The following is a 72,089-nucleotide window of genomic DNA, read 5'->3' on the forward strand; positions in this document are numbered from 1 at the left end:
GAAAAGCATCCGTTATACGAGTCATGGCAATACTCCCGTACTCACCTCAGTACTGGGTTATCGGGGTTATCTCACCAACAACTGCATAAAAGAGATTTTTGATGTCGGCATACTAAACTCAGGTATTCCAGAACTGCAACGATAAAATTATGACGACAACACCTCAGAGCTCAACTCCCCGGGACACTTCCACTAAACCCCTGACAGGACGCACCAAGACAATGTTCTCATCATAAAACCATCGGAACGATTCCAAGATACCCGCGTGATCCTAAATTTTTTTTAGTGAAATTTGAGAAGAGAAGAGTCAAAACTCTACATCAGGATGCCTTACCAGAGCGATGAAGAGACTGGGGAGTAAAAAGAATTCCTAACTCTCCAATATATATAATCCTAAATGACTCAAAACATTTTTCTAGACACAACTCGGCCGCTAAAAACGATCAAGCAGTGGGGCTCCTAAGGTCGGGGAAGGCTCTGATTACCAACTTGTAATGCCCTCGATGCGGCTATATCTCCCACGTGTCGAAGCACGACTTAGAGGCATAACCGCATTGAAAGCAATGTCGCAAGTGAGGTAATCTTCACACAACCCATGTAATACGTAAGGGAAAGAGATACATAGTTGGCTTACAATCGCCACTTCACACAATACATGAGTAAAGAATTACATCATACAGATAGAATCAAGGTCCGACTACAGAACCAAAATAAAAGAAGAACCCCAAATGCGACAAAGGTCCCCGATCGACCCCAACTGGGCTCCACTACTAATCAACTAGAACGAAACAACACAAAGGGCAAGATCTTCATCGAGCTCCTCCTTGAACTTGGTTGCGTCACCTGCTCGGTAACATAGGCACCTGCAAACTGGTTTTGGAAGTATCTGTGAGCCACGGGGACTCAGCAATCTCGCACCCTCGCGATCAAGACTATTTAAGCTTATGGGTAAGGTAAAGGCATGAGGTGGAGCTGCAGCAAGCGACTAGCATATATGGTGGCTAACATACGCAAATGAGAGCGAGAAGAGAAGGCAAAGCACGGTCGATAAAAGTATGATCAAGAAGTGATCCTATAGCAACCTACTTACGTCAAACATAACCCAGAAACCATGTTCACTTCCCGGACTCCGCCGAGAAGAGACCATCACGGCTACACACGCGGTTGATGCGTTTTAATTCGGATCTGGTGTCAAGTTATCTACAACCGGACATTAACAAATTCCCATCTGCCACATAACCGCGGGCACGGCTCTCGAAAGTTTATACCCTGCAGGGATGTCCCAACTTAGCCCATGACAAGCTCTCGCGATCAACGAAGGAATAGACCTTCTCCCAGGAAGACCCGATCAGTCTCGGAATCCCGGTTTACAAGACATTTCGACAATGGTTAAACAAGACCAGCAAAGCCGCCCGATGTGCCGACAAATCCCGATAGGAGCTGCACATATCTCGTTCTCAGGGCACACCGGATGAGCAAGACGACGGGTTGGCATAGACCCTGGTTGCCCAGGGGGCGCCGGACATCGCTCGGTTTGGACCAGCACCCGGAGGAGCACTGGCCCGGGGGGGGGGGGTAAAATAAAGATGACCCTTGAGTCTGCAGAACCCAAGGGAAAAGGCTTAGGTAGGCAAATGGTAAAACCAAGGTTGGGCCTTGCTGGAGGAGTTTTATTCAAAGCGAACTGTCAAGGGGGTCCCATAAATCACCCGACCGCGTAAGGAACGCAAAATCCGGGAACATAACACCGGTATGACGGAAACTAGGGCGGCAAGAGTGGAACAAAACACCAGGCATAAGGCCGAGCCTTCCACCCTTTACCAAGTATATAGGTGCATTAATTAAATAAGAGATATTGTGATATCCCAACAAGTAAACATGTTCCAACAAGGAACAACATCTCCATGTTCCAACAAGGAACAAACTTCATCTTCACCTGCAACTAACAACACTATAAGAGGGGCTGAGCAAAGCGGTAACATAGCCAAACAACGGTTTGCTAGGAAAGGATGGTTAGAGGCTTGACATGGCAACATGGGAGGCATGATATAGCAAGTGGTAGGCATCGTAGCATAGGCATAGCAAAAGAGCGAGCATCTAGCAAGCAAAGATAGAAGTGATTTTGAGGGTATGGTCATCTTGCCTGAGATCCCGCTAGGAAGAAGAATGAGTCCATGAAGAAGACAAACAGACGAAGTCGAACGGATCCTCACAACTCCGGAACGAAACCGAAGCTAACGAGAGAAGCAACCCAGAAAGAAACAAACAACATGGTAAACACACAAGCATAAACACATCATGATGCACAAACAAGTATGATGCATGTCCGGTTTAATGAGGCATGGCATGGCAAAGTGCAACAAACAACACTACAAGTTAAGTGGAGCTCAATATGCAACGAGTTGCATATTGACAAAACACCACATTTAATTATTTAGTTCACTCTCGGTTAGGTACTCAACAATATTAAATGTTGGTTAGCCTGGCAAGGGGTGAAGCATAACAAAACTACCTATCTAGGCAAGTTTAAATGAGGCCGGAAAAACGAACAACAAATCCGGAAAATCCCCATGTTATTTAGCAATTTAATGCAACAACAATTTTAAACATTTTAATTGTTGTTATCATGATGCGGATGACATATGCAAGTTTTAAGTAATTTTTATGAAAAAGTTGACATAATCATGTTATGAAGCATTTGTCACCATGGCGGAACGAAAAGGGTGCCACGGCGGCGAAACAAAAATGGTGCCACAACAACATATCCGAAAATGATGCCATGGCAACATTTTAAAAAATGATGCCACGGCAACATATCGGTTACGGTAGCTCACGGAGATACCGGTGCAAAAGGAGGCGTGCGGATGCGTGCACGGATGGTGGGGTGATCCCGGATTCCGGGTGTCCCACATAATGGTGGCATGGCTTACGGCGAACGTGCAAGGAACAATTCGGACACGGCCCAAACATAGGGTTCATCTCATACAACACATGCATTCGGTCCATGGACGTCGTCTCGGGGTTATACCTTTGAAGCGTGCATTTTCGGAGCGGTTCGAGTTCGGAGCGGTGTAGAGGAAGTAGGCGTTCACGGGACGCCGTGGAAGTAGTTGTTCATGTGGCGACGGTAGAGGAAGTAGTGGTTCACGGACGTCGTCGAAGAGGTACTTGAAGAATCCAACGTCTTCGGGGCAACGGTAGTGGTACACACGACGTCAGGGTACTTGTCGGTGTAGATGTACACGTTGTCGGGGTACTTGTCGCATCAACGGGTGTAGTCGTACACGTTTGAAGCAGAACTTGGCGTATCCATGTACTTGGCGTTCCGGTCCTGTAGTTGCACTAGGCATCCGGTGAACTTGGTGAAATCCACGAAGGCGTCCTTGGACGTTCCTGGTTGCCGGGTCTTGGCAGCGACAAGAGGGGAAACAAGCCAATCGGACAGCAAGGGGGTGGAGATCTCATGGAAGTTGGCCGTGAAGGGGCTGCTCAAGGCAGCAGGAGAAGATGGCCGAGGCGGGCGTCGAGCTTGAAGGGCGGTGGTGCAGAGGCGAAGCAGAGGACAGAGCAAGGGCAGAGCTGCGCTCAATGGCAGGAAGGGAAGGAGATGGTACGGCAGCGGGGCGAGGAAACGCAGGGGCCACGGGGCGGCTGCGCGCGTGTGGGAGCGAAGCGATGGGCGCGGGCGCACGTGGAGAGGCTCGGGGTCACGTGCGGGGTGACCATCCTGGTGGTCACCGACGGCGGCGGGACTTGGTGGCGGGGCCGGCACGAGGAGACGGGGCAGCGTCGGGCACGTAGGGCTCGGGGACGAGGCACCAAGGACGAGGCAGGAAGGGAAGGAGAGGGCGCGCGGGGTCTGCTGGAACTGCAGGCCGCCGTGAGGAGGCTGGGGATGCGGATGACGGCGTGGAGGCACAGCACGGGAGGAGAAGCAGGGCGCGGGTTCAAGGCGGGGGTCGCCGGATGGCGCGGGGACGAAGCAACAAGAGGAGGCGCTTGGGGACAGCTCGGGCTCCAGGAGCTTGGGCGCGGTGAGGCAAAGGGACGGGAGGAGGCGATGGGAATCGGGCGCTGTACGAGGGGCTCTTCCCATGTGGCGGCGCTGGAGGGAGGGGATTGAGATAATGGGGATCGGGCTGAGCGAGGGGCTAGGGTTAGAAAGGGTTGGGCCTCAAGGGATTTGGTGGGGGCGGCTGGGCCTTGGCCTTGGGCCGGCGCGGGAGGTTGGGAGGCCCAGGCTGCTGGGCTCCTTCTCTCTCTCTCTTTAGCAGAAAAAAATAGAGAGCATTTCAAAAGAATTAAAAGAAAAGGCCAAGAACAAGAATAAAATGGTGGGACATATTTGTAAGGCTTTACGGAATATTTCCAACCCAACAAAAATGGTTCCAACAAAATAGGAGAAGTTAAATCTAAAATTATTTAACTTGCACCGAAGGAGTTTGAATGGAGTCTAGACTTTAGGAGTAGCCAAAATGTTGAGATTTTTGGTGGAGCTCCGGAAGATGATGAAAGAATAAATGGCAAAGTTGGAGATCAAGAATTAAGACAACAAAGGCATTGGGATTTTGCAAGTGTGTTATGGAGAATCCCAAAAATGGAATACTTACTATAGCTCTCTAAATATCGAGAGGATACGTTTTAAAGAGAATCACCATGTGAATTCCCTCGATTTAAATGGATCAAAGATCCATGCCATTTATTTAGTTGAGTTGCAAAAGATTTATGAGATGATGGCATGATGACATGATGCAATGCAAAAATAAAAAGGGCAGGCACAAATGAAACACACGGCGAAACCCGGAATATATGGAAGTCTTCTGGATCGTCGGTCTCGGGGCGTTACGTCACTCTTCCGTACTGTCCTTTACTCAGATGGCCACATTTGATATTCTTCGCTTGAGAATCGAGTTGCTTGAATCTCTTCACATCGGTAGCGTTCAGTGAGGGTGAGACAGAGGGAACACCATTTTCCACAACATACCAGAGATCGTTGTCAGTTGCCTCAAGATGCATTCGCATCTTGTTTTTCCAATAGGGGTAGTCCGTCCCATCAAAGGTAGGACACCCAGCCGAGACCTTGATCATACCTGCGGTCGACATAACTAAAACTCCAGGCGGTTAAACCAAAATCACACAGAACAAGGGAGTACCTTGCTCTGATACCAATTGAAAGTGCGTTATATCGACTAGAGGGGGGGGCGAATAGGCCATTTTTATGAATTCTTCACTAAGGAATATGCCGGTGAGGAAATTCCTTACTGAAGAACTACTAGCAGCGAAATAAGTACTCAGAAGTAAGTGTAACAGAATACAAGCATGGTCATCATGATGAAATGAAGACTAGCACAGAGTACAGAAAGCGTAATCACAGGATAACACATGACGAATACAAACAGACTGAAGAAATTGAACTGAGGAAATAGAGAAAGTCTTCAGTCAAAGTATTCAAGCACAGATATGAACAAACACTCAACACAGTAATGAGGAAATGAAAGGGTTGAGGAAATAGAACCAGTTAGTTGGTGAAGACAATGATTTGGTAGACCAGTTCCAACTGCTGTCTCAGTTGTACGTCTGGTTGGAGCGGCTGAGTATTTAAACTCGAGGACACGCAGTCCTGGACACCCAGTCGCTGAGCCGCAGCTCAGGACACCCAGTCCTCACCGTATTCTCCTTGAACTAAGACCACGCAGGCCTCATCCAATCACTCGTGGTAAGTCTTCAGGCGACTTCCAAACCTTCACAGACTTGGTCACTCGGCGATCCACAATTCCTCTTGGATGCTGTAGACCGTGACGCCTAACCGTCTGGAAGAAGCACAGTCTTCAAAGGTGACAAGCGTCGGATCCATGCAGGATAAATTTCTTCAGTGATGCTCAATCACTTTGGGTTTGTGGGGGGTTTGGTTTTGGGTTTTCCTCACTTGATGATTTTCGCTCAAAGTCCTCAGAGGATTGGTTGCTCTCAAATGACAAGTGTCAAGTTCTCTCGGAGCAGCCAACCAGCTAGTGGTTGTAGGGGGCGGCTATTTATAGCCTAGGGAGCAGCCCGACATGATAAGACATAAATGCCCTTCAATGATATGACCGTTAGGTGGATAAGATATTTTGGGACAGCCGGCACGCAGCACAGCAACGGTCGGAAATTTGACTCTCAAATTCCTCAGGGCTATCATGTTCCTCACTGTGTAGGCAATTCGCACTGGCGAATTCCTAACTCCTCAGTCAGAGCAAAGTCCTCAGTGACCAGAAGAACTGCGTCTTTGTCACTGAAGAAATTGACTGAATGGTATGAGATTTCCAATGGCTTCACTCGAAGGGATTGGTAGGTGTAGGATTTTGAGTTGAGCATCACATGGAAATTTTTCCTTAGTATTTCCTCGACCCCCTTTAACAGTACGGTGTTTCCTATGACTCAAGAAAGAGAAAATGAAACTACGAAAACAAAAGTCTTCACGCTTCATGTTCCTCAAATGAATACCAAGTCTTCAAGGTCACACCGATTTCTTTACTTTCAAAGTCTTCAGAAAGTCTTCAGAATATCAAAGTCTTCAGTCGAAGAACTTCATTTTTAGGGGTCGACTTTCTCTATAAATATCAAACTCCTCATAGACTTATAGACCTGTGTACACTCACAAACGCATTAGTCCCTTAACCTATAAGTCTTCAATACACCAAAATCACTAAGGGGCACTAGATGCACTTACAACTTGTATAGTCTGCCAAAATCATAGTGATGATAGGTTAGCTTCTATTAAACTGCCTTTTCTTACCTTGCTCCCATGTAAAAATATGTGTTGCCAGTATAGTCTATACGTATTATGTCATCTTTGCAGCCGGAATCGTGGCAATGTCATTTGTTTTTTGGGACAAGGTGTAACGGATCAACATTGTTGATAAGGTTGTAATAGTCCCATTTAATCGCATGGTTATTTTCACAGTTCCAAAATGAAGAAAGGTCGCGGTATAAAAAAACTTGGAGTCCATGAACCTACTCAAGCAATTGGCTTATGTGTCGCAAAAGAAAGCCATGTGGAATGATCGTTGTTATCTGTAATTAATAAATACAAGGTGAATAAAAGCATAGTGTAAACATAATCATTTGCATAGAACAAAAGAACAACTTCCTTCAAATAGTTCACCTACCTTCTGGATTGCATTTGGTTTTTGCCTCTTTCCAGACCATTCATAAAATGTGTTGTTCATAAGTTTTTTGGCTTCTTTGCTGTAGCTGGTCTTTGCATCAAGCATGAAACCGGTCATCTAGTAGATGGAAAGGAAGATACTGCCCAAGTCAGAGAACCTAATGTTTCTTAGCAACTAATGGTTTCTTAGCTTACCTTCATAGTCATGGCTGAGATAATTTCAAAATCACCGTGTTTGACCTTTCCGGCGTCGAGGTCGTGGCTAAGTGTGGCCAACATGAACAACGTTTTTCCATGATCCAAGAATAGTTATCCATGTTTGTTATATTGTTCATGCGAAGCAACGACGCCTACAACAGCACTCCTATGTGTATGACTACACTGCTATGAGTGTACATATATGTTGATGTGGTTATGAGTACATTTACTAATGTTGTTATTCATATGCTTGCTAGTGTAGTTGTATTTGTGCTTATTCATAGTCATGTAAGGAACTAGACACCCTTTGTGAATCATTCATAAAAAATGTTGTTCATAGGTTGCTTGCCTTCTTAGCTACAATTGGTCTTAGCACGAAGAACGCAATGGGCCATCTAGTTACTCCTATAAAGGATGATGGAGTACCTGCCTCCCATGGCTCTCCATGGCTGAAGAGAGCCTCTTGGCTTGCGCCAGGGGCTACACGGGCGCTCCAAGCCGTCTGATCTCCCTGAATGGCTCGGACCCGGGCGGCATGGCTGGAGATTCCATGACGGGTGGACCGCGGCTGCGTGCCCCCGGCCACCGTCATTGGGTGGTGGCGTGCGCATGACAAGCCTCCCCGCGTGACTTTCCACGCGCGATAGGCGAGTCAGGCCTGCCAGCAGCGGGGGCTACCCGGGGTAGCTCCAAGCCATCTGATCTGCTCGTACGGATTGGACCCAGCGCCCCGACTAGGAGGCCAGGACGGTTGGACCGTAGGACGCGCCCGTGGCCACAGTCATTTGGCGGCACCGAGCGCGCCCACGGGTGAGGCATGATGTGCTCTCTTACGCATGAAGTCATGCCCAGACCTGCGTGTCGGCGCCTGCAGTTTGGGCTTGCGTGAGCTGGTTGATGCCTGGGCTATTGGGAAACATAGTAGAAAACAAAAATTGCATGGCTACGCACACCCAAGATCAATATGAAGATGGAAAAAGGGTTGGGATCACGATGGTTACCATCAGCGAGTTGCAGCGGAAGATGAACGTGTCGGTGTAGATCATACTTGGAGTCCCTCAAACCATTGATGAACGATCCCGCGAACTGCCCGCGAACAGTCCCTCTAACAGAACACCAAAAGCACGACCTATCTACTTGGTTGTAAGCGTACAACCTTCATGATCTAGCAGCGCTTCGCCGCCCAAAGCTAATCATCATCGGAGAATCAGATGGAGGAGATTATTAGAACCACATGGGGCTTCTACTTATGAGGAAAAGAAGATTAGCGTACCTCTAATTAGTAAACTAGGACCAACTAGAACTTAAACAAGAAGAACTAGAGGACGCTCCAAAACTTGTGTGTCTGAAAGGACAAAATCTTCTAGCAGATATAGGTTTGATGGGAGAGAGAGGGCTGCCACCAAGGAGGAAAGAGTCCTCCTTGGGGCATCTACCTAAGGAAGGGAGGAGGAATCCTCCCCCTCCTCCAATTCGGCCACCTTCCTTAGGGAAGTAGGAACCTCCCCCACTTGGGCCTTTGTGGCCCAAGTTGCCTTCCACCTCTTGGCCTTTTTAAGCCCGTTGATATTTAAATAAATAAAAAATGTTATAAATACTTTCAGGCCATTTTATATACTATAATTTAACATCCCCAGAAACATTTTCCACCTATATATATTTACCGGTATTACCCCATGTTTGCCGAAACCCTTCCGGTGATCCTGAAACGCTTCCGGATCCTCTCAGAACTATTTCGCATATTAATGAAACAATTCGACAAATATATTCTCATCACTCCCATCCTACTAATACTCAACACATCGATTGCCTTAAGGTTGTGACCCAGTAGGTTCGGTAACCCATATACATGAACCAAAACTCATTAGTTCCATGACCGACAATGGAACCGTGGACGTCCATATCAGTCCCTATGAGCACACGAATCTTGTTCAAGTGAACCTTTGGTTATCATGTGATATTCCCTTTGCTTTGTGATATTTCACAAAACCCAAGATGCATTAGTATCATCTTGAGTCAACACATGCTCACTATACCAAAATCCTCGTAACCAGTTTTGTTCTCTTTTCTCGTTGTCGTGTTCGGGCATCCCCGTGACACAGTCACCTGTTTTTGGCCGGATGATGATGGATGCCATCACATCGAGAGGGCCCTAATAATATCTCTCTATCGCCGGAGGAGAAAATCCCACTCTTGAGCTATCTAGTCCCTTGTCAAACTTTCTAATGAACATGTAAGTTGTCATTATGATCACCGTGCTACATGTGACGTTTGAGCAACCCCAAAGCTCACAGTACGGTAAGAAGTGACTATGATACTCTCATGGTCTAAGGAGCAAAATCACATGTTAACACTCCATGTTATTACAATTCATTACACATGATATTACTCAATTCAGAACAAACAAGATTGGGTCTATTCAAAATGATCATTCTTCCAACGTTATAATCTCAATGTTGTTTTAAGACTATCTTTTAACATTTAATGGTATCGTAAGATCCGGAAATGTTATCACCAACAAAACTTGATCTATTCTTAGAGGCGAGACAAGGAACCTTTATTTTATCCGTTTATCATTTCACGCATGCATACGAGTTTTCCACTGAATCGCATATTCCAGGATCATAGCAGTTATAGCATAAAATATAAACACTTAATTATGAATGTGGGAATATAATAATACAAATATTATTGCCCCTAGGTCATATTTCCAACATCCCCCCACTTTCCCTACAGTCAATAATCTAGTTAGCACTTTTTAACGTTTACAACAATGGTTTAGTCCATGCTTTGCTTGTGTTATAGACTTCATCCTATAGAATCTGACAATCTTCAGATCCATTTGTATCATTTCCATTTCAATGCATCTGTCATGCTTTCATATAACTTCATAATTTGTGTGAAACTAACTTTGTATGTATTGAATTACTGGCATGACCTTTGATTCCTTACACTACTACAGGATGCTGCTAACATGACACATGAAGCAGAGACTCTTCGACCAAACTGTGTGCGATGCATGAAATGCAAACGGTGTTGTAATAAAACCTCACAAATAATACGGACTGTGTGCGATGGCGGAGACATCAAGCACGATTCAGATTAGATTTGCATATGCGATACGTGGCATACAGTTGATCCGTACAAATTGTTTGCGATGAGCCAGAACAACAGAAATGATCAGCCAGATGAAGGCATTATACAGCACACAGTTCACTCGGATGAACTGTTTGTGATTAGCCAACACGACAGAAACGGTCAACCAGATCAAGGTGTGTGCAATATACAACATACAGTTCACTCAGATGAACTATTTGTGATTAGCCAACACAACATTAACGATTTGGCTTAACAAGATGTGTGTGATATATGGCATACAGTTCACTTTGATGAACTATTTGCGATTAGCCAACACAACAGAAACAATTTGGCTTAACAAGATGTGCGTGATACCGGCAAACAGGTCAGTAATCAGGTATCATCTGGGAAGACCAATAATAACACAGACGATTGCTCCAAATAATCTATGTGTGTTGTGAGCAAATGGTTGGAGGTAAACAATTGTCAGCGATTGATGAAATAATCACCGACGGTTTCGTAGTTTAATCTGTATGCGATGTGATTTTTTAGTCCACACAACATCTATATGCGCTCTGTCTACAGAACAACAACTTATATAATTATAAGGACATGATATTGCATAGCCAAATTTAACTTCATAAGTGACTACACACATAACATTTGCACACACCAAAGTAAACAATTATGTGCATATAATAAACTAGGATAAACGATCATCTAATCATCATCTACTTCTTGTTGTGACACTTGCTACCACTGCTCCACTGGTGGTTCAATCCCTCGCCGATTACAGGAAGGAGGCACTCCCTCATGTCAACAATCCTCATGTGCATCTCGTAGCATGTGTACACGTTCTTGGCCATGAACTTGAGGTGAGCTTCATCCAGTCTCTGCACCCAAGCACCATTCTAGGCTCCAGGATTTTTCTTGGCATATTCCTTCATGTTTTCCTAGTAGGGGTACCTGATGGCCGAGGCGAGGTCAAATAGGGAGTCCTTCTTCATGTGGCCCCTGACCCTGTAGTGGCCACAGATTTCGACAAGCTTTTGGCATGCCAAGAACGAAAACTCGAGTGCTTTTACATCGTTGGTGGTGTCCACCGCAGCGAAATTGTAGTTGGGGTTGTTGACAAACCTGGAAAAATGCTCGCAAGACTTTATGGCCATGCTATAGTGGTAGATGAGGATGTGATGGCGCACGCACAACTAGGCGACAACAACCTTCTGATCTTTCCTGGGATGACCGTCGGTGTACTGGAGGTTGATGCCGACCACTTTGTACTTTTCCTGAGCAAGCAAATGTTCCATGGTGTCGATGTAGTCCTCCACCATGGCCGGGTTGATGGTGTACACCACCGAGAGGTCCTTCTTGCTCATGAGGGTGTCCAGATGAAGCTCGCCAAACTCCATTGGAGCACAGCTAGATATCATGTTTGTCTGTGTTGTCGTGGGTGTGCTTGTTGTGTTCTGGGGCATGATTGAAAGATTGTAGAGACTAAGGTTAATGGCTGTAGTAATAAATGGGGAGGCCGGATGGCCTGTAATATCGGCACATCCGGATGGTAGTTTTCGCAACACATACCTCCACCGTGCCACACATACTATCTAAGCGGGGCAACTACATGCATATGGGGCCACCAACGTGATTGTGCGCCGGCCCCAACCGCTGGTAGAGCGCATGCGGAGGGACGCGAGCAGAGCGCACCAAGGGACGCGAGCAGAGGATGACACGTCAAGGTGAAGGAGGACAATTGACATGGGTGTATCGGCTAATTTTCTCAGTCTGCACAACATCTACGCTCTCTGTGTACATATCAATATTTATTCTTTAGTGTGAATAATGTGCTCGGTTGGGCACACGAGTATATAGATCACACCCGTGGGCGAGCAATGTGCGTGCACGCGTCATGCTAGCTCCTGCTTCCTTCTATGCTAAATTTCCATTAATTGATGGTGTTTTATGAACACGCTACCATTTCCCGCCACTTCCTCATAGGTTTCCCGCCGCCACCAAGTGATTGCACATAAGCCTACTAGGCGGCGCATGATACACCGAGGCACAAGTGAGCCTATAGCCCCTCTACCTTTTGCAAGCATGCCAACCAACCGAAGCGCCGCCTCTGCCATCAACCTCCTCAATGAGGAAAATGAGCAGGCGTCATGGCCCGTCGAGGCCAAGGGCGTCCCCAGCAATGCGATGGACGACGCCGTGCTGTGCGTCATCGGCCAGTTGAGCAAACCCTTGGCGCACGATGCTTCAGCGCCGCGGATCAAGATAGACACGTCAACACCGAGAGGCTGCAGCTCCCGCACAACATGATCGGTGGTGCACCACAGAGCAAACTAGGTGCGTCCATGACGATACCAGTGATACCAGTGGAGCGCCACACAGTGATACCAGTGGAGTGCCACACAGTGAGAGGCGCGGTGCGCCACACAGCAAGAGCGGATCCATCGGTGCTTGCCTGCTATCAACATGGTGTTGCAGCTAGGTACACGACCCGTTATTAGCCCCATTCCTCACGAGGAGTGGGCTGAGGCCGTCTGCGGCATAGTTGCACCTGAGGTCGGCCGCGCCGTGCTTGCATCGGACACCCGTCACACCGTTCGCATGGGGTGCGCTGCTCACCTTGTCTGCGGCCAGCTCGATGCCAACACGTTGGTCGCTAGGCTCAAGCGCCTCCTTGGCCTAGGTGTCCGCCTAGGTGCAATAGAGGAACATCCCTGTCGCATCCTCGAGTCGGTGATCCCCGATGAAATAGCCAACTTGGAGCTCGATATTGCACTCCAGATGTATCGTGAGCGTGTCAACCGCTTGGACGAACGCCTGCACAAATTCAGGCAGTGCCAAGAGCTACCGGAGGCAATGCTGGTGGTCATGGACATGTTTTATTTTGTTGAGTCGTTTCGACGTTGGTCACTATGTATTCACAACAATCATAATATTTCTCTATTTACTGCTCTGTTTCAATGCGTGTACTCTGTTTTCCGTTCTTATATATTGTTCTGTTTTAATGTGTCTATGCTTTCTATTTTGTACATGTGGATGATCACATCTAGATAGAAATTAGTACGGAAACAGATAGACAAACGAAATTCATAATATATATTAATTGTTCAGTAGTTCATCACAGAATATAGATAATATCATCACATATTCGTGATGATACTTAACTACTACGTACAATGCATAAAATTGGAAACAAACAATACTAAAACTAATAATCTCACCTTAGGGGGCAGTATTCCGGCAGCCCCTCGCCAGTAGCTCCCTAGTGCACGGCGGCTTCCCAGCGCGGAGGCAGTACTCCAACTCCTCCGCCTTGCAGTGTTTGACGTGTCGATCTACCTCTTGCTGGTGAATGCGTGCGAACAATCTTTGCATTTTGTTGGGCGCACAGTAGAGCTCCTCGTTGATAGCACGCTGGAGCTTCTCGGCCCACCTCCACGCAGTGATGAGGCTCCATGCGCGTTTGGCCTTCCTGGCGAAGTATTGGCCATCTTCATACACCTCCTTTGCAATTCGACGCGCCCACCCCCAAAGCCCCACCGCCCCCTTTTCCCAGGTGGCCTCACGGGATTCACGGGCTTCCTAGTACCTGGCTTCCTCCTATGCCATCTCCTTCTTGAACATCACCTTCTTGGCTTTCTTAGTTGTCGGCAACACCTTCCATAGACAAAGATTGTACTAGCCCCAAAACCACTCCCAAGTTAGGGGGTGGGGGGTCTGGCGCAACCTAGTCCGGTGGCCCGTAGGGTTCCTCCTCGTCGTTGCTCTACTCCTAGACATCCTTAAGGGGGCAGCGCCTCCTCCTCAGCGCGTGAGCTGATCGGCGGTGCCATGGCAGAGTTTTTTGTGAGACAAAGCGAGGGTGAGTGAAGAGATAATGCAGATGAGAATGCAGGCGGGACGACATGGGGAAGGTAGTATTTATTGGCGTCCATAATCTAGTTCGACGGGAGCAGTACATGCGCCGGTCGCCGGAATTTACGAGTACTATAGCTTGAATTGCACACGATTCCCCCAGTAAATCCGTGTGTGAAATAAATCGCTGAAGGTTTCCAGTACAGAAATGCATTTGATTAATAACCCGTGTCATTCACCTTGGAAACATTGAGGCGCAAAATAGAGTGTCAATCGTGTGGGTTCCGGTTGTCTTGCGAGATATTTACATTTTCTATTCAAATGTAAGGCATGAGTGCTTATTTTGTGTTACCATGATATTATTGTAAAATATAATGTAATATAGAAATGATTTTTAAACCCATGATGGTTTGCTATTGCATGTACATGTAGTTCAAAATTGAATTACGGCCATTAAATGACTAGAATATCACTTAAGTGTCTTAAAAAGGTCAAATGACCCCTGAAAATTTCAAATTTTAACAGGACGGTTGTATTAGTGCATGTTAATAGTAGGAAAACAAATTCAAGGCCATATGAGGAGGCGAGCGCCAGTTTGTCATCAAACATGCATTCTTCCATTCGGAACCACGAGTCTTCTTGTTAGAGACTCCGGTTTATGAGGGGTGTGCGTCCAACCTTTCGTCAAACATGCCAATTTGTTTACCACAACATCTTGGTGACGTGTCATTACATCAAGCAAGGTTTCATGCATTTTTGATTATTTTTTGAATTTTTTGGAATTTAAAAGCCATGGTACTCAATGTTTGTGTCCAGGCCATGACACCAATATGTTTGAAAGTTCCTTCCAATGTACTTCACAAGGCATTAAGTCACACACAAGGACACAACAATGATTTTCCAAACCATGATGATTTGTTGTTGTATGTAAATGTAGTTCAAATTTGAATTATGGCCATTAAATGGTTAGAAAATCACTTAGATGTCTTAGAAAGGTCCATTGACCGCTAAAATTTTCCAAAAACGCTACAATTGTATCAGTGTATGTTAACGGCGGAAATAGTTTCAAGGCCATACGAGGAAGCTACCGTCGGTTCGTCATCAAACATGCATTGTTCCCTCTCGGATCCACGAGTCTTCTCGTCAGATGCTCCGATTTGTGAGGGGTGTGTGTCCAAACTTTTGTGAAATAGGCCAATTTTTTACCACAACATCTTGGTGCCATGCCATTACATCAAGCAAGGTTTCATGTATTTCTGATCATTTTGAATTTTTTTTGAATTTCAAAGCCATGGTACTAAATGTTTGTGTCCAAGCCGTGACACCAATATGTTTGAAAATTCATTCCAATTTACTTCATAGGGCATTAACTCGCACAAAAGGACACAAAAATGATTTTCCAACCCATGATGGTTTCTTGTTGCATGTACATGTAGTTCAAATTTGAATTGCGGCCACTAAATTGCTAGAAAATCACTTAAAAGTTGAAAAGGTAGAATGACCCCTTAAAATTTCCCAAATCTAACACGATAGCTATATTAGTGCATGTTAACGGTAGAAAACATTTCAAGGCCATATGAGGAAGCTACCGTCGGTTCCTCATCAAACATGCATTCTTCCCTCCTAGAACCACGAGTCTTCTTGTGAGATGCTCCTATTTGTGATGGGTGTGTGTCCAAACTTTCGTCAAACATGCCATTTTTTACCACAGGATCTTGGTTCCATGCCATTACATCAAGCAAGGTTCCACGCATTTCTGATAATTTTGTAACTTTTTGGAATTTAAAAGCCATGGCACTCAATGCTTGTGTCCAAGCCATGACACCAATTCATTTGAATACTCCTTCCAATTTACTATACATGGGATTAACTCACACACTAGGACACAAATACGATTTTCCAACCCATGATGGTTTGCTGTTGCACATACATGTAGTTCAAATTTGAATTATGACCACTAAATGGCTAGAAACTCACATAAATGTCTTTAAAAGGTCAAAAATACGCTGAAAATTTCTAAGTTTTAACATGATAGTTGTATTAATACATGTTAATGGTAGAAAAAATTTCAAGGCCGTATGAGGAAACTACCGCCGGTTCGTCATCGAACATGCATTATTCCCTCCCGAAACCACGAGTCTTCTTGTGAGATGCTTCGGTTTGTGAGGGGTGTATGTCCAAACTTTCGTCAAACACGCCAATTTTTTAGCACAACATCTTGGTGCCATGCCATTACGCCAAGCAAAGTTTCATGTATTTCTGATCATTTTTGAATTCTTTGGAATTTAATAGCCAAGATACTTAATGTTTGTGTCCAAGCCGTGGCACCAATATGTTTGAAAATTTCCTCCAATTTATTGCACAGGGTATTAACTCGCACACAAGGACACAAATATGATTTTCCAAGCCATGATGGTTTGCTGTTGCATGTACATGTAGTTCAAATTCGAATTACGACCACTAAATGGCTAGAAACTTACATAAATATCTTTAGAAGGTCAAAAAGACCCTGAAAATTTCCAAAGTTTAACATGATAATTGTATTAATACATGTTAATGGTAGAAAAAAAATCAAGGCCGTATGAGGAAACTACCGCCGGTTCGTCACCGTACATGCATTGTTCCCTCCCGGAACCACGAGTCTTCTCGTGAGATGCTCCGGTTTGTGAGGGGTGTATGTCCAAACTTTCGTCAAACACGCCAATTTTTTACCACAACATCTTGGTGCCATGCCATTACGCGAAGCAAGGTTTCATGTATTTCTGATCATTTTTGAATTCTGTGGAATTTAATAGCCATGCTACTTAATGTTTGTGTCCAAGCCGTGGCACCAATATGTTTGAAAATTTCTTTCAATTTACTGCACAGGGCATTAACTCGCACAGAAGGCCACAAATATGATTTTCCAAGCCATGATGGTTTGTTGTTGCATGTACATGTAGTTCACATTTGAATTACGACCATTAAATGGCTAGAAACTCCCTTAATGTCATAAAAAGGTCAAAAGAACCCTGGAAAATTTCAAATTTTGACATGGCAGTTGTATTAGTGCATGTCAATGGTACAAAACATTTCAAAGACATACGAGGAAGCTACCGCTGGTTTGTCATCAAACATGCATTGTTCCCTCTCGGAACCACGAGTCTTCTCGTGAGATGCTCCGGTTTGTGAGGGGTGTATGTCCAAACTTTCGTCAAACACGCCAATTTTTTACCACAACATCTTGGTGCCATGCCATTACGCAAAGCAAGGTTTCATGTATTTCTGATCATTTTTGAATTCTTTGGAATTTAATAGCCATGCTACTTAATGTTTGTGTCCAAGCCGTGGCACCAATATGTTTGAAAATTTCTTTCAATTTACTTCACAGGGCATTAACTCGCACAGAAGGCCACAAATATGATTTTCCAAGCCATGATGGTTTGTTGTTGCATGTACATGTAGTTCACATTTGAATTACGACCATTAAATGGCTAGAAACTCCCTTAATGTCATAAAAAGGTCAAAAGAACCCTGGAAAATTTCAAATTTTGACATGGCAGTTGTATTAGTGCATGTCAATGGTACAAAACATTTCAAAGACATATGAGGAAGCTACTGCTGGTTTGTCATCAAACATGCATTGTTCCCTCTCGGAACCACGAGTCTTCTCGTGAGATGCTCCGGTTTGTGAGGGGTGTGTGTCCAAACTTTCATCTAACTGGCCAATTTTTTTAACCACATGATCTTGGTGCCATGCCATTACATCAAGCAAGGTCCCATGTATTTCTGATCATTGAAAAAATGGAATTTAAAAGCCATGGTACTCAATGCTTATTTCCAAGCCGTGGCACCAATATGTTTGAAAATTCCTTCCAATTTACTGCACATGGCATTAACTAGCACACAAGAACACAAATATCATTTTCCAACCCATGATGGTTTGCGGTTGCATGTACATGTAATTCAAATTTGAATTACGACCATTAAATGGCAGAAACACACTTAAATGTTTTAAAAAGGTCAAATTAACCCCTAAAATTTCCAAATGTTAACATGAAAGTTGTATTAGTGCATGTTAACGGTATAAAAATTTCAAGGCCATACGAGGAAGCTACCGTTGGTTTGTCATCAAACATGCATTATTACCTCTCGGAACCACGAGTCTTCTAATGAGATGCTCTGGTTTGTGAGGGGTGCGTGTCCAAACTTTCGTCAAACATGCCAGTTTTTTACCACAACATTGGTGCCATGCCATTACATCAAGCATGGTTTCAAGTATTTCTGATCATTTTTGATTTTTTTTGGAATTTAGAAGCCGTAGTGCTCAATGTTTGTGTCCAAGTCGTGGCACCAATATGTTTGAAAATTCCTTCAATTTGTTGCACATGGCATTAACTTGCACACAAGGACACAAATATGATTTTCCAACCCATGATGGCTTGCTATTGCATGTACATCTAGTTCAAATATGAATTACAGCCATTAAATGGCTAGAAACTCACTTAATGTCTTAAAAACGCCAAATGAACCCTGAAATTTTCCAAATTTTAACATGACAATTGTATTAGTGCATGTTGACGGTACACTATTTTCTTGTACATTTAAAATACCATCCTTTGCCACTGTACTCCAAATTCATCGTTCACAGCTACTACAAAAATCAACTACATCACACACAGTTGGTTATAGGAACCGTTTGCGATGAAAATTTGTGGGTATATTTATGTCTTCCTCCATAAGCTTCGTCAGCTTCGTCTGCTCAAGAGGTGGTCACCCCTGAATCCCCGACCCCTTCTTGCAAAGAATTAAGCCATGGGAGGGCCCCTACGGTCGTCATGTCCGCCCCGATCGCCTCTGCCTCTGCCGAGAGCGCGGTCGCCTACGCTGAGAACGCGGCCACATCCGCCGAGAGGGTGTCTGCGATAGCCAACGGTTTAGCTACAACCGAGACGGCTGCAACAGCTATAGCAACGGCGGTTGCAAATGCCGAGAGCGCTCGAGCAGCCGTCCGAGCCGCATATGTCGCCCTGGCCCAGGTCGAGGCCATCCGCACCAAGATCGAGGACGCCCACGCCAAGGTACTCCAAGCCTCCTCGGTATCCAGCATGCATCCCACGTCCGAAAACGCGGCGGAGGCCATGGGGCACCTGCTTCCTCATGAGATAGCCGAGCGGGAGCTAGAGATGCAGGAGGCGGCAAAGACTGAGGAGCATTGGGAGGGGGAGTTGCGCGTGGCTAAGGAGAAGGTAGAGGAGCACCTCTCCGTCGATGAATCGGCGGTGGAGTACTAACACGAGCTCTAGCGCCGCCACTACTACGAGTACTACAGCCTTGAGGGCGGCGGCGAGGACGAGGATGACGATGTGATCTACATCAGCCTGGTTGACACGGAGTCCACCAACGGCGACATGTCGCGGGGACAAGTTGTCGAGATCTCTCTTACACCGGCGAGGCCTAGGGTGGCGTGTCGATGGCTTTGTTAAAATTATGCATACTTAGCCTTTGTTTATAATGCTGGTCATTTCTTAGAGCAATGTTTGGGTCAACTGGATCTGTTTAATTACTAAAATTGCTTGATTTAGTACATGTGGTGTATGTGTTGTAGGTTCTTTTTTGCATCAAAATTATCAAGCGTGATTACATTATGCAATGACGCGGATGAGCACTGTACTAGGGAAATTACGACCACAATTTGAATGCTCAAACTCATCGCATGCACGTAAAGTAGAAGAATCACTTGCAATGCACACATTTGTTCAAAGTGAATGGTGGCCGATGGCACCGCACGCGAAATTTTCCTCCACCTTTAGAATTTTTTTCCTACCGCCAAAACATCTAACTCTCCCCCTTCCCACCCCCTTTTCTCCCCAACCACAAGCCACATTTTCCCTGTTTCCCCTTCCTTCCTACCCAAGCTATAGCCGCTTCCTCGCTCTCGCCATCTCGCATCCGACCGCTGCGGACGGCATGGTCTTCCTCAATGACCTCTCCAGCGGTTCCTCCAATGACGATGACTCTTTCCCCAGTTGGGTATGCCTATCTCCTTTCTCTTGCCCCCCTAGGCTTAGGTTTATGATTTGGAATAAAGGATTTTAATCCGGCGACCAATTTGAGCCATTTCTTCCTCTTGTAGCTCCCTAGGACCATCACTTGCAAGGAATGGAGCGGGGTATCTGAAGATCTGCCTTCTCATTGTCTCCATCAATCTCCATGCATGAAGTTAGTTGCTTCTAAATCTATGGGCAGTGGGAGGAAGTTTATGGCATGTGTAGAGAAGGTTAGCCCCAATTTCGTTGTTACAAATCATTTGGTAGATGTGATTCAGATACTGTCACCGTGCTATGTCATTCTCGATGTGATTAAGATATTGTCACAGTTTCTACCTAGTATATAAAAATGTTGCCATCTCATTAGCGGTGCCCTATGAAAATTATTTGGCACTGCTTCAGCTGTTTGTGTAGCCAACTTTGCTCCACACATTAGAGCAGACAAGCAGTAAAATACCAATACTTTATGGCACGAAGGGACTAGGCATCGAAGCAACTAGGTGCTCTGGAGTCCGGTTCCCTGAATTTTTCCTTTAGCATCGGCTCGGCAGTGCAGGGCATTGGTGCAAAATGTAGGAACAGTTGTTTTGACACCGGTGTTGGTCTACATAGTGGAGGGCCTTAGTGCTATTATTTCTATGTACTAAATTTGTGCATGTACATACCCTTTTGTATTAATTTGATGTCATCCAAACACCATCGTTGTGCTTTTGCAGTTATATTTAGCTTTCTCATAAAATGCTCAGTTTGTTATTTATAGTACATGACTAAGAACTTGTAGCGTTGTTGCAATTAATTATAGCTTGTGATTTTCCTGAATTTTGTTGTTGTCTAAGTAGCAATTAATTCATTTGCACATTGATATTTATGAGAAGGTATGTCATAATTAATGCGTTTCTTCAGTTTTTTAGAATATGTATGTGGTGATTTTATGTCTTGCTAGAAACCCACTTTCTCTACAATTGTGATTGATTTAGTTTTAAATATTATGAACGGAAGTGTTCTTACCTGGAGTGGGTTGATCATGTGTGGCCATAGTCTTTGAAGATGTGCCTAGCAAAGCTCTGGAGCATGTATGAGGAAGAGAACATAGATTGTCTTAGAGAAAATGTTTTCAACGCTAAAGAATATTTCAAGATACAGAAAAATAGGAAGATGAAGAATGAACTCATATTTTTTAAATTAGACTTTGCTAAGATGATGTTTGCGAAGGAGGAGGCACTTTCCCAGTTGGTCAGTGCAAAACAGGTTCTTACTGAATTGAAAGCAGAGTTGGGGAAGGTGAATTTGGCCAATCATGCATTAGTCGATTAGGGAAAGGGATATTGTTCTAGTATTGTGCTCAACATACTCTGTGCTTATGAATGTGAACTAGCTATATGTAGTACTGTGTTGTTTTTACGTAGCTATCTTACAGTGATGTTAACATATATTTGTGTGCCTGATATGAAAGTGGAAAACATCTATTCGATATGAAATGAGAAATTTCTTAATATTGAAATTATTAATAGTAAACAAATAAACTGGCTAAATGGGTCATGGAACTTTACAAACATTTTTAGTAGTAAATGCGTGTGTGATTTATATCTCAATGTCATACAGTATTCTTAATCAAATCATGCGTAATATACGTGAATAATGCAAACGGTTAACAGAGGCAGAGAATCCATGATCATTACACCTATCATAGACGAGGCTATACAGAAAACTGTGTGGGATGGCAAGACGATCTCCCACGACTTGTCCTATGAAAGCTTCTGTGTTATCTCCCTCGATCGCATACGAACGGAAAATTTTGTGTGATGTACATACTAACGGAAACATTTGACTGGGATTTACTGTGTGGGATGTACATACAAAATGTTTACTTGGGATTAGCTGCATGGGATGTACATACGAACAGAAACGTTTGTCTGGGATTCACTATGTGGGATGTACAAACGAATGGAAACGATTAGGCCCGTATAATTGTATGCGATGGCTCGCACGGTCGCACACGTGCTCTTTTTGCCCCAAGTGTGTGACCGGAGGACCTATCGCCGACAGTTTTTGAGTCGTGTGGGAAGGAATCCCCTATCGCACACATAGGCAAGGGAATAATTTAAAACTCCGTCGTGGAAATGGGTTAAAACAAGTTTGTATAGCACGGCGCTGTGCAGGTGTTAGATTGAGCTATAGAACCACTATGGAGAACACTGTTCTATTTGCACAATCATCTATAAACCATTTCAAGTTCATAAATGAACCTCTGATCCATCACCCTTCATTGTTGCTTCTAAAGTGACAATATACCCAGCCTTCTATTATAGAATTCACCACTATAAGTCACTTGGACCAATTCCAACTTACCGTGCCACAATAAATTATTTAATTGATATCGAAATTTGCTTGGAGCATCGAATGAAGATTTTGTCGATCTACTACTTACATCAAGAATGTATTGATGTAACTCTTACAATAGTATCTTCATTTTCTCCGTACGCGACAAACATGTCGTCATTTTCTCCATATTTTCATTGTTGTCCAATGATCAACAATCTGACCATTCTGGTAACTTTACTCATAACTTACTTGGAGTAATTGGACATATCTGGTTATTTACATACCATGGAATAAACACATACGTGATTAAAATTATGTATTTCACTCACCAGTATTTCAAGATGCCAATTCTTGTTAAGAAATTGTTCCATGTGACTTTGAAAAGAAACTCTTGGCATTATTCATACTAAACTACTTTTAGTACTTTGTCAATATGTATTTTAACTAAGCCCCAATTAGACACTACTATCTCATAGATTATAATGCCTAATACAAAGACTATATTGCCTAAGTACTTTACTGAAAAGCTAGTTTCAATAGAGTCTTAATCTTTGCCAAGAAAGTTATATAATTTTCAAGCAACACTGTGTCATGCACACATCTCTACTCTTATAAAAAACCGTGTTGGTGATGATGGTGTGCTTGCCATCCTACAGTATAGACCGTCCGATCTATATCTAACGGATAGGAAGGAAACTATGCAATTTTGCAAAAAGATACCCGCACCCCTCTCCACATTTGCAGATAAGGCCTTCCCTTGTTCATCTTTGTCTCACACAAGATAAACTACTCATATAAATGCATCTTGATGTTCCATGCAACGCATGGGCCTCTTGCTAGTAGTGTTTTGAAACATTATCATGCTCCCACTTACTTTATTGTAAATACAATCATCTTTGCTTCTATGGATAAAATCATCTTATTTGATCAGTTCATCAAAACAAAGATTCCAACTCCAGTAAGCTTTCTTCAGATCATTATAAGATCTCTTGAAGTTTTTACACTTACTAGCATCCTCTGGATCGAAAAAATTACCTTGGACCGTATCAAATATATAACCTTGGTTCTATTTCCATCTCATGGGAATCATTTTGACATCCATCTGTTATATCTCGTAACTAAAACATTTAGTAATTGATGATGGGCAAATGGCGGGTGTGAAATGCGAGTCCACGTCATTGATACAAAGTGAATAACTTAAGAGGATAGATGCATAAAAGAAAAGGAAGATCAATGTAGGTACTTTATTTCCAGAACTCTTACAGTTACATAAAAGATCTGTTAATTACATCTCCGTGGAGAAAACCCCTGATTAAGAATTCAAACATTTCTACTACATGAGAGTACAACATAGGAAATAATAAAAGAAAAATCTTCCTCCTCGATGTCGTCAACGCTGACATGCCCGGGGGAGCCTGGGACCTTGTTGATGTTATCATATTCTATGGCTTTCATTTGTATTCTGCTTTTATTTGACTCGTATTGATATTGGTAGTACATGTACGCATGCTTGAATGACTTCATTTACTTTCCCTAATTAATTAACATATAAGTAGACTTTGATTTATTTTTATTTGCTTTATATGATAAAAACATCTTAATGGTAAATGAATCTGCTAAATGAGCCTTCAAACTTCATGATACATGCATATGGGACACAAAGCCATGCACGTGTGTCGTGCATAACAGTTGTAGTACTCTTTATTTTATGAGTAGATGACATCTAGATTTTCTAAATGTTTGCAAGACGTATGGGGGATGCATGATCTAACTTTCATCATATGCGAAGATAAGCAAGATGGGATCTTTTTGAGCATACGCATATATGGAATAGATAAAAAAACATTCAATGGTAGCATATGCAAATGCACTACAATATTTCTAGTGCAATCAAACTAAGATTATGACTTTGGTCATCTTTTAGTTTTTTTTCATATGTATGTACATCCGTTAGTCGGGTGGATGTACATCAATTAACCAAGAATTAGCTAGGTACAACATGTCCATTTTACTTTGCATGCATGTACACTAGATTCGTCAATATTTAGTTATTTGTCTATAATGCAGGCTAGCACTATTTGAGGCCGATGCATTTTTATATAGTGTATCCATTTAGTCTATTTTAGATACACTTGGTTAATATAATACCATTTATGATTTGGGCGGAGTTTTATTTATGCATCATGAAGTGAGAATATTAGTTTCTATACATCAAGGTTTGAACATGGTTAATTTGTGCTACATGACTTATTTTGGCATATCATGCACACATGTGATCATAGAACATGTGACTAAGAATGGTGTCTTTTGACGAGCACTTACATATATTTTTATATGCATTTTGTAGTATATAGTTTGTGCATCCCCTTTTAATGTTTATTCCCCTCAAGTCATACCTTTGCCATCATTTAATTGAGAACTAAGCCTTCATGGTACATAAGGGAAGAAACACCTTGATTCATGTTAATATGACAAAATGAGAGGAAATCATCATGCAACTTATATTTCTTGACATGTGTCAACATGACCATGTCAAGAACAAAATATCAAATTTGTGAGAATACCTCTTGGCATGTGTCTACATGACCATGGCAAAAAGAAAATATCAAATATATAGAGAATACTACTTGCCATGTGTCAATATAACCATGCCAAGAGCAAGATCTCAACTTGTGAGAATGCTACTTGATATGTGTCAACATGACCATGCCAAGAGCAAATTATCAAAAATCTATGAAGGATGAAGGCCACGTGGCATGTGTCAATATGACCAGCCAAGAGCAAGGATCATGTTACTTGGAAAAAAGTTCTTGATCTGTGTCAGTATGACCAAATAAAAAAAGAACCATGATGTGGAGGAAAACTACTTGGCTCATGGCAATATGACCAAGCCGAGAGCAAGGATTGGGCAACATGGAGATGAATTCATGAAATGTGTCAATATGACCAGAACATGAACCATCATATGAGGAAATGCTACTTGGCTCATGTCAATGTGACCAAACCAAGAGTAGATATTGAGCAAACGTAGGGAGGATCACCATCAAGAGGAGCAAAGGGATTAGGAGAGAACCATGGATCTCACCTTCCTGCTGAACTCCTCCAAGTCTCCTCTTCACGTATGTGTGTGTGGAATCCTTGTAGCAGCGTATGTGTGCAACAGCAGCAGCAGCGCAGCGATCCAATCCCGCCTCATGTATGCAAGAGGGTAGTATTTATAGGAGGGGAGAACAGCAAAGCCTTCTAGCACGCGTCCACGTTCCCAATATTGGGAGCGGTCGGGGAGGCTTATTTCTTTAATTAATTACTATTTGACCAAGCTTTGAACCGGCCACTTGCCCCTAATTAGCCCATGTATTTTTTTAATCATAGTGCAGGCTTGAATTTTTTAATCAACTTGTGGGCTTGGGCACCACGGTTCGCATGCTTGCGCAGTAGCCTACAGCCATGCAATGTCGCCATGTTTTTTAATTGACTAAGCCTGATTAGCTAGTAATGACTCATTAAGGCTTATGGTGAGGGTGTGCGCGTTAATTATGTTCTGTATGCAATTCAGAGTCTGATGTCATATATGATATGAGATGAATACATTGAAAAAATATTTCCTAACCGAATACATATGTGTCGATACCTCATTCAAGGTGTAACTTATTTATTTCTATATACCGCGTGTATATTTTGTTTGCGCGATATATATTTTTATCCGTCACATCAATATTTCTCATCGACGATGGAACAAGGACTTCATTTACCATATGGTCGATATTACAGAAATATTATGATTTTTATGTTGGTAATTGGCACACGCCATAGGTGGTGGCGTGCATGGATGAAGGTTACATGTGATTTTAGTTGGGACAAATGCTTCATTGAGATTTTTACTCACTTTGCAAATTTTCTAAATATTGGCTCTTTGAAAGTGCAACTATCCCTGGGTGGTTTTGGTAATTCCTAACAACATATAGCTCAGTGAGCTAATGCTATTTCAAGATAAATATTTCAGGAAAGCTCAACGATTGGCATGGCATGGATGAGAAAAGTGGATCCCTCAAAATGTTGAGGACAAAAGGATTGGCTCAAGCTCAAAGCACAAGACTCTACATTTTCCATTTTAGTGATCCAAGATCACACTGAGTCTATAGGAAAAGCCAATACTATCAAGGAGGGATGAGGTGTTGCTTAATGAGTTTCTTACTCAAAGTGCTTAGTGATATGCTCCAAAGCCCTCAACTACTTCCTCACATCCACATATGACCCAAACCAAAAGTCAAACTCGGCCCCACCGAAACTGTCTATCCAGCGCCACCGAGTTCAGCTGTCAGAGCCATTGCCACAAACCCTAGTCTTTTCGGTCTCACCGATAGGGATGTCGGTCTCACCGAGATGGGATTGTAATATCTCTGTTTCCCTTCGAAACGTTTCGGTCAAACCGAGATGAGCGATCGGTCCCACCGAGATTGCAAAGCAAACTCACTATTTCCCTTTTGTAACGTTTCGGTCCAACCGAGATGAGTGAATTGGTCCCACCGAGTTTGCCTGACCAACCCTCTGTGTGTCTATTACCAAAATCGGTCTCACCGAGTTTGTGTAATCGGTCTCACCAAGATTACATTATGCCCTAACCCTAACCATATCGGTCCCACCGAGATGACATGTCGGTCCCACCAAAAATCCTAACGGTCACATTATTTGCTAAATCGGTCCGACCGAGTTTCACGATTCGGTCCCACCGAGTTTGGTAAGTTGTGTGTAACAGTTGGATTTTGTATGGAGGCTATATATACCCCTCCACCCACTCTTCATTCGTGGAGAGAGCCATCAGAACATGCCTACACTTCCAACATACATTTTCTGAGAGAGAACCACCTACACTTGTGTTGAGGTCAAGATATTCCAATCCTACCACATAAATCTTGATCTCTAGCCTTCCCCAAGTTGCTTTCCACTCAAACGTTCTTTCCACCAAATCCAAATCCTGTGAGAGTGTTGGAGAGACTATCATTTGAAGCACAAGAGCAAGGAGTTCATCATCAACACACCATTTGTTACTTCTTGGAGAGTGGTGTCTCCAAGATTGGCTAGGTGTCACTTGGGAGCCTCCGTCAAGATTGTGGAGTTGAACCAAGGAGTTTGTAAGGGCAAGGAGATCGCCTACTTCGTGAAGATATACCCTAGTGAGGCAAGTCCTTCGTGGGCGACGACCATGGTGGGATAGACAAGGTTGCTTCTTCATGGACCCTTCGTGGGTGGAGCCCTCCATGGACTCGCGCAACCGTTACCCTTCGTGGGTTAAAGTCTCCATCAACGTGGATGTACGATAGCACCACCTACCGGAACCACGGCTAAAAAATCTCCGTGTCAACATTGTGTTTGCTCCCTCAAACTCCCCCCTTTACCTTCATATGCAATTGTTTTACATTCTGTTGCTATACTTTTGGAATTGCATGTGTAGGTTGATTGCTTGACTTGTGCTAAGTTGCTAAAATCTGCCAAGAACTAAAATTGGGAAAAGGCTAGATTTTTATTTGGTCAAGTAGTCTAATCACCCCCCCTCTAGACATACTTTCGATCCTTCAAGTGGTATCAGAGCTTTGGTCTCCATTTGCTTTGATTTCCATAGCTTTTGGTGGTCATAGCCTTGGTTTCACAACCTAGGAGAGTATGGCGTCTAGCGAGGGAAATTACCACCGTAGAGGTCCTTACTTTGATGGTACTAATTTTGCTAGTTGGAAGCATAAGATGAAAATGCATATTCTTGGACATAACCCCGCCGTTTGGGCTATTGTGTGTATTGGCTTGCAAGGTGAATTCTTTGATGGGAGAACCGAACCGTGAAGCTACCGTGGAAGAGTTGAAGATGCTACAATACAATGATCAAGCTTGTGATATCCTCTTCAATGGACTGTGCCCCGAAGAATTCAACAAAATCAGCCGTCTTGAGAATGCAAAGGAAATTTGGGTTACTTTGATTGACATACACGAGGATGCCGACTCCTTCAAGGAATCCAAATTGGATGTGCTTCAAAGTCAACTTGACAAGTTCAAAATGAAGGATGGTGAAGGCGTCGCTGAAATGTACTCTAGGCTTGCTCTCATCACAAATGAGATTGCCGGCTTAGGAAGTGAAGAGATGACCGACAAATTCATCATCAGGAAGATCCTAAGAGCCTTGGATGGAAAATATGATACCGTGTGCACATTGATCCAAATGATGCCCAATTACCAAGATCTCAAGCCAAAGGAAGTCATTGGAAGAATTGTTGCTCATGAGATGTCACTCAAGGATAAGGAAGAGCTCCACAACAAGTCAAGTGGTGCTTACAGAGCCTCATGTGAAGCTCCCACATCATCAAGTGAGAAACAAACCTTCAATGAAGAATTGAGCCTAATGGTGAAGAACTTTGTAACGCCCCAGATTCGATGCGCCAGGTGCCTGCCAGTTATTCACCGTAGTTGCCATGTCATTTGCTTGCGTGTTGCATTTTATCATGTCATCATGTGCATCTCATTGTGCATACGTGTTCGTCTCTTGCATCCGAGCATTTTCCCCGTTGTCCGTTTTGCAATCCGGCACTCCTATGTCCTCCGGCGTTCCCCTTTTGTCTCCTGTTGTGAGAGGATGTTAAACTTTCTCGGAATGGCCCGAGGTTTGCTGAGTGGCCTTGGTATAGCACCTGTAGACCGCCTGTCAAGTTTCGTGCCATTTGGAGGTCGTTTGATGCTCCAACAGTTAACCGGGTAACCGTAAAAGCCTCCTTCTCTTTGCAGCCCAACACCCCTCCAAACTGGCCCAAAACCCATCTAACTCCCCTCCATCCTCTCGGTCGTTCGATCACGATCGTGTGGGCGAAAACCGCACCTCATTTGGAGTCTCCTAGCTCCCTCTACCTATAGATATATGCCCCTCCCCGAATTTTCGCAGTCCAAACCCTAGCTCCCCTCCTCCTCGCGCCGTCGGACGAAATCCCTCTCCGCGCCCAGACATGTCCACGCCCGCCGGACGTCCCGCGCCGCCGCCCCGCGCCAGTGGCCTCCTGCCACGTGGCGCCCCGCGCGTCCTCCGCCGCCGCGGCCCGCGGAGCCCGGGGAGGGCCCGCGCGAGCCCGCCCCCTCCCGCCGCCGTCGGTCTCCCCGGCCCGCGCCCGAGCGCCGCCGTTCCCGGCCCCACGGTCAGGCCGCTCGCCGCCGCCCGTCCTCCGCCCGGCGCTGCCGTGCCCCGCTGCCGCGCCCTCCGCCGGCTCCCACCTCCTCCCCGCGGGCGCGCCGCCGCCGCCGCGCCCCGCGGCCGCCTGCCTCCCGTTCCGCCGCCGGCTGCCGGAGCTCGCCGGTTACCGCGCCGGAACCGGCGCCCCGCGCCTCGCCGCCTTGCCGGTCCGGCCCGTCTCTCGCCCTGCTCGCCGGCCTCCGCCTCCCCGCGCCGTCCCACACCGGGATCCGGCCCGGATCCGGCGAGATCCGGCCCGGATCCGCCCGTCTCTGCCGTCTCCTCCAACTCCGGCGAGTTCTCCGGCTGCCTCGGAGTCCGTGCCCAATCCAGATTTTAGGTTGACCCCGTTTTTTCGTCCAAGTCCCCGAAATATTTTGCATAATGTTGCCCCGTTCATCGCATCATAACTTGCCGCATACCTCTCCGTTTCGTGCGTGTAATATATCAAATTGTTCGGCTCGACGAGTACTTCATTTCTTTCCATTGCATCATGTTCATTTGAGTCCATCTTGATGCCTGAATCATCGTTGCAAGAGTGCATGTTGATGTTAATCTGCTGAAACTGTTATAACATGCCCATTTGTCATTTTTGCCATGATTGATGTGTGCATCCGATGAGCATGAGCTCTACCTGTGTTTTGAACTATGCCATGCCATATTTACAATGGTGCCATCCATGCATTTTTTGTGAGTCTTGTACTGAGTGCATCAAGCTTGTTAAGTAGTGTACTCGTTGTTGCTGTTTTCCTGACTGATTCTGTTATATTATGATGCTATGTAAACCTGTTGCTACTTGTCATTCTATGCATAATCTGGTGATGTTCACTAAGGATGATTTGTTATAGATGTCATGCTCTTTTCATCCATGCCCCTGGTTGCATTTATGGCCTGCTGTAGCTTGTTGTAATCTTGCTCTAAATTTGCTAAATAATGTTGCTGTCAGCCTGTTAACATGAAGTTCAATGTTGCCATGATTGCTGCTAGTGATCCATGTACCCTGTGAACTTGTTCTTGCCATGCTTAGCTTCACAAACATGTCCTCTTACTGTTAGTTACCTTGCCATGCCATGTATTGCTCTGTGGTGAGTGGTTCAAGCTCACCAACATGCCTACTTATTGTTGTTCCTGCCATGTATGAATCTGTCATATCTTTTGCCATGTTTACATGAGTGCCATCATATCCTCTGATCCTTTTTGGCTCATGGTTAGTAAGGGACATTTGTTCTATGAGTTTAGTAGATTCATGCCATGCCTTTGTTTGCCATAGTAAGTTTCTGTAACATGTTGTTTGATAGCTCTAAACATTGCAACCTGATGTTATTTCTGCTATGTCTGAAACTGTTATTATTTGCAATATTTCCATGTCCTTTTGAGCATGATCTAGTGATTTCTGGAGATAGCTCAGTGTTTATCTTTTGTCATGCTTTACCTGTACTTAATGCCCATGCCTTTTGTTATTATGTTGGGGTGCTGTAGCATATTGTTTTGATGCTTGCAAGATGCCTAGTTGTTGTTATGGACAGATTGTTGTTATAGCTTGTATAGAGTGTATGTGTTGAACCGTTGCTCCGTTTTGAGTGTGCTCTATATGAAACTTGCTTGATTTTGCATGTAGTTTCATATTACCTTGTTGCATCCATGTTTTGAGGTGTTTTCTTGATGTTTGTATGCATTTTGCATCAATGCCATGCTTGACTTGTTTTGCTCATATCTTCTAGGCCGTAGCTCCGAATCTAATGAACTTTATATGTAACTTGACTAGAATCTCATGTAGATCATCTTGGTGCATCTTAACTTGCTGTTTAACAACTTGAACATAAGGTTTATTCAGATCTGGACCAATTTCGAAATTTGCATATGAGGACTTACCGGATTTGTTATATGTTGTTCCCGGCCTCATTTAACCTTGCTTTGATGTGTTGTTCTTGTTTGCATCATCTCTTGCCATGAGTAGCTCCATGTATCATTGTCATGCATCATGCTTGTTGTGCATCATATCTTGTCATGTGTGGTGTGTTTACCATGTTGTGTGCTTCTTCTCGATAGTTCCCGTTTCGTTGCGATCGTGAGGATTCGTTCGTCTACGCTTGGTTCGTCTTTGTGGCTTCATCTTCTTCATGGACTCGTTCTTCTTCCTAGCGGGATTTCAAGCAAGGTGACCATCACCTTGGATCTCACTACTATCATTGCTATGCTAGTTGCTTCGTTCTATCGCTTTGCTGCGCTTCCTATCATTTGCTCTTCAAGCCTCCCAAATTGCCATGAACCTCTAACCTTTGTCACCCTTCCTAGCAAACCGTTGTTTGGCTATGTTACCGCTTTTGCTCAGCCCCTCTTATAGCGTTGCTAGTTGCAGGTGAAGTTGAAGATTGCCCCATGATGGACAGGATTATGTTGGGATATCACAATATCTCTTATATTATTAATGCATCTATATATTTGGTAAAGGGTGGAAGGCTCGGCCTTCTGCCTGGTGTTTTGTTCCACTCTTGCCGCCCTAGTTTCCGTCATACCGGTGTTATGTTCCCGGATTTTGCGTTCCTTACGCGGTCGGGTGATTTATGGGACCCCCTTGACAGTTCGCTTTGAATAAAACTCCTCCAGCAAGGCCCAACCTTGGTTTTACCATTTGCCTCACCTAGCCCTTTTTCCCTTGGGTTTCCGGAGCCCGAGGGTCATCTTTATTTTAGCCCCCCCCCCGGGCCAGTGCTCCTTCGAGTGTTGGTCCGAGCTGAGCTGCCTGCGGGGCCACCTCGGGGAAACTCGAGGTCTGGTTTTACTCGTAGCTAGTCCCATCCGATGTTGCCCTGAGAACGAGATATGTGCACCTCCTATCGGGATTTTCGGCGCATCGGGCGGCTTTGCTGGTCTTGTTTTACCATTATCGAAATGTCTTGTAAACCGGGATTCCGAGACTGATCGGGTCTTCCTGGGAGAAGGAATATCCTTCGTTGATCGCGAGAGCTTATCATGGGCTAAGTTGGGACACCCCTACAGGGTATAAACTTTTGAGAGCCGTGCCCACGGTTATGTGGCATATGGGAATTTGTTAATGTCCGGTTGTAGATAACTTGACACCAGATACGAATTAAAATGCATCAACCGTGTGTGTAGCCGTGATGGTCTCTTTTCGGTGGAGTCCGGGAAGTGAACACGGCTTTGGGTTATGTTTGACGTAAGTAGGAGTTCAGGATCACCTCTTGATCATTTCTAGCTTCACGACCGTTCCATTGTTTCTCTTCTAGCTCTCATTTGCATATGTTAGCCATCATATATGTTTAGCCGCTGCTGCAACCTCACCACTTTACCCCCTTCCTTCCCTTTAAGCTTTGCTAGTCTTGATACCTATGGTAATGGGATTGCTGAGTCCTCGTGGCTCACAGATTACTACAACAACAGTTGCAGGTACAGGTTATGCGATGATCTTGACGCGAGAGCGATGTTCCTTGTTTTGGAGTTCTTCTTCTGCTTCTTCTTCGATCGGGGGATAGGTTCCAGGTCGGCAGCCAGGGCTAGCAGGGTGGATGTCGTTTGAGTTTCTGTTTGTGTTCCATCCGTAGTCGGATGTTGATCTCTTGTAAGATGATGTTGTATTCGTGTGGCATTGTATGCCTTATGTATGTATCCCTACCTATTATGTAATGTTGATGTAATGATATCCACCTTGCAAAAGCGTTTCAATATGGGAGTCTATCCTTGGTGGGACCTTCAAGTTCCTTTTGGATAGGGTCGCATATTGGGCGTGACAAACTTCAACAAGTTCTCCAAGAGTAGAAGCAAGGAAAGAAGTTCCAAGTCAAGGTCCTACAATGACAAAAGATCTTCTAGTCGTGAGCGTAATTGCTACAATTGTGGAAGACCCAGACACTATTCCAATGAGTGTACGGCTCCCTACAAAAGAAGAGAAGATTCTTCAAAAAGAAGAAGTAGAAGAGAAGAATCACCATCAAGAGAAAGAAGGAGTAGAGATGATCATTATGAATGAAGAACATCCCAGAGAAGCAAGGATTCGGAAAGGGAGGACAAGTCATCAATGAGCTACACAAAACGAAGACATCAAGCTCATGTTGGTGAATGGGTATCTGGCTCCGACTCCGACAATCACTCCGGGAGAAGCTATCACTCCGACTCCGAATATACTCAATATGAAGGTGTTGCCGGTCTAGCACTTGTGTCAACCAACTCCTACGACATACTTGACTCACCAAATGAAGGAATTGGAAGATGCTTAATGGCTAAAGGCCCAAAGGTATCACACCCCGAGTATGTTGATTTCAATAGTGATGAAGATGACTTTTTAGGTGATGATGATTTACTTGTTTACAACTCTAGTGATGAATACTATGATGAAACGTCAAGTAATCATGCTAATCAAGATAAAACGAACGACAATGATAAGGAGAAGATTGAGCTCCTAACTAAAGAACTAAACACTCTTAAGTTAGCTCATGAAACTATCTTAGAAGATCATTGAGAACTTTTAAGGACTCACAAGAAGATCTTCGCAAGAAAAGTTCTTCTTACATTGCCAAGCGTTTACTCTTATTACTTACATGCCACAAGTCAAGTCTAGTAACAAGAACAAGAAAGATTCTTCTTCTTGTAGTAACAATAATCCTGCTAAATCCAATGTTGTTGCTTCTAGTAGTTCTCTTGATTCCACTAATGATTCTCTTAGCCAAGTTACACTTGAGCAAGAAAATAGCTTATTGAAGGGAATTATAGAGAAAGGTGTTTACAAGAGCCTTGCCGGGAGTAAGCAATTCGAGGAAATTGTACGCAAGCAAGGAAGGCACCGGAGGAATCAAGGTGTTGGTTTTGAACGAAAGTTCAATGCCAATGGAGTTGAGTGGGAAGAAGATCAATACCCCAAGACGAAGTTTGTTCCTCAACAAGAGAAGTATGATCCTACTTCTTTCAAAGGGACACAAGCTCAAGATGATCTTCCCCCACAAGACCACAAGAAAAAAGGCAAGGACAAGCTTCAAGAGGAGATTGATGCATTTGAAGAAGCTCCAAAGGCCTTGGTCAAGTGGGTTCCCAAGACAACATCAAGTTCTACTTCAACAAGTACAACTACAACTCCAAGGATTCCCATCAAGATTATGTGGATTCCAAAGAAGAAGAACTAGAGAGTTCTTGAGGGTGACTCCGCCAACATACTTCACTCATATCATTTTGGCAAGAACAAGTGCAATCAACTTCCACATCTTGCACTAGTTCAAGGAGTCACAAACCCTCTTGTTGGTAAGACAGGGGACAAGGTAACCTAATGCATTCATGGACATCATTTTGTGTGTGCATCACTCTATGTCTATGGATATCCTTGTTTGTTCCTTGTGGGACTAACCCATGTAGGTATTGAAAGTGCAACTCACTCCAATGGATTGCTCCAAATGATCTACATCAACATTGAGCATCCACATCTTCAACACCTACATGGAGTCATCATCGAAAAAACCCAAGGTTAGTTCATCCCTCTTAGGGGGGATCTCACATCTAGGGGGAGATTTACTCTAAGAATTGAGTTAAAGCAACTCTAATGGTGTGAACACAACAATGCTTTATGTAAAAGTGGTAACCCCACTTGTGCTTAAACGATGAGTATGACCTATGATCAAATGTTCTCATTTGACTCCTAAGTCAATATACTCATATATTGATGACCAATTGTTTGATAGATGCTAGAATTGGTTGTGCATGCTTTGCCGCATATTTCATTTGCCATTTTATTGTGTGAGCATGTTGGCTGCATATTTTACTCATTCGAGGACATCCACTTGTTGTTTTTGACTGATTGGTTTCCTTTCTTTTGCCAAGTGGATGGACAAGAATGCCTAAGAACCTTCTCTAGCTATCTATGCTTTTCTTGTCTCAAACTCTATTCATGCTACATCACAAAGTTTGATCAAGTCAGATTCAAACCACTCTGTGTGAGGAGCACTCGGAGTCTCCGATTCGTCATAGACTTAAACTTCCAAAACCTCTTTGTGCGTTTTGGTGTGACAGATTCATCCCTTTCGGCCATACCGAGATCACTAAGTTGATCTAGGTTTTCCACCTCGGTGCAACCGATTAAAACTTTTCGGTCACACTGAGTTGTTCCACTCGGTCACACCGACAGGGTCAGGCTATATATACCCACGGGTCAAATTTTGGAAAAAAATTTGAAACCCTTCGCGCGCGCATAGCCTGCTCTGCCTCTTCGGGTCTCCGGATTGTCCTCCTTGTCGCCAACAACCTCCCGCCGCTAGTCTCCGCTGCCGTCAACGGCATTCTGCCCCGCTATTGCCGCCGTAGCAAGTTCACCACCGCATTAGGGTATGAACTTGAAACTTTGTGCTAATCCTTAACTCCGATTCCTAGCACATTGCTTTGCCATGATTCTTGCCACATTTGTAATCATCCTATCCAGCGAAAGCACTCCGTAGATTAGATTTCATTTGAAAATTTAGGGTTAGGTTTCCGCCGAACTAATCTTGGACCGACCGATTTGTAGAAATCGGTCTCACTGATTTGGCTTAGGCCATTGCACATGTGATTTTCGGTCTGACCGAGAATTGCAAATCGGGGTGACCGAGATCGATTCTTTGTGAAACCCTAGAAGTCTCGGTGCCACCAAACTGTGACTCGGTCTAACCGAGTTCACTAGTTTAGGTTCCAAAAGCTGCTTCGGTATCACCGAGTTTACAAATCGGTAGCTCCGAAATGCTTTCCGTGGAAAACTAAAACTAAGTTTTTGACTCAATTGTTTTGCAAAAACCTCTATGCTTTGTGATGCTCATCTACTCTACCTCATCTACATCTATTCATAGGATCTGCTGTCAGTGAGTTTGTCTAAAAATGTCTGATCAAAGTGATAACCAGAACAAGTCAGAGGAAAAAGCTCAGATGAGTGAGGGCACTAGTCCCTCAAGCAGTTATGATGATGGCAGCAGGAGCACACCCAACAATCTGCCAAAAGCATCCACCAGGACAAGGAAGAAGAAAACCTTAGATTCTGAAGATGAGGACTACATTGCTGTTGAGGATGAGGCCACTTCAAAGAAGAAGGTGCTGAAAAAGGAGTATGGCATAGCTGCAACCACAAAGCCAGGCATGAACGAGAAGGCACCTGCCAGGAGAGTACCTACATCCAAACCTAGGAAGGTTGCCACTGGAGAAACCATGAAGTTCACGATTGAGTCTGATGGAGAAGCTGCTGGCCAAGATAAGAAGAAGAAGAGGGTGAGAACCACCACTGCCAAAGTTCTTGGCAAGCCCTCTATGAGGAGAGATTCTGATAATGAAGAAGAAGAAGAAGAGGATGCTGCACCACCACCCAAAGCTCAGAAGCTCATGGGAGATGGAATCAAGTCAGAGGCTGCCCCATCTAGGCCCAAAGCTACGCCCAAGGCTGCTGCTCTAGCACCAAAGCCTAAACCCAAGAGGAACACCAGAAATATACCTGCATCAGAGAAGAACAAGGCCCCAGTGCCTGAAGTTACTGAAGAAGAAGATGACTTTCTTGTTCTGAGGAAGTTGAAGCCCAAGATTCCTGACCACAATGATGCTCATCCAGTTGCTGAAGACATGCACATCAGAAAGGATGCTGGACTGAGACTGTGGAGATAGTCAGATCCATATGCTGTCAGGAGGAGGACAACAGTTGACTACAGATTCCACACAAAGGAGCAATAGGATTTTTATGAAACCATTTTGCTTGACAAGAAGCCCATTGTGTGTGACATGAGATGGATCAACTAGGACTACATCAAGAATAATGAAGCTCACTATCCAGGAGTATATGACAGCTTCAAATCATGTGGAGTTGATGACTTTGTTGCCCAGAAGCTCACCAAGTGGAATGATGAGCTCCTCATGCAGTTTTACTCCACAGCTCACTTCTACCTAGATGGGAAGATCATATGGATGTCTGAGGGTACTAGGTACCAATCCACAGTTGAAAAATGGGCTGTGTTGATCAATGCTCCAAAAGAATCTTAAGATGACTTGGATGTATATGTGGAACAGAAGAAAGACCACAACTCTATGGCACACTTGTATAGAGAGATCCCAGATAAAGTTTGGAAACACACAAGCTTGGATCTGTACACTTCTTATTGTCTGGTCTGTCTACAATTAACTGGATACTTAGGCACACATTGCTACCCAAGTCTGGAGATCACAAGATGATCAGAGGTCATGCGATCAACTTGCTGCACTTGTTTGAAATACCTCAGAAATTCAATGTCATGAGCCTGATTGTGAAAACAATCAAGAGAACAGTAGCTGATCAGAAGAGAATTTGTGGGTATGCTCCACACATTCAGGAGCTCATCAACTCAAAGATGGGCACAGACACATATCTTTTGGATAAGGAGCATCTACCCTTATATCCTGAATTTGAAGATAACACAGTTGAGATGAATGAGGAGGAACCATCACCTGTGCAAGCACATGAGAAGAGAGAGAAAGCATGGGCAGAGAAAGCTACAAAGATGCCAACTGCTGAAGAGGCATCTCAAGTGTTCCTGAAGAGCAAGGAAGACTAGCTTGGCTACTTGATTGCCTTCACCTTGAGGATTGAGAAGGGCTTGGCCACCCTGACTCAAAACCAGGAGAGTTTGGAGGGGATCATAGAGCAGAAGTTTTATGCACTTGATGTGAAGGTCACTGAGATCCAGACTGCAGTTGAGCAACTTCAGGAGGATGTGGAGGAGAAGAAGGGCAAGTCTACTACAGATGCATTTGCTAGAGTGCCCAGAGGACAGAGATCTGCTGCAGTTCCTGTTCCAGATACTAGAGCTACATCATCTGCACCAGCTACCACAACTTCACTGCCACCAGCTCCAGCAGCCACTCCACCAGCTCCAACTACATCAACTGATGCTTTCGTCCTTGGAGTCATCTCTACACCACCTTATGAAGATCAAGCCTGAGAGTCGTTTAGCACTATGCATTTTTGAACTTTTTGGTAACTTGTTGCCAAAGGGGGAGAAAAATGTATAGATCATAGGCTTCGAGAGAGAGTGTTGCTTTTTATCTCTCTTGTTTTTGGTGGTTGGACTTCCTTATTGTGTGTTTGCTTGATACATTATGCCTTTTGTGAGATACTTGGATGATCATGTGTTTGATCATATGCTACCTTAATGCTTGTTGGATGATATTATCTCTTATATCCTTATATGATCATTCCCTTTGCTTGGTGATGAGTGCATGTATTCAATTATTATCATTTTGAGCGCTCCACCAAGATGTATGTGACATGGAAGAGTAACCCATGGTCCTAACATATTGTGCATTTGCAGTCCAAAGCAAACTTTAAATAATGCACAAATTTAGGGAGAGCTCTTACTTATCACATACTTCTCAAAGCGATGATGTTTTTCAATCTTATTATCATTTGTTGAAGCTTTGATCTATATGTTGTCATCAATTACAAAAAAGGGGGAGATTGAAAGTGCAACTATCCCTGGGTGGTTTTGGAAATTCCTAACAACATATAGCTTAGTGAGCTAATGCTATTTCAATATAAATATTTTAGGAAATCTCAATGATTGGCATGGCATGGACGAGAAAAGTGGATCCCTCAAAATGCTGAGGACAAAAGGATTGGCTCAAGCTCAAAGCACAAGACTCTACATTTTCCATTTTAGTGATCCAAGATCACATTGAGTCTATAGGAAAAGCCAATACTATCAAGGAGGGATGAGGTGTTGCTTAATGAGTTTCTTACTGAAAGTGCTTACTGATATGCTCCAAATCCCTCAACTACTTTCTCACATCCACATATGACCCAACCCAAAAGTCAAACTCGGCCCCACCAAAACTGTCTATCCGGCGCCACCGAGTTCAGCTGTCACAGCCATTGCCACAAACCCTAGTCTTTTCGGTCTCACCGATAGGGATCTCGGTCTCACCAAGATGGGATTGTAATCTCTCTGTTTCCCTTTGTAATGTTTCGGTCAAACCGAGATGAGCGATCGGTCCCACCGAGATTGCAATGCAAACTCACTATTTCCCTTTCGTAACGTTTCGGTCCAACCGAGTTGAGCGAATCGGTCCCACCGAGTTTGCCTGACCAACCCTCTGTGTGTCTATTACTAAAATCGGTCTCACCGAGTTTGTGTAATCGGTCTCACCGAGATTACGTTATGCCCTAACCCTAACCATATCGGTCCCACCGAGATGACTTGTCGGTCCCACCGAAAATCCTAACGGTCACATTATTTGCTAAATCGGTCCGACCGAGTTTCATGATTCGGTCCCACCGAGTTTGGTAAGTTGTGTGTAATGGTTAGATTTTGTGTGCAGGCTATATATACCCCTCCACCCACTCTTCATTCATGGAGAGAGCCATCAGAACATGCCTACACTTCCAACATACATTTTCTGAGAGAGAACTACCTACACTTGTGTTGAGGTCAAGATATTCCATTCCTACCACATAAATCTTGATCTCTAGCCTTCCCCAAGTTGCTTTCCACTCAAACCTTCTTTCCACCAAATCCAAATCCTATGAGAGAGAGTTGAGTGTTGGGAGACTATCATTTGAAGCACAAGAGCAAGGAGTTCATCATCAACACACCATTTGTTACTTCTTGGAGAGTGGTGTCTCCTAGATTGGCTAGGTGTCACTTGGGAGCCTCCGTCAAGATTGTGGAGTTGAACCAAGGAGTTTGTAAGGGCAAGGAGATCACCTACTTCGTGAAGATCTACCCTAGTGAGGCAAGTCCTTCGTGGGCGACGGCCATGGTGGGATAGACAAGGTTGCTTCTTTGTGGACCCTTCGTGGGTGGAGCCCTCTGTGGACTCGCGCAACCGTTACCCTTCGTGGGTTGAAGTCTCTATCAATGTGGATGTAAGATAGCACCACCTATTGGAACCACGGCTAAAAAATCTCCGTGTCAACATTGTGTTTGCTCCCTCAAAATCCTCCCTTTACCTTCATATGCAATTGTTTTACATTCCACGGCTATACTCTTAGAATTGCATGTGTAGGTTTATTGCTTGACTTGTGCTAAGTTGCTAAAATCTGCCAAGAACTAAAATTGGGAAAAGGCTAGATTTTTATTTGGTCAAGTAGTCTAATCACCACCCCCTCTAGACATACTTTCGATCCTACACTCTTTTTATTAATTTACTTTGTGTGCCTCCTACTTTATATTGAGCGGTGAAAAATCCACCATGGTCATTTCCACTCAATGGTGCATTTTATCATTTTCACTTGTAATTTATTTGTTTTAATGGCACTACATTTCCTTCGGCCAAAATCAGGGTCAACAGTAATTGCTAGTTTAATCCAAACTGACTTTAAGTATTATTATGATGAGACAATGTCATCATAATCAACTCCTTGATCTTGTCATACACTATTTGCAACAAGTTAATCATTATAAAACATTGTTATCTTTGTCAATCTGTAGATCCATCACTACACTTAGACTTTAAGTCTTTCAGAGGATCCATAAAGTTCTATACTTGAATTATGTGTATAGTTACTATCTCAGATTATTTTGGCGTATTGCCAATTCCGAATTCAGGTCCCATCAATGCTTCTTTGTGTATTATAGGTTAATTATTTGTTTCTGCTGGTGCAATAATTAGCCCCTTATGTTTTGGAGTTTGTTGACATAAACAGTTTGGGACTTATGTGTTAGCTAGTGCACACAGAGTAACAAGTCCTTGAAGTCACGAGGAGTTTGATGCAAACGACGAAGGTAAACTCTCTGCGGTGCAGTGAAGGTTATCCCCGAAGATTATGATAACAAGAGTGACCCATCAAAATTGTTGACGTAAAGCAATTGGTTGGTGCCCGTTCGAGGAAAATGACTGCGTCCGAGGAGATTGAAGACGAAGTGAAGACATAGCATTTATTTCGTAGTTCTTCCTCTCTTTATTGAGTCACGGGACCACCGTACTATTAAGAGGGGTGTAGCGTTCGAAACTTTGATTCTATGATGCTAAACCCAAATTGTTGTGGTTTTGTCATGACAGATGCCCTTGTGAAAGGTCTTTGGTGTGGAGCCATTGCAAAGTAGGTTAGCTCGAAGGGGTTGAACGAGATAAAGGACACAAAGGATTTACCCCGGTTCGGCCCCTCACAACGAGGTAAAGGCCTACATCCTGCTTCTACTTGTATTACTTGAGTTTCGATTACAAGGGAGTGAATATGCTTGACCTTGCTCTCAATCGACTGTTTCTTGAGTTAACCCTCCACCGGGTCTTGCCTTTATATACACAGGCAAGGCCTGGCGGCTGATACATCTCCAACGTATCTATAATTTTTTATTGTTCCATGCTATTATATTTTCTGTTTTGGATATTTCATATGCATTAATATGCTATTTTATATTATTATTTTGGGACTAACTATTAACCTAGAGCCCAATGCCAATTTCTGTTTTTCCTTGTTTTTGGGTTTCATAGAAAAGAAATACCAAATGGAGTCCAAATGGAATAAAACCATCGCGATGATTTTTCTTGGACCAGAAGACACCCTTGAGACTTGGAGTTCAAGTCAGAGGAGCCACGACATGGCCACAAGGATGGAGGGCGCGCCCCCTGCCTTGTGCCCTCCCCCTGTGACTCCCCTGACCTAATTCTTTCGCCTGTATATTCACATATATTCCCAAACCACCAGAAGTATCCACGAAAACACTTTTCCATTGCCGCAGCCTTTTGTACCCATGAGATCCCATCTAGGCGCCTTTTTCGGCATCCTGCCAGAGGGGGATTTGATCATGGAGGGCTTCTACATCAACACCATTGCCATTCCGATGAAGCGTGAGTAGTTTACCATAGACCTACGGGTCCATAGCTAGTAGCTAGATGGCTTCTTCTCTCTCTCTTTGATTCTCAATACCCTGTTCTCCTTGATGTTCTTGGAGATCTATCCGATGTAATATTCTTTTGCTGTGTGTCGAGATCCTATGAATTGTGGATTTATGATCAACTTATCTATGAATATTAATTGAATCTTCTCTAAATTCTTTTATGCATGATTTGATATCTTTGTAATTCTCTTCGAATTATCGGTTTGGTTTGGCCAACTAGATTGGTTTTTCTTGCAACGGGAGAAGTGCTTAGCTTTGGGTTCAATCTTGCGGTGTCCTTTCCCAGTGATAGTAGGGGCAGCAAGGCACATATTGTATTGTTGCCGTCGAGGATAAAAAAATGGGGTTTTCATCATATTGCTTGAGTTAATTCCTCTACATCATGTCATCTTACTTAATGCGTTACTCTGTTCTTCATGAAATTAATACTCTAGATGCAGGCAGGAGTCGGTCGATGTGTGGAGTAATAGTAGTAGATGCAAAATCATTTCGGTCTACTTGATATGGACGTGATGTCTATATTTCATAATCATTGCCTTAGATATCGTCATAACTTTGCACTTTTCTATCAATTGCTCGATAGTAAATTGTTCACCCACTGTATTATTTGCTATCTTGAGAGAAGCCTCTAGTGAAACCTATGGCCCCAGGTCTATTTTCCATCATATAAGTTTTCGATCTTCTATTTTCCATCATATTAGTTTTCGATCTACTATTTTGCAATCTTTTACTTTCCGATCTATAAACCAAAAAACCCAAAAATATTTACTTTATCATTTGTTTAGTTTCATCTATCTCCATCAGATCTCACTTTTGCCAGTAACCGTGAAGGGATTGACAACCCCTTTATCGCGTTGGGTGCAAGTTGTTTGATTGTTTATGCAGGTATTGGTGGTTTGTACGTTGTCTCCTACTGGATTGATACCTTGGTTCTCAAACCTAGGGAAATACTTATCTCTACTTTGCTACATCACCCTTTCCTCTTCAAGGGAAAAATCAACGCAAGCTCAAGAAGTAGCAGGAAGAATTTCTGGCGCCACTGCCGGGGAGATCTACGGCAAGTCAAGAGATACCAAGCACCCATCATAAACTCTCATCCCTTGCATTACATTATTTGCCATTTGCCTCTCGTTTTCCTCTCCCCCGCTTCTAAAACAATTTTCAAAAAGACTCGCCTTTTCTTCGCCTCTCTTCCGTTCGTCTTCTTCGTTTGCTTTTTGTGTGCTGGTGTGTTGGATTGCTTATCTTACTCTCATGAATAGCACTTTTACCCCTGCTTTGTCTCCTGACTTTGAGGTTCTTCACTTCAAACAGAGACAAGGAGAAAATTTAAAGGATGCTTGGTATAGGATAATAGAATCCTATCGCAATTGCACCATAGAGAGGGGTTTTAAGATTTTACTTCGTAAATTTTAGGTTGGGCTAACCATGTCTCATAGGTAACTTTTGGATTTAGCTGCAAAAGGGAATTTTATTGGAATTGATCCCAATATTGCTTATGAAATAATAGAAGGAATAGTAGGAATATCACCCCCACAAAAGGGATTACATCACACTCAAGAGGGAGCACAAGTTTTTGAGAAACTATGTGAAGTAACGAAAATTTTGCAAAAATCTCTTGAACCCCTCAAAAGTGTTAGTGGAAACCTCCATCGCATGAATATGCTGATCACTCTTTGCAATAAGCGGTTGGATGCTCTAGATATAAAGATTTCTTAATATGAGGAGAAAAAGAACCTCTTGGATTTGAGCATAACTCCATTAAAAAGATAAAGATTAAAGATGATAATACCTAGATCTATTTGTGTTTTTATGCCTAGCTAAGGGTGTTAAACAATAGTGCTTGTTGGGAGGCAGCCCAATTTTATTTTTGTTCATTTCTTTTTGTTCCTGTTTTGCAATAAATAATTCATCTAGTCTCTGGTTAGATGTGGTTTTGTATTTTAATTAGTGTTTGTGCCACGTAAGACCTTTGGGATGGCTTACAGTGATAGTTGTTTCATCTTGCTGAGAAACAGAAACTTTTGCGCCGATGAAAATAATTTTACATTTTTACAGAAGCGTGATTTGATCTGATTCTTTTCTTACATGATTTGTAAACAAATTTCCCAGGTTCTCCTAATTTTTCAGAATTGTTTGAGTTACATAAGTATACTAAGTTCTCTGATTACTACAGACTGTTCTGTTTTTGACACGTTCTGTTTTCGTTGTGTTGTTTCCTTATTTTGATGAATATATGGGTAGTATCGGGGGGTATGAACCATGGAGAAGTTGGAATACAGTAGATATTGCACCAATATAAATAAAGTATGAGTTCACAACAGTACCAAAATTGGTGATTTATTTTCTTATACTAACGGAGCTTATGAGATTTTCTGTTGAGTTTTGTGTTGTGAAGTTTTCAAGTTTTAGGTAAGGATTTGATGGACTATGGAATAAGTAGTGGCAACAAACTATGCTTTGGGATGCCCAAGGCAAACCAAGGTAATATTCAAGAACAACCAAGAGCCTAAGCTTGGGGATGCCCCAGAAGGCATCCCTCTTTCGTCTTCATCTATCGGTAACTTTACTTGAGGCTATATTTTTATTCACCACATGATATGTGTTTTTCTTGGAGCGTCTTGTATGATTTGAGTCTTTGCTTTTTAGTTTGCCACAATCATCCTTGCTGTACACACCTTTTGAGAGGGACACACATGAATCATGATTCATTAGAATACTCTATGTGCTTCATTTCTATCTTTTGAGCTAGGCAATTTTGCTCTAGTGCTTCACTTATATCTTTTTAGAGCATGGCGGTGGCTATATTTTGTAGAAATTATTGAACTCTCATGCTTCACTTATATTGTTTTGAGAGTTTCTCTAAACAGTGTGGTAATTTTCTTTGGTTATGAATTTAGTCCTAATATGGTAGGCATCCAAGACGTATATAATAAAAACTTTCATATAAATAGTGCACTGAATACTATGAGAAGTTTGAGTCCTTATGATTGTTTTGAGATATAAAGATGGTGATATTAGAGTCATGCTAGCGAGTCATTGTGAATTTGAGAAATACCTGCGTTAAGGTTTGTGATTCCCGTAGCATGCACATATGGTGAACCGTTATGTAACAAAGTTGGAGCATGAGGTATTTTTTGATTGTCATCCTTTGTGTGGATGTCGGGATCGCGCGATGGTTAACTCCTACCAACCCTTCCCCTAGGAGCATGCGCATAGTACTTTGTTTCGATAACTAATAGATTTTTGCAATAAGTATGTGAGTTCTTTTTGACTAATGTTGATTCCATGGATTATACGCACTCTCACCCTTCCACCATTGCTAGCCTCTCTAGTGCCATACAACTTTCGCCGGTACCATACACCCACCATATACCTTCCTCAAAACAGCCACCATACCTACCTATTATGGCATTTCCATAGCCATTCCGAGATATATTGCCATGCAACTTTCCACCGTTCCGTTTATTATGACATGCTTCATCATTGTCATATTGCTTTGCATGATCATGTAGTTGACATTGTATTTGTGGAAAAGCCACCTTTCATCATTTTTTATACATGTCGCTCTTGAGTCATTGAGCATCCCAGTACACCGCCGGAGGCATTCATATAGAGCCATATTTTGTTCTAGTATCGAGTTGTAATTCTTGCGTTGTAAGTAAATAGAAGTGTGATGATCATCATTATTAGAACATTGTCCCATGTGAGGAAAAAGAGGGAGAGGCCAATCAAGCCTAAAAAAGGAAGGCCAAAGAAGCCAAACAAAAAAGAGAGAAAAAGAGAGAAGGGGCAATGTTACTATCTTTATTCCACACTTGTGCTTCAAAGTAGCACCATGATCTTCATGATAGAGAGTCTCCTATGTTGTCACTTTCATATGCTAGTGGGAATTTTTCATTATAGAACTTGGCTTGAATATTCCAATGATGGGTTTCCTCAAATTGACCTAGGTCTTCATGAGCAAGCAAGTTGGATGCACACCCACTTAGTTTTCTTTTGAGCTTTCATAAATTTATACTCTAGTGCATCCGTTGCATGGCAATCCCTACTCACTCACATTGATATCTATTGATGGGCATTTCCATTGCCCGTTGATACACCTAGTTGATGTGAGACTATCTCCTTCTTTTTGTCTTCTCCACAACCACCATATTCTATTCCACCTATAGTGCCATGTACATGGCTCACGCTCATGTATTGCGTGAAAGTTGAAAAAGTTTGAGAATACTAAAGTATGAAACAATTGCTTGGCTAAAACCGGGGTTGTGCATGATTTGATTATTTTGTGTGATGAAGATGGAGCATAGCCAGACTATATGATTTTGTAGAGATAAGCTTTCTTTGGCCATGTTATTTTGAGAAGACATAATTGCCTTTTTAGTATGCATGAAGTATTATTATTTTTATGTCAATATTAAACTTTTGTTTTGAATCTTATGGATCTGAACATTTATGACACAATAAAGAAAAATTACATGGATAAATATGTTAGGTAGCATTCCACATCAAAAATTCTATTTTTATCATTTACCTACTCGAGGACGAGCATGAATTAAGCTTGGGGATGCTTGATACGTCTCCAACATATCTATAGTTTTTAATTGTTCCATGCTATTATATTATCTGCTTTGGATGTTTTATATGCAATAATATGCTATTTTATATTATTTTTTGGGACTAACCTATTAACCTAGAGCCAGTGCCAGTTTCTGTTTTTTCCTTGTTTTTGAGTTTCGCAGAAAAGGAATACCAAACGGAGTCCAAACGGAATAAAATCTTCGCGATGATTTTTCTTGGACCAGAAGACACCCAGGAGACTTGGTGTTGAAGTCAGAGGAGCCACGAGGCAGACACAAGGGTGGAGGGTGCGCCCAGGGGGTAGGGCACGCCCCCTGCCTTGTGGATTCCCCCGTTGCTCCCCTGACCTAATTCTTTCGCCTATATATTCAAATATATTCCCAAACCACCATAAGTATCCACGAAAACACTTTTCCACTGCCGCAACCTTCTGTACCCGTGAGATCCCATCTAGGGGCCTTTTCCGGCATCCTGCCGGAGGGGGATTTGATCACGGAGGGCTTCTACATCAACACCACTGCCCTTCTAATGAAGTGTGAGTTGTTTACCACAGACCTACGGGTCCATAGCTAGTAGCTTCTTCTCTCTCTTTGATTCTCAATACCATGTTCTCCTTGATGTTCTTGGAGATCTATCCGATGTAATATTCTTTTGCGATGTGTTTGTCGAGATCCGATGAATTGTGGATTTATGATCAACTTATCTATGAATATTAATTAAATCTTCTCTGAATTCTTTTATGCATGATTTGTAATTCTTTTTGAATTATCGGTTTGGTTTGGCCAACTAGATTGGTTTTTCTTGTAATGGGAGAAGTGCTTAGCTTTGGGTCGAATCTTGCGGTGTCCTTTCCCAGTAACAGTAGGGGCAGCAAGGCACGTATTGTATTGTTGCCATCGAGGGTAAAAATAAGGAGTTTTCATCATATTGCTTGAGTTAATTCCTCTACATCATGTCATCTTACTTAATGCTTTACTCTGTTCTTCGTGAACTTAATACTCTAGATGCCGGCAGGAGTCGGTCGATGTGTGGAGTAATAGTAGTAGATGCAGAATCGTTTCGGTGTACTTGATGCGGACGTGATGCCTATATTTCACAATCATTGCCTTAGATATCGTCATAACTTTGTGCTTTTCTATCAATTGCTCGACAGTAATTTGTTCACCCACCGTATTATTTGCTATCTTGAGAGAAGCCTCTAGTGAAACCTATGGCCCCCGGGTCTATTTTCCATCATATTAGTTTCCGATCTACTATTTTGCAATCTTTTACTTCCCAATCTATAAACCAAAAAACCCAAAAATATTGACTTTATCGTTTGTTTAGTTTCATCTATCTCCGTCAGATCTCACTTTTGCTAGTAACCGTGAAGGGATTGAAAACCCCTATATCGCGTTGGGTGCAAGTTGTTTGATTGTTTGTGCAGGTATTGGTGATTTGTGCGTTGTCTCCTACTAGATTGATACATTGGTTCTCAAACTGAGGGAAATACTTATCTCTACTTTGCTGCATCACCCTTTCCTCTTCAAGGGAAAACCAACGCAAGCTCAAGAAGTAGCAGCGGCTTACAGGAGTCAGGGTCAGATCACACAACGTAACCGATCCTGTCTCAAAGTTACCTTGCCTTGTTAGGCAAGCTTCCATAGGGCGGCTCACACCTTCGGGTCTTGAGTCGCCTCCGGGTTGTGGGCATTCAATAGGCCCTCTTGTAAGCCGCCTTGCTCTTCCCTTCTTGTTTTCTTAAGCCTTACTGGGCCTTCAATTATAAGTCGCCAATAATATGACCCGGCCCCTCCTGGGCGGGTCATACCACGGGGTTATATCCCCAAGATTAGGACCCAGATTGATTTGAACATGTTCATGTCAATCTCCATTCTTCAATTGGCGACTCCTTTGAACCATTTCAACCCTTAACCTGACAAACTTACACAGCCCGCCATGACGAAGAGATGATATCACGTCATTAATTTAGAAGAAATTTTATGATGTCATAATGGATCTTTGCATTAATTAACCATTCCAAAAATCGAGGCGCCTCTGTTGTTAAGATAATGATCACGCCTCCTAGATTCCCGTGATTGCTATTTTACTGTTCACCTTTCCCCTTATAAATAGGCATGGGGGGATCCCTTTTCATTTTTACCCCCAGCTCCTCTCTCTTCTTCATCTTCCTTGCACTGACCATCACCGCACGAGCTCTGTCGACACCATCGACCTTCACCAGCAGCACCAACCTGGCTGCTGCATCGACTTGAACAGACCAAAAAACTGCGGCGCCCTTCCGCTGCCTGTCAGCATCACCAGGTACTCGCCTCTCTTTACTTTCAATCTGCATTAGGTTTTCCTCAGTTCCTCAGTTCATCGGTGTTCATCAGCGTTCGTCGTGCCCACTCGTAGTTCATCCATTATACTACTTAGTTGAATCCCAATGCAACACTGAAACCATGCAGCAGTAGTTCAACATCCGCTACTCATCATAGATTCATTTTGTTGCTGCGAGATTCATTTTCAACACACTAGTTCTTCCACAACCATTTTAGGTTTAGGAATAGTTTTTCCTTTATGAACTGTCGTAGATCCATGAATATAGCTGCAATCTGGGAAATCTGTTTATGCAACACTTAGCAGAATTTTTAGCACTTCCATCTTTATAGACTGCTGACTCGCCATGCCATATACGGTGGCTTATACAAAGCTCTTGTGACACGCCAGCCTCTGGCCGGCTTAAGCTTGCAAATATCTTTGTACTACAATATTTAATTTACCGTATTTATTTCCTGTTTATAGCTTCATTACCTCCGGCTCACCATGACTAAGACACCAACAACTTGCGATTGGATCCCTTCCAAAGTCATCGAAGAGACTCTCAGTGATTATGTGTCTATGGGTGTTTTAGCCGCCAAGGAAGTCATTCATTGGCGGGTTCCAAGTCATGAATGCCCTCCTGAACCTCAAGAGGGTGAGGTCATAGTTTTTACAGATCATATGCTCTGTGGCTTTTCCCCGCCCGGGTCAAAGTTCTTTCGAGATGTGCTGCACTTTTACAACCTTCATCCTCAAGATATTGGTCCCAGTTCTCCCTCCAATATATGCAATTTCCAAGTGTTTTGTGAAGCATATCTTGGTGAAGATCCCTCTACAGACCTGTTCAAAGATTATTATTTTATTAATCGCCAAACTGAGATGCCCGACGGGCTTAGTCTTGAACTCGGAGGTGTTTCATTTCAAAGGCTGAGAGATGTGACCTTCCCATCAGCCACCCTGCCGAGTCACCCTAAGGACTGGAACTTCACCTGGTTCTACTGCAAAGATACCTCTCCAGAAGGAGAGAACCTCCTGTCGGGTTATTGTCCACACCCTCTCCCTACCAGCGGCCCACTGCCAGGTCGGATGACTGCTATGGAGCATGGTCTTTATTCCTCCACTTTCTCAAAGATCTGGACCTTTATTGCAAATGGCTTAACCAAAATCGATCTTTTTCGTTGTTGGGTTTCATGGAGAATTCTGCCTTTAAGCCGCCGCCCCAGCTTAATGTGTGAATATACTTGAAATACCATAGATCCACTACGCTACAATCCCACTGAGTTAACTGAAAAGGAGATCAATGAGACTGTCAAATTGATTCTTGGCGAATCATTGGCAAGCTGCAGCAAGATGGGTCTTGCCCCTTACTATACTCTTAACCTACAACCAGCTGCAAGTACCCTTTCACATACACTGCTTATTTGTCGATATACCTAGTTTCAATCTTATTGTTTATAAATATCCAGGCCGACTCTCCTTTTTGGAAAAGGAAGATACAAACTACTACTGCTCCAGCAAAAAGGACCAAAACAACCGGCCGCAGCCCGGGTCATCCTAAGAAGCCTACGTTACAAGAACAGCTTGCACTAGATGACTCCGAGGTAGAACTTGATTCACTTGGTATTCTTTTATGCAACTTATTGATGCTGATTCACCTCAGGAGGAAACGGAGACGGGCCAAGCTGGTCGGCGTTTGACCCTAGTTGACTCCGTGTGGGCCCAGGTTGACTTCCCCCTGAGTCCATGACAGGTGAGGCCCGTCTGCTAACTAAATTAGTTTTAGTGCTAACTAAAAATTAGCTAGGCTAATTACCCTAACACGCGGGACCCACCGGTCAGTTTGACCTGGACCGCCCCATTGACCTGCTGACGTCACAGTGACGTAGTACTGACGCAGTAACTCTTTTTCTGGATTTATTCTTATACAGGAAATTCCAGAAAATGTCCAAAACTTCTAAAAATCATTGAAATTCAACCGTAACTCAGAATGAAATAATTTATATATGAAAAATGATCAGAAAAATCCAAAGAATCTGTTTATGGCATTATCATGCATGTTTGAACAACTTAAAGCTTCTGTATACAACAATTTGAATTAATGGCATTTGAAATGTCATATATGGAGTTTGAATTTGAATCTTAGATTCAAACCAACTCCATTTAACTTGCTGCTAGTTGCATTATCTCAAACCACAACATATTGCCATGTCATGATCATGCATCATATTATGCATTGCATTGATTGTGTTCTTCCTTGTTTGCCGGTGTTTGTCCCCTCTCGATAGACTTGGTTCCGACGATGAGTTCAATGACACCGATGAAGAGCTATACTATCTTCAGAAGTGCCAGGCAAGCAAAACCCCCTTATTCATTCCGATACAATCCCACTCTCTCACTCCTACTCTCTTTTACTGCATTAGGACAACAACGATTCAACTGTTACATGATGCAGTAGTTGAACCCCTTTATGCTCTGCATGACCTGTCATTGCCACAGTAAATAGATGAAACCCACTAGCATGAGTAGGAGTTGTTTGAGCCCTGATGTGCCTACTCATTCATGGTTGTTTTGTCATGCCTGCTACTGCTTAGAGTTGAGTCAGGTCTGATTCATCGGGGATGAATTGGAATGTTGTGAACATGTCCTACTGTGTGTGAGCTAAGTGTGTGAACACGATTTGGTAAAGGTAGCGATGAGAGGCCATGTAGGAGTACATGGTGGGTTGTCTCATTGAAACCGTCCTCAGGAACTGAGTTCTGTGTTTGTGATCCATGAACAGTTACTACCACACATTGGGTTCCGGTAACTCGACCCCTCTCGACTTATTAACCGACTCGATCTCTGTCCAGGAGTTGCAACTAGTTTCTGGTGTTTGTAGGTAGTGTTAGTAGTCTACCAAGTATCACCCGGTACAGGTGGGCTTGGGACAGACTAGGCATAGTGGCCCGGTGTACCAAGTGGCACCCGGATGGTGGGCTTGGGAACCCTGCACACATCGTTTGGGGCCGTGAGCGACACCCCGGCCGGATCTCCTTGCGGATGGAACCTGAATAGGCAATAAACCTGGATGAGAGACTTGTGTGGTTAGTTAGGTCGTGGCCGACTCCCTCGCCAGGCTTCCGCTTGAAGGTTGCCGAGATACACAAGGTGTACATGGCGGTAAGTGGCGAGAGCATGTGTGAAGAAGTACACCCCTACAGGGTTAACATTATCTATTTGAATAGCCGTGTCCGCGGTAAAGGACTTCTGGGTTGCCTGTACAGTTCATAGACAAGTGAAAGTGGATACTCTAAAATGCGCAAGATAAGCGTGAGTGCTATGGATGGCGTTCTCATAGGGAGACGGGAGCGGACCCATAGTGGTGTATTGATATGGTGAATATGTGGACTCGTGTGCGCCACCTCAAAAGAGTTACTTGCAGTCGTAGTTCAGGATAGCCACTGAGTCAAAGCTAGCTTGCTGCAGTTAAACCCCACCACCCCCTTTGTTGATAACGATGCATATGTAGTTAGTTCTGATGTAAGTCTTGCTGGGTACATTTGTACTCATGTTTGCCTATTTTATGTTTTGCAGAGACTTCAGTCTCACTAGTAGTTCCGCGTGGACTTCGACGTATAGCTTGTTACCTCAGCTACGATCTTGTGACCTCGACAGGATCTGGTAGATAGTCAGGCTTCTCAGCCTTTTCCATTTCTAGATGTCTGTACTCAGACATGTTAAGCTTCCGCTTGTGCTTTGTCTTGTGTGCTCTGAATGTTGGGTCATGAGACCCATGTTTGCAATATCTCACTCCTCGGAGCCTATTGAATAATACTTGAGTTGTAGAGTCATGTTGTGATGCCATGTTGTATTTGCACATATCGAGCATATTGTGTGTATGTTATTGAAATTCTTGGTATGTGTGGGATCTGACTATCTAGTTGTTTATCCTTGGTAGCCTCTCTTATCGGGAAATGTCTCCTAGTGCTTCCACTGAGCCATGGTAGCTTGCTACTGCTCCGGAACACTTAGGCTGGCCGGCATGTGTCCTTCTTCGTTCCTGTGTCTGTCCCTTCGGGGAAATGTCACGTGGTGTCTACCGGAGTCCCGTTAGCCTGCTACAGCCCGGTTTACCAGAGTCCTGGTAGCCCAGTTGCTATAGCCTGGATTCACTCGCTGATGACCGATACGTTCGTTGTTGGGTCATGTATGCATGTCCCTGTAAGTTAGTGCCACTTTGGGTTCACGACTAGCCATGTCAGCCCGGGCTCCTTGTCATATAGATGCTAGCGACACTATCACGTACGTGTGCCAAAAGGCACAAACGGTCCCGGGCCTGGTAAGGCGACACCCGTGGGAATACCGTGTGTGAGGCCGCAAAGTGATATGAGGTTTCAGTCAAAAAAAGTGATATGAGGTGTTACATGCTAGATCGGTCTGCCATCGAGTCGGGGTCCTGACAGCTTTGGTAAAGTAATCCCTATATCCTCCGACTCAGAAACCTTACCAAGAGAGAAAACACGGCGGGGCATCAGGAAAGTACAGTTTTCCCATCCTCTTGCTCACTTAGACCCCAACTTTCTTTTGAAGAAACAGCATCATGAGTCCAGATGGCACACTCGGCACATCGGCCAAGAAGAGTTGTTGACCGGCTTACCCAACACACAACCGCCTCGTAAACATCATCATGAGGTGCCTCAAAGCCCTACTTTATCTCTTTCATGAGCTGGCCTCATATGGCAACCTCTAAATTCTTCTGACTCGGCATATCAGGATACTTCCCACTCATCTGGCGACTCAAACGGGACACAACTCCCCGCATTTGTGGTTAACCCGGCGTAAGTATTATTACTTGTTGAATAAATTATGTTTCCCTTTCATACTTATCAGACTGAGTAATTTTCCTTATAGGGCTAAGCAAAAACGGGCAAGAAGCAAAAACCTAGCCCTTCCAAGACTCTTGAAGCTTCTGAACAAGAGAAACAGGCGCCAACGGCTAGCGAAGCCCAAATCCAAGAAACTGAAAATCCCGAGAGCCGGCAGGACGACCCGCCTCCCCAAGCTGATCTTGCCAATCCCGACTCGGCTGTGGATATCAATGATAACCCGGCGACCAATAAAGACCCGCCAAGCCCGAAGCCGCTTTCTCCTACCAAACATTCTGACAAGACTGCTGCTGAGGACCAAATTGAGGAAGTGATCGTCATCGGATCAGCTTATCAACCGCCAGGTGTCTCCATAGTGCTAGCCAAACATTCCGCCAAGGATGAAGCAGATTTGTCAGAAAAAGATAAGCCCAAGTTTGACCTTGAGAGATATTGGAAGATGAACATTGGTGAACTACACTCTTGCTATCTGAGTCGTCTTCACACAATCCGCAATCTGGTGGCCAGCTTGGTCAATATGGTGCGACAAAAATATGAGGTATGAAGTCACCTCCACCTTTAACTTATGCTTATATATATATATACCTATCCAGCCCCCAAGTATCAATCATAGGAAAAGATCATTGAGTATGCTTAAGAGTTTTCATCAATATGTAAGTTTAAACTTTCGAGTCATAGCCCCTTAGAACCGGCTTACATGAGCCGTATTAACCATGTTGTTATCAATATTCCTTTGCAAAACAACCCATTAGAACCCTCAAGGGCCGGCTTATCATGCAAGGATGAGCCGTGTCTTCTTTTATGTTCTAATATCTCAAATCATAGCCCTCGAAGGCCGGCTTATCTTTGAAAAGATGAACCGGATCTTATCGTATTAAGTCTAATTTAGAGATGCCATTCATAGCCCTCCGGGGCCGGCTTATCTGAGAAAGACAAGCTGGGTCTTCAATAATTTGTAGTGGCAAAAAGAAACTTTGATAGCTCTCAAGGACCGGGTCATCTTATGGAGATCAGCCGGGTTTTATACTGAATGTTTGAAAAGAACTTCGTCGTCCATTAGCCACCAAGTGCCAAGTATATTGCTTGCATTGTGTTTGGGAATTTAAAATACTCCTTATACCCATGCTAAATAGTATTTCTGGTCTTCAATGCTCACTTGCAAGATACTTTAAGCTTTATTGACTCGCAGTCGGGCGAGTTAAGAAAAATGCTCAAACACCAGGAGTCTGGAACACAGAAGGCTGAGACCAAGCTGAAAGTTAGCTTGGAAGAAAATGAAAAGCTGAAGACCAGTTTTAATACCAAGAGAGCCGCCTGGGAAGAAGAGAAAACTGTATTACTACAAAGTGCAGAGGCTATTGAATCTTCTTTGAAGAAAACTACTGCATAACTGTCTGGCTTAAAGCGGCGAATTTCACAAATGACATCTGCTATCTTTGGTAAGCAACACTGAATTTTTTAGCCTTTCACAACCCTTTTATTTTGACTCTCCTGGTGACTTATCTGTATGTTTGCTCAACAGACCCTAGGAGCTCCAATCTTGGCCAGGATATGCTTGTGAAGCTGAAAGCCGTATATGCCCTAGTTGAGATTTTATATACTGGCACTCAGCGGACTCTTGTGGCTATCTCCAATGGGAAACAACCTCCAACGCTCATTAAGGAGGTGCTAGCCAAATTGTCTATGATGCCCCAGAAGCTGGAAGAGATAAAACTATCAGCCGCCCACTCCGGTGCCATTACTGCTCTCAGTCGAGCCAAATCATGGCAAGCGGAACTAGACCCGGAAGAAATGGCCACTGACTGTCCAGGCTTGAAAGAAGATGGGTCCCCTTTTGATCAGACAGATTTTGTGAAATGCGTAAACAAGATGTGTCCCTTGGCGTGTAAACTGGTCGAGGAGACCGATTTGTGACATCGTGCATCTCACTCCTCCAACGCAAATCATACTTTAGCCCCTGATGTTGATCCGTCCCCAATTATCAACGATGAGGCCATATTCGAGGCCTTAACCGGCAACGACTGGACGTCACTTGACATCCAGATGGGAAAAGAAGGAGAGCCGGAGCGGGATGACCAGGAGTCATCAACTCGTCGTGACAAAGACAACTGACACCAGGCGGCTCTAAAATTGGGGTATCAACGTGCTGTTTCAGAAAACACTTTGCTTCCAATTTGTAATAGGCTAGATTTAAAACAATGATCTGTCATATCATCGTGCATATTAGCCTTTAACTGTTGAACCACCAATTTAATATTCATAACCCGTCTAAGACATGTGCTTAATTATATAAGCTATGCTGGTATTCATATTTCTGTTGAGAATTTGGCATGTCCTGCACAAAATGTAAGGAACATACACCTTGGCGACTCAGTGTCAAAAACTAGGGCGGTTAAGAATCCAAATATTATATAGTCTTATGTAAGTAGAACAAATACTAAAATTATGGTCTTGTCAGTCAAAATATATTGGCAAGATAATCGTGAAAGGCTAGGGCGGGTTACCAAACCTCGCATAGTCATATAACCAGGAAAACATACATGTAGATTTGACTGATATTGTTAGCTCATAGCACCATATGCAGTAAGGGTGACAACCCAAATATTTCACTACTAGGAAAATTCTTATACATAGAAGTTTAGCAGTAGCGTCTGTTTGGGCCCCCACGCTACTGGTAATTTGCAATAGAGCTGGTTACAAAGCGCCCTACTGGTATGGCTTAGTAACAGCGTTGCTTAGCACGGGCCGCGCTGCTATTACATGGGCCACAGGGCTAGAACGGAAGCCCACTTAGCTGTAGCGTGCCCTGTCCACCAATGCTATAGCTAGTGGGCTTAGAAGTAGCGCCGACCCATACCCAGCGCTACTACTATACCAAAAGAAAACATTGCCCCCCGCACACCCCTCACTTCCATCGATCCCCTCCGCCCGCCACCCCTGAGGTTAGGGTTCCGCCCACCGCCACCATCGTGCGCCACCTCCCGCCGCCACAGGTAATGCTCCTCCCCCCTCTGGCCGCCCTGATCTGTCGCCGCCCGCGCGCTCTCACCGGCCGCCTACCCGCACCCCCTACTGCCCCCAACTCCGCCACCGCCCCCACTCCCCCTTTTCCCCCAACCTCCCCCGCTGCCCCCACTCTGATGATGGGGCCGTAGAGGGGGACGTGCTGGCCGGGGTGACTTGCACGTCAGGGTTGCCGGCGCTATTGCTGGCCGCCGTGACGGCGACGGCCGTGGAGTGCGGTGACGAGAGAGACGTTGAGAGCCCCTTCTGCCCCCAACCCGCCGCCCTCATTTTCCTCACTGTCATAAGAGAGACATTGAGAGCCCGCTCCTCAAACCCATGTATTACATCACTCCCTAGTCGTTGTAGGTTTGGGTAGATATGAAGTACTGTGGTAGGTTATGTGCCACGTCTTGATCTTCCGTTGGTTTTTCCCTTGAAGAGGAAAGGGTGATCCAGCAAAGTAGCGTCAGTATTTCCCTCTGTTTTTGAGAACCAAGGTATCAGTCCAGTAGGAGGCTCCTCAAAAGTCCCACGCACCTACACAAACAAACAAGAACCTCGCAACCAACGCGATAAAGGGGTTGTCAATTCCTTCACGATAACTTGTGAAAGTGAGATCTGATAGAGATAATAAGATAAGATAAATATTTTTGGTATTTTTATGATATAGATTGGAAAATAAAAGATGCAAATTAAAGTAGATGGAAAACTAATATGATAAAAGATAGACCTGGGGACCATAGGTTTCACTAGTGGCTTCTCTCAAGATAGCATAAGTATTACGGTGGGTGAACAAATTACTGTCGAGCAATTGATAGAAAAGCGCATAGTTATGAGATTATCTAGGCATGATTATGTATATAGGCATCACGTTTGTGACAAGTAGATAGAAACGATTCTGCATCTACTACTATTACTCTACACATCGACCGACTCCTGCTTGCATCTAGAGTATTAAGTTCATGAAGAACAGAGTAACGCATTAAGAAAGATGACATGATGCAGAGGGATAAACTCATGCAATATGATATAAAACCCATCTTTTTATCCTCAATGGAAACAATACAATATGTGCCTTGCAGCCCCTATTGTCACTGGGAAAGGACACCGCAAGATTGAACCCAAAGCTAAGCACTTCTCTTATTGCAAGAAAGATCAATCTAGTAGGCCAAACCAAAATGATAATTCGAAGAGACTTGCAAAGATAACTTAATCACACATAAAAGAATTCAGAGGAGATTCAAATATTTCTCATAGATAAACTTGATCATAAACCCACAATTCATCAGATCTTGACAAACACACCGCAAAAAGAGTTACATCGAATAGATCTCCAAGAAGATCGAGGAGAACTTTGTATTGATATTCAAAGAGAGAGAAGAAGCCATCTAGCTAGTAACTATGGACCCGAAGGTCTATGGTAAACTACTCACAACTCATTGGAGAGACCTTGGAGATGATGTAGAGGCCCTCCATGGTCGATTCCCCCTCCAACGAAGCGCCGACGAAGGCTCCAAGATTGGATCTCGCGGATACAGAAGGTTGCGGCATTGGAAATACTTTTTCGTGGTGCTCCTGGATGTTTTTGGGGTACGTGGATATATATAGGAGGAAGAAGTAGATCGGTTGACGCTCGAGGGGCCCATGAGGATGGGGGCGCGCCCACCCCCATGGGGCGCACCGGGCACCCTGGTGGTCGCCTCGTTTCTTGCTTGACATCCACTCCAAGTCCCCTGGATTGCGTTTGTTCCAAAAAGATCGCTCCCAAAGGTTTCATTCCGTTTGGACTCCGTTTGATATTCCTTTCCTTTGAAACACTGAAATAGGCAAAAACAGCAATTCGGGATGGGCCTCCGGTTACTAGGTTAGTCCCAAAAATGATATAAAAGTGTAGAGTAAAGCTCATAAACATCCAAAATGGGTAATATAATAGCATGGAACAATCAAAAATTATAGATACATTGGAGACGTATCAAGCATCCCCAAGCTTAATTCCTGCTCGTCCTCGAGTAGGTAAATGATAAAAACAGAATTTTTGATGTGGAATGCTACCTAGCATAATTCTCAATGTAATTTTCTTTATTGTGGCATGAATGTTCAGATCCAAATGACTCAAAATAAAAGTTCATATTGATATGATAAACAATAATACTTCAAACATACTAACAAAGCAATCATGTCTTCTCAAAATAACATGGCTAAAGGAAGCTATCCCTACAAAATCATAGTCTGGCTATGCTCTATCTTCATCACACAAAGTATTTAATCATGCACAACCTCGATGACAAGCCAAGCAATTGTTTCATACTTTAGTATTATCAAACCTTTTCAACTTTCACGCAATACATGAGCATGAGCCATGGAGATAGCACTATATGTGGAATAGAATGGTGGTTGTGGAGAAGACAAAAAAAAGGAGAAGATAGTCTCACATCAACTAGGCGTATCAACGGGCTATGGAGATGCCCATTAATAGATATCGATGTGAGTGAGTAGGGATTGCCATGCAATGGATGCACTAGAGCTATAAATGTATGAAAGCTCAACAAAACAAACTAAGTGGGTGTGCATCCAACTTGCTTGCTCACGAAGACCTAGGGCGTTTTGAGGAAGCCCATCATTGGAATATACAAGCCAACTTCTATAATAAAAAATTCCCACTAGTATATGAAAGTGACAACATAGGAGACTCTCTATCATGAAGATCATGGTGCTACTTTGAAGCACAAGTGTGGAAAAAGGATAGTAGCATCGTCCCCTCTCTCTTTTTCTCTCATTTTTTATTTGGTGCGCTTCTTTGGCCTCTTTTATTTTTTTTTGTTTGGGCTTCTTTGGCCTCTTTTGTTTTGTAAAGTCCGAAGTCTCATCCCGACTTGTGGGGGAATCATAGTCTCCATCATCCTTTCCTCACTTGGGACAATGCTCTAATAATGAAGATCATCACACTTTTATTGATTTACAACTCAATACTTAGAACAAAATATGACTCTATATGAATGCCCCTGGCGGTGTACCGGGGTATGCAATGAATCAAGAGTGACATGTATGGAAAATTATGGAAGTGGCATTGCCATGAATACGATGTCAACTACATGATCATGCAAAGAGCAATATGGCAATGATGAAGCGTGTCATAATAAATGGAACGGTGGAAAGTTGCATGGCAATATATCTTGGAATGGCTATGGAAATGCCATAATAGGTAGGTATGGTGGCTGTTTTGAGGAAGGTATATGGTGGGTGTATGGTACCGGCGAACGTTGCACGGCACAAGAGAGGCTAGCAATGGTGGAAGGGTGAGAGTGCGTATAATCCATGGACTCATTATTAGTCATAAAGAACTCATATACTTACTACAAAAATCTACAAGTCATCAAAACCAAGTATTATGCGCATGCTCCTAGGGGGATAGATTGGTAGGAAAAGACCATCGCTCGTCCCCGACCGCCACTCATAAGGAAGACAATCAATAAATAAATTATGCTCCAACTTCATCACAAAGAGGTTCACCATACGTGCATGCTACGGGAATCACAAACTTCAACACAAGTATTCTTTAAATTCATAATTACCCCACTAGCATGACTCTAATATCACCATCCTCATATCTCAAAACAATTATCAAGCATCAAATTGATCATAGCATCCACTTCACTTTCTATGATAGTTTTTATTATACCCAACTTGGATGCTCATCATTCTAGGACCAATTTTATAACGATAGCAAATACCATGCTGTTCTAAAAGACTCTCAAAATAATATAAGTGAAGCACGAGAGATCAACAATTTCTACAAAATCAGGCCACCGTCGTGCTCTAAAAGATATAAGTGAAGCACTAGAGCAAAACTATCTAGCTAAAAAGATATAAGTGAAGCACATAGAGTATTCTAATAAATTCTAACTCATGTGGGTTTCTCCCAAAAGGTGTGTACAGCAAGGATGATTGTGGTAAACTAAAAAGCAAAGACTAATATCATACATGACACTCCAAGAAAAACACATATCATGTGGCGAATAAAAATATAGCTCCAAGTAAAGTTACCGATAGACGAAGACGAAAGAGGGGATGCCTTCCGGGGCATCCCCAAGCTTAGGCTTTTGGTTGTCCTTGAATATCTTGGGGTGCCATGGGCATGCCCAAGCTTAGGCTCTTTCCACTCCTTATTCCATAGTCCATAAAATCTTTACCCAAAACTTGAAAACTTCACAACACAAAACTCAACAGGAAATCTCATAAGCTTTGTTAGTGCAAGAAAGAAAAACCACCACATAAGGTACTGTAATGAACTCATTCTTTATTTATATTGGTGTTAAACCTACTGTCTTCCAACTTCTCTATGGTTCATACCCCCCGATACTAGCCATAGATGCATCAAAATAAGCAAACAACACACGAAGAACAGAATCTGTCAAAAACAGAACAGTCTGTAGCAATCTGTAACTTCCGAATACTTCTGGAACTCTAAAACTCCTACCAAACTAGGAAGTCCTGGGAAATTTGTCTATTGGTCTACAGGAAAAATAATAAACGCAAAATCAGGTTTCTGTGAATTGCTAAAATTATTTTCGTGCGTGCAAAGTTTCTGTTTTTCAGCAGAATCAAATTAACTATCACCATAGGTTATCCTATAGGTTCTACTTGGCACAAACACTAATTAAAACATAAAAACACATCTAAACAGAATCTAGATGAAATATTTATTACTAAACAGAATCAAAAAGCAAGAAACAAAAATAAAATTGGGTTGCCTCCCAACAAGCGCTATTGTTTAACGCCCCTAGCTAGGCATAAAAGCGAGAAAAGATCTAAGTAGTGCCATCTTTGGCATTCAATTCATAAGTAGCTCGCATGATAGATTCATAAGGTAATTTAACTTTCTTTCTTGGAAAGTGCTCCATGCCTTTCCTTAATGGAAATTTGAATCTAATATTCCCTTCCTTCATATCAATAATTGCACCAATCGTTCTAAGGAAAGGTCTACCAAGAATAATAGGACATGAAAGATTGCAATCTATATCAAGAACGATAAAATCTCCGGGCACATAATTCCTATTTGCAATAATAAGAAATAATTTATCCTTCCCATAGGTTTCTTAATTGTAGAATCCGCAAGGTGCAAGTTTAAAGAGCAATCATCAAATTCATGGAAACCTAGCACATCACATAAAGTTTTCAGAATCGTGGAAACACTAGCACCCAAATCACACAAAGCATAGCACTCATGATCTTTAATTTTAATCTTTATAGTAGGTTCCCACTCATCATAAATTTTTCTAGGTATAGAAACTTCAAAATTAAGTTTTTCTTCATAAGATTGCATCAAGGCATCAACAATATGTTTGGTAAAAGCTTTATTTTGACTATAAGCATGAGGAGAATTCAACATGGATTGCAACAAGGAAATGCAATCTATTAAAGAACAATTATCATAATTAAATTCCTTGAAATCCATATAGTGGGTTCAATGCTATTTAAAGTCTTGACCTCTCCAATCCCACTTTTAGCAAATTTAGCGTCAAGTCTAAAAACTCTGAATTATTGGGACGCCTTTTAACTAAAGTTGACTCATCTCCAGTCCCATCATTATCAAGATTCATATTGCAAAACAAGGATCTAATAGGGGACACATCAATAACTTTTAGATCTTCATCATTATTTTCATGGAAACTAGAAGAACACGCTTTTATGAAGCAATCTTTCTTAGCATGTAACCTAGTGGTTCTTTCTTTGCAGTCATCAATGGAAATTCTCATGGCTTTGAGAGACTAATTGATATCATGCTTAGGAGGAATTGATCTAAGTTTCAAAGAATCAACATCAAGCAAAAGCCTATCAACATTCCTAGCCAAATCATCAACTTGAAGCAATTTTTCTTCAAGCAAAGCATTAAATTCTTTTGAGAGATCATGAATTCTTTAACGCTATTCTCAAAATCAGAGGGAATCTTATTAAAATTTCCATAAGAGTTGTTGTAGGAATTACCATAATTATTAGAGGAATTACTAGGGAATGGTCTAGGATTAAAGTTTCCTCTATAAGCATTGTTACCAAAATTATTCCTACCAACAAAATTCACATCCATAGATTCATTATTATTATCAATCAAAGTAGACAAAATCATATCATTAGGATCAATAGGAGCACTCTTATTAGCAAAAAATTTCATAAGTTCATCCATCTTTCCACTCAAAACATTAATTTCTTCTATAGCATGCACTTTTTTACTAGTAGATCTTTCTGTGTGCCATTGAGAATAATTATCCATAATGTTATCAAGGAGTTTAGTAGCTTCTCCTAAGGCGATTTTCATAAAAGTGCCTCCCGTGGCCGAATCTTAAAGATTTCTAGAAGCAAAATTCAATCCGGCATAAAAATTTTCTATGATCATCCATAAGTTCGAACCACGAGTATGGCAATTGTGAATCATTAATTTCATTCTTTCCCAAGATTGGGCAACATGCTCATGATCAAGTTGTTTAAAATTCATAATATCATTCCTAAGAGAGATGATCTTAGCGGGAGGAACATACTTAGAGATAAAAGCATCTTTGCACTTATTCCATGAATCAATACTATTCTTAGGCAAAGGCGAAAACCAAGTTTTAGCACGATCTCCAAGTGAAAACGGAAATAACTTCAATTTGACAATATCATTATCTTATTTTGCATATTACACAAATCAACAAAGTTGTTTAGATGAGTAGCGGCATCTTCACTAGGAAGGCCAGAGAATTGATCTTTCATAACAAAGATTCAACAAAGCAGCATTGATTTCACAAGATTCAACATCATTAAGAGGAGCAATCGGAGTGCTAAGGAAATCATTATTATTGGTATTGGAAAAGTCACACAATTTGGTATTATCTTGCGCCATCGTGATAAGCAATCCAACAAACAAGCACACAAAAAGGCAAGCAAAAAAATAGAAGATTGAGAAAGAGAGGGCGAATAAAATGGCAAGGGTGAAGTGGGGGAGAGGAAAACGAGAGGCAAATGGCAAATAATGTAATGCGAGGGAGATGAGTTTGTGATGGGTACTTGGTATGTCTTGACTTGAGCGAAGACCCCCCCCCCCGGCAACGACGCCAGAAATCCTTCTTGCTACGTCTTGAGCTTGCGTTAGTTTTTCCCTTGAAGAGGAAAGGGTGATGCAGCAAAGTAGCGTAAGTATTTCCCTCAGTTTTTGAGAACCAAGGTATCAATCTAGTAGGAGGCTCCTCAAAAGTCCCACGCACCTACACAAACAAACAAGAACCTCACAACCAACGCGATAAAGGGGTTGTCAATCCCTTCACGGTAACTTGCGAAAGTGAGATCAGATAGAGATATAAGATAAGATAAATATTTTTGGTATTTTTATGATATAGATTGGAAAATAAAAGATGCAAGTAAAAGTAGATGGAAAACATATATGATAAAAGATAGACCCGGGGACCATAGGTTTCACTAGTGGCTTCTCTCAAGATAGCATAAGTATTACGGTGGGTGAACAAATTACTGTCGAGCAATCATTAGAAAAGTGCATAGTTATGAGATTATCTAGGCATGATCATGTATATAGGCATCATGTCCGTGACATGTAGATCGAAACGATTCTGCATCTACTACTATTACTCCACACATCGACCGACTCCTGCCTGCATCTAGAGTATTAAGTTCATGAAGAACAGAGTAACGCATTAAGAAAGATGACATGATGTAGAGGGATAAACTCATGCAATATGATATAAACCCCATCTTTTTATCCTTGATGGCAACAATACAATACGTGCCTTGCAACCCCTATTGTCACTAGGTAAGGACACCGCAAGATTGAACCCAAAGCTAAGCACTTCTCCCATTGCAAGAAAGATCAATCTAGTAGGCGAAACCAAACTGATAATTCGAAGAGACTTGCAAAGATAACTTAATCACACATAAAATAATTCAGAGGACATTCAAATATTTCTCATAGATAAACTTGATTATAAACCCACATTTCATCGGATCTCGACAAACACACCGCAAAAAGAGTTACATCGAATAGATCTCCAAGAAGATCGAGGAGAACCTTGTATTGAGATTCAAAGAGAGAGAAGAAGCCATCTAGCTAATAACTATGGACCCGAAGGTCTATGGTAAACTACTCACAATTCATTGGAGAGGCCTTGGAGATGATGTAGAGGCCCTCCATGGTCGATTCCCCCTCCGGCGAAGCCCCCGCGAAGGCTCTAAGATTGGATCTCGCGGATACAGAAGGTTGCGGCGGTGGAAATAGTTTTGCGTGGTGCTCCTGGATGTTTTCGGTGTACGTGGATATATATAGGAGGAACAAGTAGGTCGGTTGACGCTCGAGGGGCCCACGAGGGTGGGGGGCGCGCCCACCCCCAGGGGGCACACCGGGCACCCTCGTGGCCGCCTCGTTTCTTGCTTGACGTCCACTCCAAGTCCCCTGGATTGCGTTTGTTCCAAAAGGATCGCTCCCAAAGGTTTCATTCCGTTTGGACTCTGTCTGATATTCCCTTCCTAGCAAAAACATAGCAATTCGAGCTGGGCCTCCGGTTAGTAGGTTAGTCCCAAAAATGATATAAAAGTGTAGAGTAAAGCTCATAAACATCCAAAACGGGTAATATAATAGCATGGAACAATAAAAAATTATAGATACGTTGGAGACGTATCATTATGCTAGCATTAGAGTTTATTAGTGAACATAGGATGTGGTAGATCAGATGCTAGTATGCTAAGTTTTGGTAGTATGCTAGATTTTTATTGTCGACAATGATGATATTCTTCTTGTGGTAGAGGCACGTGCTTTTCATGTCGGTTTTGATGCTAGTATGGTACTATGTTGAGCTTCATGACTAGTCGATGCTAGTTTGCTATGTTGATTTCCATGTTGATCTTGATGATCATCCCATGCTAGGTTGTTACATGTGGTTGTTAGATCCATTGATCTTGCTTAATTAGTACTAATGCTAGCTTGTTGACTGATCCAAGTTTTTAGGGATTATAGCTAGCATACCGATGCTCTGCTTTAGTTGTGGTTTTTGTGTTCCTCACAGTAGTTGTTTTTATGCTATATTGAAGTTGGTGTACCACTGTTTTCTTATTGGGTTAATTCCAGCATCTCTAGATCGTATTGTTAGTATCACATATAAACTTGAATATATTCAGTTTGGCTTGTGTTGAGATGGCATAACACATTTGTCTGGTTTGGTCTGGTTTAGTTTTCTTAACTTTGTCACGTGGGTTCAGGTTGGGTATGTTTAAGTTACCCAACCATTGCCAGATTTAATCACATATGATCCTCATGGAATCTATTGCTAACCTCATATCATCTTATATGTAATGTCCCCGCACTGTAGAATCTAATAAGTTTTGAATTTTTTTATATGCACAAGATAAACAACATAGATTGGAAATAGTAGCATGGCAGTTCTTCTTATATGTAATGTCTGTTGCTAACCTCATATCATCTTATATGTTAATTTTAGTTACTCAGCCAGAATATTTTGTTTTCCGATTAAGATCGATGAATTGAGAACTTTATGTTTCTGTTTTTCTTTCCTTTGAAATGGATCATTCATCCTTGCTCATATTGCTTTAGGAAAATGGCGCCACCACCACCACCACCATGTAGACTGTGCAAGTAAAGGTGCACCAGCAGCCTTGCAACTGGCACGCTGTTCAGCATCTACTTCCAGCCGAGTTTTCATCATGTGGCGGTAAGAAATTACATGAAACTTGTAACAACTATTTTGTTTTTAGTGTTGGCATTAATGCATTGTGTCATTTTACTTTTTTTACACAGATCGTCCCATGCAATGTGAGGTTGAAATTCAACAAGCTGACCGGAGACACTGTGACATTTGAGGCTCCTGGGGGCCCTACACTATGGAGGTCGAGAAAGGACGCAATATGTCGCAGATTGGAGGAGATGGATGGGTCCGTTTCCTCGCCCACATGGGTATTACTAGTGGTGAGTTGATCAGCTTGTCCTTCAGAGCAGAAAGACCCAAGATGGTTGTCATTTATATCAACACGGAGGAGGAGGATGAAGATGATGAGGACCCTTTTGATGAATATGATGAGGACCCACTTCAAGAAGCCATCTATGCTCAAAGAATGAGGCTGAGCGAGGAGGAGGTGTGCAACTTATGGGACATAATTCTGCCACGTGCTGATTTTGTCGGGGTGCCATTCGTGACCCGCCTGACAAGTACCATGGTTGATCGGCTTGTCATGGTATGTTATACTTACTGTAGTAATTTGATGATATATATATATATATATATATATATATATATATATATATATACTTACAAATGCAAATTATCCGATGATATGCTTAGTGAATCCGATGATATGCTTAGTGTAGAGTCTAGTGATATGTTGTGTGGAATCTAGTTGCTGGTATGCTTTAGTGTAGAGTCTGATGACATGCTTATTAGTGTAGAATCCAAGGAACTATTAATAGTGTAGATAATCCATACTTATTAGTAGAATTCATGCTTAGTAGAAATGTGTAGTACTATGTCTTTTGATAGTGTAGAAATCTATACTTAGTAGAAATATATTTGCAAGAGTATGTGCAAGGCTACTTACTAATTGATATATTTTTCTTATTCAGAAATTGCCAAAGGGCCTATCTGTGAGTTGTGGTATCGATCCTGATGAAGAAGGCTTAGCTGGAATACGCCTTACCGCAAGGGGCTCCGTCACCACCTATGCGTATGGCGTGGACACGGACGGTCGCACACACTTAAGCTCGGTTGGTGGAAGTGCTTCCTCACTGGCAAGAATCTTCGTGTTGGACAGGCCATCCGAATTACTATCAGGAACACCCATCACCTAGGCTTGAGGATGTTGATTGTCGTTGATATCACCTAGAACTACATATGTGTGTGGCTGTATGACTATACCAAGTAGAACTGTTATATATGTGTGGCTGTAAGACTACCTAGTACTGCTTATCATATATGCTATATTCATGTGAGGATGCATGTTGACTATATATGAGTACCTATAATGCTTTATGATATTGTATTACTATATATGAGTATCTGGTATTGTGGTATATGTGAAATTGCAGTTTATTGAAATGGGTGCTGTTCTACATCAATAGGAAGCAAAACAATGTTGAAAGATACAACAACAGCGCGGGGCAGGAAAAGCGCCACAGCTACTTAATTGTAGCACGTGACTGACCAGCGCTACTGATACATTTATTAGTAGTAGCGATGGGTTAGACCGCGCTACTACTACCACTTAGTTGTAGCGTCGTAGTAGTAGCACGGCTACCCGCGTTACTAATAGCACTAAAACCCGCGCCACTACTAGTGTTCTCCCTAGTAGTGTTTGTAAGCGCCTGACTTCTATAAGGCTTGCTGGCGACTCATAGTCCCTAGCCAGGGCGGTCAACAAACCCAAAAATGCTCAAATATGAGTCATATAATCAAGGCTGCATGGCCCGGAAAAATGCGCTTTAGCAGAAACAATCTTTAAGGGGTTGAAATCCAAAATACTCAGAAGAAAAATTCAGAAAAAATCCATGTGCTTTCATAGGCCGCAGAGCCTTAAGGTTATCTGGCCGGCTCATCAAAGCACGGCCAGACTGGCTAACAAAGCCATCTACTTTCATAGGTCGCGCAGCCTTAGAGTTAATCCTCGCTCACTGTAAGCCGACCCTCACGTGACAAACACTGTCGTTTTAACGTTAACTAGTTAAGGGTCTTGAAAAAGATTGACTGTTAAGAGTATGGCAGGTCACTCGGGATTACCTGGCGGAGTAGCATCATGCAAACACGCAGGATAACTCAGGATTCGGCGTCCACGCCTGGTCAAGAGGGTATGAAAGCTAAACCCGGTGGGTTGGAAGCCCCCAAGTGACCTTATGAACAAATAATAAAGACTCAGATGCTTAGAAATGAAATGACAGAGGCCCTGAATTATCAAAGATGCCGGCTTTATTATATTGATCATAATATATACATTGATAAGAGTATGTAAAATGACAAGAGCCGGTGGCTCAAGTGTAATAAGGCCAAAGATGAGTAATATTCCAGGGCCGACGGGTCTCCTCCTCCGACTTGCGCGAGACCTTGTGTTCTCGTATATCACTGAGGTAATATGACCTGTTGTTCAGGTTCTTGCTGACCACAAAAGGTCCTTCCCAAGGCGGGGATAACTTGTGCATATTTGTTTGATCTTGGATGAGCCGGAGCACTAAATCGCCTTCTTGGAATGTTTGGGTTTTGACTCTGCGGCTATGATAGTGACGCAGGTCTTGCTGATATATCGCCAAACGAGCCGCCGCAAGGTTGCGCTCCTCATCCAACACATCAAGTGCATCTTGACGTGTTATCTCATTAGTAGCTTCAACGTAAGCCGCCACCCAAGGCGAGTCATTACGGGTATCGCTTGGAAGAACCGCCTCCGCCCCATAGACCATGAAGAAAGGCATATAGCCCATTGATCTATTGGGGTTGGTTTTGATGCTCCAAAGTACTAAAGGTAACTCCTCCACCCAGCAACCCGGTGTTCGCTGCAAAGGAACCATAAGCTGGGGTTTGATACCTCTTAATATTTCTTGATTGGCCCTCTCAGCTTGACCATTAGACTGTGGATGAGGTACAGAGGAGACGTCATGACGAATATGCTCCTGTTGACAAAATTCTCTCGTAGTAGCCTTAGACAGATTAGTGCCATTATCAATTATGATACTATAAGGATAAACAAAATGAAAGATCACCTTTTTATGAACTGAACTATTGTCGCTGCATCGCACTTGCTGGTCGGCTCTGCCTCAACCCACTTAGTGAATTTGTCAACTGCTACCAAGAGGTGTGTTTTCTTATCCTTGGACCTCTTGAAAGGTCCAACCATATCAAGCCCCCAGAATGCAAACGTCCAAGTAATTGGAATCATCCTCAATTCTTGAGTCGGCACATGAGCCCATCGAGAAAATTTCTGACATCCATCACACTTACGAACCAGATCTTGTGCATCAGCATGAGCCATGAACCAATAAAAGCCATGACGAAAAGCTTTAGCCACAAGAGATTTAGAGCCGGCTTGATGACCACAGTCACCTTCATGGATTTCTCTTAAAATCTCACGGCCCTCTTCAGGAGAAACACAAGGCTAAAACACGCATGTGACACTGCATCGGTGTAACTCGCCATTGACAAGTCATAGACTTAGACTGCCGGGTTATCTCCTTGGCCAAAGCTACATCCTCAGGTAACTCGCACCGGGTCATGTAAGCCAAGTATGGGACTGTCCAATCAGGAATAGCATGGAGAGCCGCCACCAACCGTGCCTTCGGGCCAGGAACTGCAAGATCCTCTTCTGATGGCAACTTGACTGAAGGATTATGCAGTACATCAAGAAAAACATTAGGGGGCACCGGCTTTGGTTGAGACCCGAGCCAGCTCAAAGCATCAACCGCCTCATTCTTCCTTCGGTCAAGATGCTCCACCTGATAACCTTTGAAGTGACCAGCAATATTGTCAACCACCCGGCGATAAGGCTCCATGAGTGAGTCTTTGGAATCCCAAGTGCCTGATACTTGCTGAGCCACCAAATCTGAGTCGCCAAAGCATTGGACCTGGCTTATATTCATCTCTTTGGCCATCCAAAGGCCATGGAGAAGAGCCTCATATTCAGGCGCATTGTTAGTACGTGGAAACATCAACCTTAAAACATAACAAAATTTATCACCTCGTGGGGAAGTCAAAATAACTCCAGCCCCCGGTCCTTCTAATTGCCTGGACCCATCAAAGTGACTAGTCCAATATGTGTTATCAGGCTTCTCTTCAGGTGTTTGCAACTCTGTCCAATCATTTATGAAATCCACAAGAGCCTGAGACTTGATAGCTGTCCTTGGCACATTCTTCAAACCATGGGGTCCATGCTCAATGTCCCATTTAGCCACTCGGCCTGTAGCCTCTCTGTTCTGAATAATATTCCCCAAAGGAGCAGAACTGACCACTATAATGGGATGACCAAGAAAATAGTGCTTCAAGTTACGAGTGGACATGAACACCCCATATACCAATTTCTGCCAATGTGGGTATCGTTGTTTAGACTCAATTTGCACCTCACTGATGTAATAAGCCGGCCTCTGGACTAGGTACTCTTTACCCGTCTCCTTATGTCCACTACAATTGCCACACTAACAGCTGTTGTTAGCCACCACGTATACAAGCAAGGGTTCTTTCTCAATGGGAGCCGCAAGGACGGGCGGCTCAGCTAGCTGCTTTTTGAGTGCCTCAAACGCCTCATTAGCTGCATCTCCAAACAAAATGGTATGTTTTCTTCATCATCTGGTATAGAGGAATTGCCTTCTCTCCCAGGCGGCTTATGAACCGGCTTAAAGCAGTGATACAACCCGCCAGGCGCGGGACATCATTGACACACGCCGGCTTAGCCAATGAAGTAATAGCCTTAGTCTTCTCCGAGTTAGCTTCAATACCTCTCTCGGAGACCAGAAAACCCAAAAGCTTGCCTGTAGGCACACCAAAAACACACTTGGTCGGGTTAAGCATCATCTTGTAGACCCGGAGATTGTCAAAGGTCTCTTTCAAATCATCCAAAAAAGTCTCCCTTCTGGACTTGACAACAATATCATCCACATAAGCATGAACATTGCACCCGATCTGGTCATGAAAACAGTTCTGGACA

Source organism: Triticum aestivum, chromosome 3B (genome assembly GCF_018294505.1).
Source record: "Triticum aestivum cultivar Chinese Spring chromosome 3B, IWGSC CS RefSeq v2.1, whole genome shotgun sequence".
In the NCBI taxonomy this organism is placed as follows: domain Eukaryota; kingdom Viridiplantae; phylum Streptophyta; class Magnoliopsida; order Poales; family Poaceae; genus Triticum; species Triticum aestivum.